The following is a 72,089-nucleotide window of genomic DNA, read 5'->3' as shown; positions in this document are numbered from 1 at the left end:
ATGTTTGTAGTTGATGCACATGTGAAGTGAGTCGTCCTTCTTTGGGACCATGACAACATTAGCTAACCACTCAGAGTGGTAAATCTCTCGGATAAACTCGGCTGCTAGAAGTCGAGCCACTTCTTCACCGATTGCCTTCCTCTTCTGAACGGCGGACCATCGAAGATGTTCTTTGACCGGTTTCACCTTTGGGTCGACTCGCAAACGATGCTTAGCCAGTCCCCTGGGAACACCTAGCATGTCAGAAGGTTTCCATGCAAAGATGTCCCAGTTCTCACGGAGGAACTGGATGAGCGCTTCTTCCTATTTAGAGTCGAGTGTTGTTGAAATGTGAGTCAGAGCAGCATTGGGATCCGTTGGATGAATATGAATCGGCTTCGTTTCACTAGTCGACTGGAATGCTGAATCAGTGGCAGGCTTCTTAGCTCACAACAAATCACTCGGATCTGCATTTTTTTGATACTCCTGCAACTCCACTACTGCCATCTGTGCATCGGCGATCTTTGAGCCCTTCTGGAAGCACTCTTATGCTTTCTTTCGACTGCCCGTGATAGTGATCACCCCTTTAGGACCAGGCATCTTCAATTTGAGGTACACGTAACATGGTTGAGCCATAAAACGTGCATAAGTTGGCCTGCCTAGAATAGCGTGATAAGCACTCTGGAAATCCACAACTTCAAATGTCAACTTTTCTTTGCGGAAATTCTTGAAATCACCGAACACTACATCGAGAGCGATCTGGCCGAGTGATGCAGCCTTCTTGCCAGGAATGACTCCATGGAAACTCATATTACTTTTGCTGAATCTGGACATCGGAATGCCCATTCCTTTCAACGTCTCTGCATATAGTATATTCAGACCACTGCCACCATCCATCAGAACCTTAGTCAATCGAGTGCCTTTGACTACTGGGTCGACCACCAGTGCTTGCCTCCCAGGGGTGGCTATGTGCGCTGGATGATCGGACTGGTCGAATGTAATGACAGTCTGAGACCACTTCAAATAACTGGGTGTCACCGGAGCGACCATGTTCACTTCTCTATTGATGACTTTCAGTCGACTCTTACTCTCAACGTCAGCGAAAATCATCAGAGTGGAATTGACGTGGGGCTAACCATCATCATCCTCCTCCTCATCCTCAACTTTGTCTGCTTCCTTCTCCTTTTCCTTGGGCTGTTTCTCTCGGAATTCCTGAATTAGGAGTCGGCACTGTCGAGTGGTATGCTTTGGGTAAATGAAATTACCCTCTTCATCTTTCTTGGTGTGAATGTGGCATGGTAAATCCAGCACATCATTCCCATCTTGATCTTTTACTTTCTTGGGGTTCCAGGGTCCTTTGGGTTTCCCCTTGAACTTCCCTTGAGTTACGGCCAAGGCTTCTCCAGGAGCAGCTGGCTCGGCTTTGCGCTTTTGCTTCCGACTGGAGTCCCCCCCTCCGGTTTCGTGGGCGACTATTTTGTGCTTGCCACTCCGGAGTCGGTCTTCTTCTTCACCATTGGCGTACTTGGTGGCAATCTCCATCATCCGAGTCAGATTCATATCTCCTGTTCGACCGAATTTCAGATTCAACTCCCGATACTTAACGCCTTCTTTGAAGGCACAAATTGCTTAGTGATCTGACACATTCTCCACTGTGTGGTGCAACGTGATCCATCTCTGGATATAATCTCTCAAAGTTTCATTCAGTTTCTGAACGCAACACTGTAATTCTGTCAACCCTGCTGGCCGCTTGCAAGTACCTTCAAATGTTCTGACAAATACTCGAGCAAGATCTTCCCAAGTATAAATACTACCAGGAGCTAACTGATTCAGCCACGCCCTGGCCGAGCCCTCTAGCATCAAAGGAAGGTGCTTCATGGCCACTTCATCGTTGCCGCCACCGATCTGTACAGCCACTCGGTAATCCTCAAGCCAAGTGTCAGGCTTGGACTCACCAGTGAACTTATTGACTCCAGTCGCCAACCTAAACTTGGGAGGAATCGTTGCGGCCCTGATGGCTCTGCTGAAGCACTCTGGGCCTGAGACATGCACTCTGCTGCTGGTTGGAAAATTTCTGTCGGGGCCTTCTCTGTGAGCTCTGTTTCTGTCGACCAGACCTTGAACGAGAATAGATCTCGCATCAAAGCCCGGTTCCTAGGGGTCGACTGGAATCCTTCGCCCACCACTGTGAGGGCACCTATCATCCTGCTGCCGAGGCACGTATGATCCACTCCTCGGGGGAGGCGTGGGCACTTGACGACGATCATTGTGATCGAGTCGGTGATCATACTGCTCACGGTTTCTGTACTGATCTCGTCGGTCTCCATGTCCCTCACGCCTCGGGGGTAATCTTGGGCTGTGAGCCGACTGGACTGTGTCTACAACCACGGATCTGTTGTGAATCCTATTCCGCGACTGAGATACTACTGTATTCTGCTCCCCCGCGGCTCGGAGCAAGGTCTGAATCTGCACCAAACCTCGACCAGCTTCTATCTGGGAAGGTTGAATTGACTCCGCTATTCGGGCCACAGCTGCGAGATTCTGGATTGGAGTTCGGTATACCTGAGTCGGAGGTGGAAAAAGTTGACGTCGACTGGATTCGGGAGCATGCTGCCGAGCACGCTTGTCGAGTGCACGCTGGAGGTTCTCCAGTTTAGTGCGCTCAGCCAAGTTGGCCAGGCGCGCCGCCTCCAAGGCCTAGGCCTCAGGGGTTTCTCCAACGATGGGAGTGTGAAGTGCATCCATGTTCCAGCGACGAAGTTCCTCGCTCCTCTGCGAAGAGAGGGGTTCGGGTCGGTACTCTTCGTGGACACGCGACGGATCACCGCCACCATTGCCTCCGTCCTCGCGGGTGAAGCCAGGAGGACTACGTGGTCCATTGACCATCAAAACTGCCGCCGCGGGGTCGCTGCTGTCACACTCAGATGCAGTCTCTACGGAGCCAGTCGAACAGACCGTAGAGAGTTTCGTCGGGCTCGATTGCCGCGACCTAGGGGGTGGCCGACTGGCGAGCCACCGCATGCCTCACCCACCGCAGAAGCCTCGACCGACCGGAACATTTGCCCCGGCGGGCTGCAGGGAGGGAGGTCGACACGGGAGACGACCGATACTGAGTCGACGGCTGTCGTAGGAGGACGCCACGAACGCACGTGCGAAAGTGTGTTGCCCCACGAACGGGGAGCGCCTCAGCGTCGAGTGGCGCTTCCTGAAGCCAAGCGGAGTCGTCGGCGATGAATACGAGCGCACCGAGACGGATCTCGTGGCCCTTGGCCAAACCTCCGCCTGAAACCATGTTGATGGGGATCGGAAAAATCACAACTTCTCCAACAAGTCGCTAAGACACCTGCCCCACGGTGGGCGCCAACCGTCGTGGTTCTAAGTCTGACAGTAGAATGGGGGTAGGAATGTAGAGGCAAGATCCTAACTATGAAGGAGTTGTACACGTGAGTTTTATGAGTTTAGGCCCTTCTCGGAGGAAGTAATAGCTCTATGTCTCGGGGCCCAGAGGCGGTCGACTGGATTATATGTGTGTGTGTTACAGGGGGTGCGAACCCTTGTCCCTGAGGAGGGGGTGGCTTATATAGAGTTCGCCAGACCCCTCCTGCCCTCAGTTACAAAGGGTTTAAGGTACATAAAGATGAGGACGTTACTGGTAATGCCTACAATAAAGATACATAATGACCATTAAATCTATGACTTAATTCCCGACCGTTGCAGAGTGGAGTGGCTCTAGATCTTCTAGTAGTCGAGTGATTGTCCATACGGTCGAGTGTCTTCAAGACTGTCGAGTGAACATAGCTTCATGGTCGAGTGGATGATGATTTTTCTTCGAATGCTTCTGGTTCTTTTAGAGATGTCCTTGGGGAGGGTATCTTGGACAGATCCATGACCCTACCCTAGGTACATAGCTTCATCAACAACCTCTGCTTCCCTCTGTGAAGGGCCTATCTTTTACTTTTATCTCCTACCTTGCATAAGAGTCATGGTGATCTTCACCCTTCCTTTTTACATTTTATCCTTTGGCAATCACAGTATGTTGGAAAGATCCTAGTATATATGGCTAATTGGATGTGAGTTTTCATGAACTATTATTGTTGACATTACCCTTGAGGTAAAACATTGGGAGGCAAAACTATAAGCCCCTACCTTTCTCTGAGTCTGATTAAAACTCCATACCCATAAGTATTGCGTGAGTGTCAGCAATTGTGGAAGACTATATGATAGTTGAGTATGTGGACTTGCTGAAAAGCTCGTATGTATTGACTCTTTCCTATGTTATGATAAATTGCAATTTCTCCAATGACTGAGATTATAGTTTGTTAGTTTTCAATGAAGTTTGCGATTCATACTTGAAATTGTGATTGAATTATTACTCTAGCATAAGAAATCATATGACAAGAATTACATAAGTTGTTCTTCTAAGAATGATCATGACGCCCTTATGTCCGTATTTTACTTTTATCGACACCTCTATCTCTAAACATGTGGACATATTTTTTGATTTCGGCTTTCGCTTGAGGACAAGCAAGTTCTAAGCTTGGGGGATTTGATACGTCCATTTTGCATCATGCTTTTATATCGATATTTATTGCATTATGGGCTGTTATTACAAATTATGTCACAATACAGGCATGATGCCTATTCTCTCTTATTTTACAAGGTTTACATAAAGAGGGAGAATGCAGGCAGCTGTGATTCTGGGCTGGAAAAGGAGCAAATATTAGAGACCTATTCTGCACACCTCCAAAAGTCTTGAAACTTCACGGAAGACGTTTTCAGAATATATAAAAAATACTGAGCTCAAGAAGTTCACCAGGGGGGCCACACCCTACCCACGAGGGTGGGGGCGCGCCCTACCCCCCTGGGCGCGCCCCCTACCTCATGGGCCCCCTGGTGGCCCTCCGATGGCCATCTTCTGCTATATGGAGTCTTTCGATGAGGAAAAAAATCATAAGCCATCTCCTTGGATGAAACTCCGCCGCCACGAGGCGAAACCTTGGTAGAACCAATCTAGGGCTCTGGCGGAGCTGTTCTGCCGGGGAAACTTCCCTCCGGGAGGGGGAAATCATCGCCATCGTCATCACCAACGCTCCTCTCATCGGGAGAGGGCAATCTCCATCAACATCTTCACCAGCATCGTCTCCTCTCAAAACCCTAGTTCATCTCTTGTATCCAATTCCTATCCCCAAGTCCGGGATTGGTACCTGTGGGTTGCTAGTAGTGTTAATTACTCCTTATAGTTGATGCTAGTTGGTTTATTTGGTGGAAGATCATATGTTCAGATCCTATATGCATATTAATCCCCCTCTGATTATGAACGTGAATATGCTTTGTGATTAGTTACGTCTGTTCCTGAGGACATGGGAGAAGTCTTGCTATTAGTAGTCATGTGAATTTGGTCTTCGTTCGATATTTTGATGAGATGTATGTTGTCATCCCTCTAGTGGTGTCATGTGAACGTCGACTACATGACACTTCACCATTATTTGGGCCTAGAGGAAGGCATTGGGGAGTAATAAGTAGATGATGGGTTGCTAGAGTGACAGAAGCTTAAACCCTAGTTTATGCGTTGTTTCGTAAGGGGCTGATTTGGATCCGTATGTTTCATGCTATGGTTAGGTTTACCTTAATACTTTTGTTGTAGTTGCGGATGCTTGCAATAGAGGTTAATCATAAGTGGGATGCTTGTCCAAGTAAGGACAGCACCCAAGCACCGGTCCACCCACATATCAGATTATCAAAGTACCGAACGCGAATCATATGAACGTGATGAAAACTAGCTTGACGATATTACCATGTGTCCTCAGGAGCGCTTTTCTCTATATAAGAGTTTGTCCAGGCTTGTCCTTTGCTACAAAAAGGATTGGGCCACCTTGCTGCCCTTTATTTACTTTTGTTACTTGTTGCTCGTTACAAATTATCTTATCACAAAACTATCTGTTGCCACTTATTTCAGTACTTGCAGAGAATACCTTGTTGGAAACCGCTTATCATTTCCTTCTGCTCCTCGTTGGGTTCGACACTCTTATTTATCGAAAGGACTACGATAGATCCCCTATACTTGTGGGTCATCAGGACCATGTCCGTGGACTAACAAATGTTAGTTTTGCCAAAGATCGTGTTTGCAGTGCTTGAATCGAAGGAAAGCTACATGAGAAGGCTCACCCTCCCACGACTATCATCTACTCGAAGAGGCCTTTGGGGCTCCTTCATTTGGATCTCTTCGGGCCTCCATCCTTTGATACTCTTGGCGGTAGAAAGTATTGCTTGGTGATTGTGGATGACTATTCAAGATACACTTGGGTATATTTCTTCAAGAGGAAGAGCGAGACCCAACAAACCGTCATCAACTTTACAAATGAAGCTCAACGACAACACAATACAAAGATCTTGACTATAAGAAGTGACAACGGCTCCGAGTTCAAGAACTACACCTTGGATGAGTTTTTGAGTGATGACGGAATCAAGCATCAATATTCCGCACCTTATACCCCTCAACAAAATGGTGTAGCGGAGAGGAAGAACCGGACGTTGATGGATGCGGCAAGGACCATGATGGCGGAGTTCAAGTCTCCCTACAACTTTTGGGCCGAAGCCATCAACACTGCGTGTCATGCATCTAATCGGCTCTACCTCCGCAAAGGCTTGAACAAGACTCCATATGAGATACTCACCGGTAACAAGCCCAACCTCAAGTACTTCCGGGTGTTCAGGTGTAAGTGTTTCATTCTCAAGAAAGGTGTTTGTTTGTCTAAATTTGAGGCTAGAGCTTATGAGGGCATATTTGTTGGTTATGCTACAAACTCTCATGCTTACCGTGTTCTCAATAAGTCCACGGGACTTATTGAGGAAATGTGTAACGTGGAGTTTGATGAGAATAACGGCTCCCAAGTGAAGCAAAGTGGTACTTGTGATGTAGGTGATGAAATTCCTCCCCAAGCCATAAGAAGAATGGGTGTTGGTCATATCCTACCCATTGAGGAACCCCTTGTGGCCGGAGGAGAAGGACAATGTTCCACTCAAGTGGAACCTTCACCAACCCAAGACCCACACGCTTCCGAAGAACAAAGTGAAGGCCCTCAACCTCAAGAACAAGACCAAGGGCAAGGTCAATCTCAAGATGGTGTTGTAACATCAAGTGATGCCCAAGGCCAAGTTCTCTCCTCTGAGCAAGTTCAAGATCAAGAGCTTCCTCGAGATCAAGAACAAGCTCAAGACGGCGCTCAAGATGATCAAGTGACCACTCCTCGTCACACCCCCGAGGAGGAATTGGAGCGTTGTGTCGCCAAGATTGCTTCGAAACTCTCCACCAAGGATCATCTCATGGAAAATGTGCTTGGGAGCTTAAGAAAGGGGGTAAGCACTCGTAGACATAACATCACATGTTTGTCTCGTGTGTTGAACCCCAAAAGGTCTATGAGGCGCTCGAAGATCCGGATTGGCTCAATGCCATGCATGAAGAACTCAACAACTTCGAGCGCAACAAAGTGTGGAGATTGGTGCCAAGGCCAACGGAGAACCACAATGTCATTGGAACCAAGTGGATATTCGAGAACAAGCAAGATGCTCATGGGATTATCATTCGCAACAAGGCTCGTTTGGTAGCACAAGGCTACTCCCAAGTCGAGGGTATCGACTACGGTGAAACCTTTGCCCCTGTTGCTCATCTTGAATCCATTCGCATGTTGATTGCATATGCTTCTCATCATAACTTTAAGTTACAACAAATGGATGTGAAGAGTGCTTTCCTTAATGGTCCGATTAATGAATTGGTATATGTCAAGCAACCCCTCGGGTTCGAGGATCCCTACTTTCCCGATCATGTGTATCAACTCGATAAGGCACTCTATGGCCTTAAACAAGCCCCATGTGCGTGGTATGGCCACCTTACCGAGTTGTTACAAGACCGTGATTTTGAAGTTGGGCTAATCGACCCCCTCTTTTTTACTAAGAAGGTCAAATGGGAGTTGTTTGTGTGCCAATTATATGTTGATGATATTGTCTTTGGTTCCCCTAACAAAGCTTCAATGAGGAATTTTCCGCTCTCATGACCTCAAGGTTTGAGATGTCTTCCATGGGAGAGTTGAAGCTCTTTCTCGGGTTCGAAGTGAAGCAAAGGAGAGAAGGAACCTTCATCAACCAAGCCAAATACACTCAAGACATGCTCAAGAGATTCAAGCTAATTGATGTCAAGCCAGCTTCCACTCGCATGCCCACCAAGTGCCAACTTGACATTGATCCCAATGGTAAAGCGGTGGATCAAAAGGTATATCGCTCCATGATTGGCTCCTTGCTTTACCTTTGTGCATCTAGACCAGATATCATGTTGAGTATGGGAATTTGTGCACGGTTTCAAGCCGCACCTAAGGAAAGTCATTTTATGGCGGTCAAGCGAATCTTTCGATATTTGGCTCATACCCCAAACTTTGGCTTATGGTACCCAAGGGGAGCAAACTTCAAGCTTGTAGGTTATTCGGACTCGGATTGGGCGGGAGACAAGGTGGATAGGAAGTCCACTTCCCAAGGGTGCCAATTTCTTGGTTGCTCTTTGGTGAGTTGGTATTCCAAGAAGCAAAGTTGTGTGTCTCTCTCATCCACGGAAGCGGGGTATGTGGCTGCCGGTAGTTGTTGTGCACAACTTCTATGGATGAGGCAAACTTTAAAGGATTACGGTGTCATTTGTGACAAAGTGCCTCTTTGGTGTGACAATGAAAGTGCCATCAAGATCTCTCTCAACCCGGTGCAACATTTCAAGACGAAGCATATTGAGGTTCGGTATCACTTCATCCGGGATCATATTAGGCGAGGGGAGATCAAGCTCAACTATGTCAACACTCTTGATAACCTTGCAGATATTTTCACGAAGCCTTTGGATGAAGCAAGATTTCGTGAGTTAAGGCATGAGCTAAATATCATTGATTCGAGCAATGTGACTTGAACCCTTGCACACCCCACCACACTCAACTTGTTGTCTAGTTTAGGTGTAGGCATGGACATAGGGGGAGTGTTGTTTTCTCAATGAACTTTCCCTCCCCCCATAATGCATAAACTAATCAAACTCGTTCACATTAGCCATTTTTTATGGTACATGTGCTTCAAAGATGAGTGTTGGTCATGGGCCCAAGGTTAAAATCTTCGCGGCGCCATACCTCTGAACTCAAACATAGGTGGCCTCGGCCACCGCCCTCTCTTGGAGAGGTTTGTTTTTGTCGGTTTTGTGTGTGTGTTTGTTCTCGCTTTCATTTCAATTTCTTTTTCTTGAGCTAAGCCTTTTGGCCAGTCCTCTTTGCGGCAGAGCGGTACTACCGCGGCATGCACGATACTACCGCTGACAAGCGTCAAGCGGTACTACCGCCCACCCCAGCGGTACTACCGCTGCGGGGCGGGGAGTGGGGGTTATGTCGGGGCAGGGGGAAGTTGTTTTATCCCCCATACCCATTCGCCCCCACTCGCTCGTCTTCTTTGTCGCTCCAGTGACGCCTCGCCGCAGGAAGGCCTCGGCCGGTTGCCGTTTTGTGTCGTCCCTCTCCTTTTCCTCCGGTGGAGTCGATCCCCACCACGTCCTCTAGCCATGGATGCCGGTATTGCCCCCGTTCCCGTTCTCTCTTTGCTTAGATCTTGCATCTAGTTTTTAGGGGCAATAGGCATTGTTTTACTCGTCTTTTGGCTAAGTCGAGGCTTGAGTAGGATGGAGATGGCTTCTAGGCCCTTTGGATTGAAGTTTGGTAGGCTTATTTTTGAATTTGGCATCTCCAGTAGTGCCGGATCTGTCCAGGACAGTAAGGGAACCGCCGTTCCCCGTCCTTAGCGATACTACCGCCCTGCTTGAGCGGTACTACCGCGCAAGCGGTACTGCCGCGGTTGGGTCGCGGTACTACCGCTACATGCCCAGTTCCATCATTTCCTACCATGTTTTGATCTATGTTATTTTGTTTGGTGGCTTATGCTCTTTCTTTCATGTTGTTTCTTCTGCTCGTGTGTTTGGTTCCAGGTGATGATCATCCTGAGCAGTAGGTCCGCCGTGTCAACCCCGGTCGTGCAACGTCAAAGCGCTACCGCACATCGGAGTCAGCAGGTGGTTCCACTAGTGCTCCACCGCCGCCTCAGCTCACAAAGAGATCGGCAAGCAAGCCAAAGGGAAAGACTGTGTCTGAGATGACTGCCAAGGAATTTTGGGCAAAGCGTCTCCGCAACCCCTATGAGGAAGACCAAGATCCCACTTTGGTCAACCGCCCGTTCTGGAACCGCTTTCAGTTCGCCATCTTCTTTGATGTGATCAAGGCTAAGAAGAATCACTTTGTTGATGTTTGTTCCATCAACACTGATCCTATGGAAAAGGACCCTGAGTACTTTGGCGAAGCCCTCCAGATGTGCACTCAGTTGAACATTCTCAGAATCATGCAGTTCAACAAGGACTTTGATGCCGATATGATATGCCAATTCTATGCCACTGTCCATCTTGGAACTGATGCAGGAAGGTCTCTGACTTGGATGACAAATGGCAAGTTGCTCACTGTCAAGTGGAAGGCCTTCATGGAGTTACTTGGGGTGGAAGATCACGGGCTTGAGAACACAGTCGGTTTCCGTCCTCACCGCAATGTCACCTCCACTCACAAGCAAGCCCTCTGGCCCTACTGTTCTAAGAAGGTTAACCCCAAGACAAAGAAGGTAACCTATGAGCTGTCTACCTATCTGTACATCCTTCACCGTGTCTTCCTAGAGACTCTTTTCCCTCGCATTGAGAATCTGGATACGGTCCACTCCTATCTCGTGGACATGCTTCTCTTCTGCCAGCATGAGAAGGAAGCAAACACTGGAGAGTCCCTGGACATTTCTCATGCTATGTGGTCTGAACTTCTTTCTGCCATTTCTGAGCGCAAGTGCCCGATCTATGGTCCTTTCATCATGCTGCTCATTGAGAAGGCCTGGGCACATCACTATCCCAGGATTGCGCTGTAAACTGGAGAGTTGATTTTGTTGGGGAACGTAGTAATTTCAAAAAAATTCCTACGCACACGCAAAATCATGGTGATGCATAGCAACGAGAGGGGAGAGTAATGTCTACGTACCCTCGTAGACCGAAAGCGGAAGCGTTAGCACAACGCGGTTGATGTAGTCGTACGTCTTCACGATCCGACCGATCAAGTACCGAACGTACGGCACCTCCGAGTTCAGCACACGTTCAGCCCGATGACGTCCCTCGAACTCCGATCCAGCCGAGTGTTGAGGGAGAGTTTCGTCAGCACGACGGCGTGGTGACGATGTTGATGTTCTACCAACGCAGGGCTTCGCCTAAGCACCGCTACAGTATTATCGAGGTGGACTATGGTGGAGGGGGCACCGCACACGGCTAAGAGATGATCAACTTGATCAACTTGTGTGTCTAGAGGTGCCCCCCTGCCCCTGTATATAAAGGAGCAAGGAGGGAGGCGGCCGGCCTAGGAGGAGGGCGCGCCAAGGGGGAGTCCTACTCCCACCGGGAGTAGGACTCCTCCTTTCCTTGTTGGAGTAGGAGTGAAGGAAAGAGGAGGAGAGGGAGAAGGAAAAGGGGGCTGCACCCCTTGTCCAATTCGGACCAGAGGGGGGGCGCAGGCCTCCTTCCTTTTGGCCTATCTCCTCTATTCCCGTATGGCCCAATAAGGCCCATATACTCCCCGGCGAATTCCCGTAACTCTTCGGTACTCCAAAAAATACCTGAATCAATCGGAACCTTTCTGAAGTCCGAATATAGTCGTCCAATATATCGATCTTTACGTTTCGGCCATTTTGAGACTCCTCGTCATGTCCCCGATCTCATCCGGGACTCCGAACTCCTTCGGTACATCAAAACATATAAACTCATAATATAACTGTCATCGTAGCGTTAAGCTTGTGGACCCTACGGGTTCAAGAACTATGTAGACATGACCGAGACACGTCTCCGGTCAATAACCAATAGCGGAACCTGGATGCTCATATTGGCTCCTACATATTCTACGAAGATCTTTATCGGTCAGACCGCATAACAACATACGTTGTTCCCTTTGTCATTGGTATGTTACTTGCCCGAGATTCGATCGTCGGTATCTCAATACCTATTTCAATCTCGTTACTGGCAAGTCTCTTTACTCATTCCGTAATACATCATCCCGCAACTAACTCATTAGTTGCAATGCTTGCAAGGCTTAAGTGGTGTGCATTACTGAGAGGGCCCAGAGATACCTCTCCGACAATCGGAGTGACAAATCCTAATCTCGAAATACGTCACCCCAATAAGTACCTTCGGAGACACCTGTAGAGCACCTTTATAATCACCCAGTTACATTGTGACGTTTGGTAGCACACAAAGTGTTCCTCCGGTAAACGGGAGTTGCATAATCTCATAGACATAGGAACATGTATAAGTCATGAAGGAAGCAATAGCAACAAACTAAACGATCAAGTGCTATGCTAACGGAATGGGTCAAGTCAATCACATCATTCTCCTAATGATGTGATCCCGTTAATCAAATGACAACTCATGTCTATGGTTAGGAAACATAACCATCTTTGATCAATGAGCTAGTCAAGTAGAGGCATACTAGTGACACTCTGTTTGTCTATGTATTCACACATGTATTATGTCTCTGGTTAATACAATTCTAGCATGAATAATAAACATTTATCATGATATAAGGAAATAAATAATAACTTTATTATTGCCTCTAGGGCATATTTCCTTCAGTCTCCCACTTGCACTAGAGTCAATAATCTAGTTCACATCGCCATGTGATTTAATACCAATAGTTCACATCACCATGTGATTAACACCATTAGTTCTCATCGACATGTGACCAACACCCAAAGGGTTTACTAGAGTCAATAATCTAGTTCACATCGCTATGTGATTGACACCCAAAGAGTACTGAGGTGTGATCATGTTTTGCTTGTGAGAGAAGTTTAGTCAACGGGTCTGGTACATTCAGATCTGCATGTATTTTGCAAATTTCTATGTCAACAATGCTCTACACAGAGCTACTCTATCTAATTGCTCCCACTTTAAATATGTATCGAGACTGAGACTTTGAGTCATCTGGATCAGTGTCAAAACTTGCATTGACGTAACCCTTTACGACAAACCTTTTGTCACCTCCATAATCGAGAAACATATCCTTATTCCAATAAGGATAATTTTGACCAATGTCCAGTGATCTACTCCTAGATCACTATTGTACTCCCTTGCCAAACTCAGGGCAGGGTATACAATAGGTCTGGTACACAGCATGGCTAAGGCATAGGGAATGACTTTCATTCTCTTTCTATCTTCTGCCGTGGTCGGGTTTTGAGTCTTACTCAACTTCACACCTTGTAACACGGGCAAGAACTCCTTCTTTGACTGTTCCATTTTGAACTATTTCAAAATCTTGTCAAGGTATGTACTCATTGAAAAACTTATCAAGCATCTTGATCTATCTCTATAGATCTTGATGCTCAATATGTAAGCAGCTTCACCGAGGTCTTCCTTTTAAAAACTCCTTTCAAACATTCCTTTATGCTTTGCAAAATAATTCTACATTATCTTCGATCAACAATATGTCATTCACATATACTTATCAGAAATGTTGTAATGCTCCCACTCACTTTCTTGTAAATACAGGCTTCACCGCAAGTCTGTATAAAACTATATGCTTTGATCAACTTATCAAAGCGTATATTCCAACTCCGAGATGCTTGCACCAGTCCATAGATGGATCGCTGGAGCTTGCATATTTTGTTAGTACCTTTAGGATTGACAAAACCTTCTGGTTGCATCATATACAACTCTTCTTTAATAAATCCATTAAGGAATGCAGTTTTGTTTATCCATTTGCCAGATTTCATAAAATGCGGCAATTGCTAACATGATTCGGACAGACTTAAGCATAGATACGAGTGAGAAACTCTCATCGTAGTCAACACCTTGAACTTGTCGAAAACCTTTTTGCGACAATTCTAGCTTTGTAGATAGTAACACTACTATCCAGCGTCCGTCTTCCTCTTGAAGATCCATTTAATCTCAATGGCTCGCCGATCAATGGGCAAGTCAATCAAAGTCCATACTTTGTTCTCATACATGGATCTCATCTCAGATTTCATGGCCTCAAGCCATTTCGCGGAATCTGGGCTCATCATCGCTTCCTCATAGTTCGTAGGCTCGTCATGGTCAAGTAACATGACCTCCAGAACAGGATTACCGTACCACTCTGGTGCGGATCTCACTCTGGTTTACCTACGAGGTTCGGTAGCAACTTGATCTGAAGTTACATGATCGTCATCATTAGCTTCCTCACTAATTGGTGTAGTAGTCACAGGAACATATTTCTGTGATGAACTACTTTCCAATAAGGGAGCAGGTACAGTTACCTCATCAAGTTCTACTTTCCTCCCACTCACTTCTTTCGAGAGAAACTCCTTCTCTAGAAAGAATCCATTCTCCGCAACGAATATCTTGCCTTCGGATCTGTGATAGAAGGTGTACCCAACATTTTATTTTGGGTATCCTATGAAGATGCACTTCTCCCATTTGGGTTTGAGCTTATCAGGTTGAACCTTTTTCACATAAGCATTGCAACCTCAAACTTTAAGAAACGACAACTTAGGTTTCTTGCCAAACCATAGTTCATACGGTGTCGTCTCGACAGATTTAGATGGTGCCCTATTTAATGTGAATGTAGCTGTCTCTAATGCATAACCCCAAAACAATAGTGGTAAATTAGTAAGAGACATCATAGATCGCACCATATCTAATAAAGTATGGTTACGATGTTCGGACACACCATTACACTGTGGTGTTCCAGGTGGGGTGAGTAGTGAAACTATTTCACATTGTTTTAATTGAAGGCCAAACTCGTAACTCAAATATTTTACTTCTGCGATCATATCATAGAAACTTTTATTTTTTGTTACGATGATTCTCCACTTCACTCTAAAATTCTTTGAACTTTTCAAATGTTTCAGACTTGTGTTTCATCAAGTAGATATACTTATATCTGCTCAAATCATCTGTGAAGATCAGAAAATAATGATACCTGCCGCGAGCCTCAATATTCATCGGACCACATACATCAGTATGTATGATTTCCAACAAATCTGTTGCTCGCTCCATTGTTCCGGAGAACGGAGTCTTAGTCATCTTGCCCATGAGGCATGGCTTGCAAGCATCAACTGATTCATAATCAAGTGATTCCAAAAGCCCATCAGCATGTATTTTCTTCATGCGCTTTACACCAATATGACCTAAACGGCAGTGTCACAAATAAGTTGCACTATCATTATTAACTTTGCATATTTTGGCTTCAATATTATAAAAATGTGTATCACCACGATCGAGATCCAACAAACCATTTTCATTGGGTGTATGACCATAGAAGGTTTTATTCATGTAAACAGAACAACAATTATTCTCTAACTTACATGAATAATCGTATTGTAATAAACATGATCCAATCATATTCATGCTCAACGCAAACACTAAATAACACTTATTTAGGTTCAACACTAATCCCGAAAGTATAGGGAGTGTGCGATGATGATCCTATCAATCTTGGAACCACTTCCAACACACATCATCACTTCACCCTTAACAAGTCTATGTTCATTCTGCAACTCCCGTTTCAAGTTACTACTCTTAGCAACTGAACCAGTATCAAATACCGAGGGGTTGCTACGAACACTAGTAAAATACACATCAATAATCTGTATATCAAATATACCTTTGTTCACTTTGCCATCCTTCTTATCCGCAAAATACTTGGGGCAGTTCCGCTTCCAGTGACCAGTCCCTTTGCAGTAGAAGCACTTAGTCTCAGGCTTAGGTCCAGACTTGGGCTTCTTCACTTAAGCAGCAACTTGCTTGCCGTTCTTCTTGAAGTTCCCTTTCTTTCCATTTGCCCTTTTCTTGAAACTAGTGGTCTTGTTAATCACCAACACTTGATGCTCTTTCTTGATTTCTACCTTCATCGATTTCATCATCATGAAAATCTCGGGAATCGTTTTCATCATCCCTTGAATACTATAGTTCATCACGAAGTTCTACTAACTTGGTGATGGTGACTAGAGAATTTTGTCAATCACTATTTTATCTGGAAGATTAACTCCCACTTGATTCAAGCGATTGTAGTACCCAGACAATCTGAACACATGCTCACTGCTTGAGCTATTCTCCTCCATCTTTTAGCTATAGAACTTGTTGGAGACTTCATATCTCTCAACTCGGGTATTTGCTCGAAATATTAACTTCAACTCCTGGAACATCCATATGATCCATGACATTCAAAACGTCTTTGAAGTCCCGATTCTAAGCTGTTAAGCATGGTGCACTAAACTATCAAGTAGTCATCATATTGAGCTAGCCAAACGTTCATGACGTCTGCATCTGCTTCTGCAATAGGTCTGTCACCTAGAAGTGCATTAAGAACATAATTCTTCTGTGCAGCAATGCGAATAAACCTCAGATCACGGATCCAATTCACATCATTGCTACTAACATCTTTCAACTTAGTTTTCTCTAGGAAATATCAAAAATAAAACAGGAGAGCTAAACGCGAGCTATTCATCTACAACATAGATATGCTAATACTACCAGGACTAAGTTCATGATTTAAGTTCAATTAATCATATTACTTAAGAACTTCCACTTAGAAAGACATCCCTATAATCTTCTAAGTGATCACGTGGTCCAAATCAACTAAACCATAACCTATCATCCCGTGAAATAGAGTAGTTTTCAATGGTGAACATCACTATGTTAATCATATCTACTATTTGATTCACGCTCGACCTTTCGGTCTCAGTGTTCCGAGGCCATATCTGCATATGCCAGGCTCATCAAGTTTAACCTGAGTATTCTGCGTGTGCAAAACTGGCTTGCACCCGTTGTAGATGGACGTAGAGCTTATCACACCCAATCATCACGTGGTGTCTGGGCACGACGAATTTTGGCAACGGTGCATACTCAGGGAGAACACTTTTATCTTGAAATTTAGTGAGAGATCATCTTATAATGCTACCATAAATTAAAGCAAGATAAGATGCATAAAAGATAAACATCACATGCAATCAAAATATGTGACATGATATGGCCATCATCATCTTGTGCCTTTGATCTCCATCTCCAAAACATCGTCATGATTTCCATCGTCACTGGCATGACACCATGATCTCCATCATCTTGATCTATATCAATGTGTCGTCATATGGTCGTCTCGCCAACTATTGCTCTTGCAACTATTGCTATCGCATAGCAATAATTGTAAAGCAATTATTTGGCGCTTGCATCTTATGTAATAAAGAGACAACCATAAGGCTTCTGCCAGTTGCCAATAACTTCAACAAAACATGATCATCTTATACAACAACTTATATCTCATCACGTCTTGACCATATCACATCACAACATGCCCTGCAAAAACAAGTTAGACGTCCTCTACTTTGTTGTTGCAAGTTTTACGTGGCTGTTGTGGGCTTAGCAAGAACCGTTCTTACCTACGCATCAAAACCACAATGATAGTTTGTCAAGTTGGTGTTGTTTTAACCTTCGCAAGAATCGGGCGTAGCCACACTCGGTTCAACTAAAGTTGGAGAAACTGACACCCGCTAGTCACCTGTGTGCATAGCACGGCGGTAAAACCAGTCTCGCGTAAGCGTACGCGTAATGTCGGTCCGCGCCGCTTCATCCAACAATACCGCCGAACCAAAGTATGACATGCTGGTAAGCAGTATGACTTATATCGCCCACAACTCACTTGTGTTCTACTCGTGCATATGACACCTACGCATATAACCTGGCTCGGATGCCACTGTTGGGGAACGTAGTAATTTCAAAACATTTCCTACGCACACGCAAAATCATGGTGATGCATAGCAACAAGAGGGGAGAGTAATGTCTACATACCCTCGTAGACCGAAAGCGGAAGCTTTAGCAAAACGCGGTTGATGTAGTCGTATGTCTTCACGATCCGACCGCTCAAGTACCGAACGTACGGCACCCCCGAATTCAGCACACGTTCAGCCCGATGACATCCCTCGAACTCCGATCCAGCCGAGTATTCAGGGAGAGTTTCGTCAGCATGACGGCGTGGTGACGATGTTGATGTTCTACCGACGCAGGGCTTCGCCTAAGCACCGCTACAGTATTATCGAGGTGGACTATGGTGGAGGGGGGCACCGCACACGGCTAAGAGACGATCAACTTGATCAACTTGTGTGTCTAGAGGTGCCCCCTGCCCCTGTATATAAAGAAGCAAGGGGGAGGCCGCCGGCCTAGGAGGAGGGCACGCCAAGGGGGAGTCCTACTCCCACCGGGAGTAGGACTCCTCCTTTCCTTGTTGGAGTAGGAGTGAAGGAAAGAGGAGGAGAGGGGGAAGGAAAAGGGGGCTGCACCCCTTGTCCAATTCGGACCAGAGGGAGGGCGTAGGCCTCCTTCCTTTTGGCCTATCTCCTCTATTCCCGTATGGCCCAATAAGGCCCATATACTCCCCGGCGAATTCCCGTAACTCTCCGGTACTCCGAAAAATACCCGAATCACTCGGAACCTTTCCGAAGTCCAAATATAGTCGTCCAATATATCGATCTTTACGTCTCGACCATTTCGAGACTCCTCGTCATGTCCCCGATCTCATCCGGGACTCCAAACTCCTTCGGTACATCAAAACATATAAACTCATAATATAACTATCATCATAGCGTTAAACGTGCGGACCCTACGGGTTCGAAAACTATGTAGATATGACCGAGACACGTCTCCGGTCAATGACCAATAGCGGAACCTGGATGCTCATATTGGCTCCTACATATTCTACGAAGATCTTTAGCGGTCAGACCACATAACAACATACGTTGTTCCCTTTGTCATCGGTATGTTACTTGCCCGAGATTCGATCGTCGGTATCTCAATACCTAGTTCAATCTCGTTACCGGCAGGTCTCTTTACTCGTTCCGTAATACATCATCTCGCAACTAACTCATTAGTTGCAATGCTTGCAAGTCTTAAGTGATGTGCATTACCGAGAGGGCCCAGAGATACCTCTCCGACAATCGGAGTGACAAATCCTAATCTCGAAATACGTCACCCAATAAGTACATTCGGAGACACCTGTAGAGCACCTTTATAATCACCCAGTTACGTTGTGACGTTTGGTAGCACACAAAGTGTTCCTCCGGTAAACGGGAGTTGCATAATCTCATAGACATAGGAACATGTATAAGTCATGAAGGAAGCAATAGCAACAAACTAAACGATCAAGTGCTATGCTAACGGAATGGGTCAAGTCAATCACATTATTCTCCTAATGATGTGATTCCGTTAATCAAATGACAACTCATGTCTATGGTTAGGAAACGTAACCATCTTTGATCAATGAGCTTGTCAAGTAGAGGCATACTAGTGACACTCTGTTTGTCTATGTATTCACACATGTATTATGTTTCCGGTTAATACAATTCTAGCATGAATAATAAACATTTATCATGATATAAGGAAATAAATAATAACTTTATTATTGCCTCTAGGGCATATTTCCTTGAGATTTCTCATGATATCAAGCGTCTGAGGAAGAAGGACAACAGGGGCACCCAGGCCCCTCGATCTGGTGATCCACCTTCTGAGGCTGACATGAAGACCGAGGACGAGGCTAGGGCCAACAAGGATGAGGACTATGAGCCCTCTGGTGTGGAGCCCTCACGGGCTAAGAGGATTAAGCGCAAGATGAAGAAACTTTTCTGCATGGAGTCTCATGGACATTACATGTCTCATGTCTCTAAGAAGAAGGCTCGCAGACGTCACAAGGAGCTCATGCGCCAGTTGGGTGCCACTGTTAATAGCGGATTTGAGGAGAGGATCACTGATGAGGAGGAGTGGGTTCAGCAGCATTGCCAGTGGACTTATTCAGACACAGAGCAGTTTTCGACCAATGAAGGCGGTGCAGACGATCCCGCTGGGATGTGATGTTTGAGATCCTCAGCTTGCTATCACCTGGAGCCGTAGCAACGCTCTTTGCCCTTTTGGTGTCTCGATGCCAAAGGGGGAGAGTGGTTAGGGATTTGTGTTGCTGTTGTTGCCGTGTTGCGAGTGTGTCTTTGTGGTTTGTGGTGTCGGTGTGTTTTCTCGCCATTTGCTTTGTTTGGTTTTGTGCCAGTGAGATCTAAGTTCCAAACATGTGGTGTGAGACATGTGCTACCTTATCTTTATCTTCATTATCTATGTCTATCTAGTACTTTGGTATCTTATGAGTTGCATGTTTCCTATGCTTAGATTGTTGGACTATAAAATATAGGGGGAGTGTTGATCCTAATGTGTGTGTCTTGCATTCCAAAGGAACTACTAACTAGGTGCACACATTCAGGGGGAGCCCGTCTATATTTTGTAGTCCTAAGTATCTTTACTTTCATGCCTTATCCCTGTGCAAATCCCTAGTTGTCATCAATCCACCAAAAAGGGGGAGATTGTTAAGGCATATCTCTCTCGATGTAGTTTTGGTGATTGATGACAACATGTTTGCGGACTAACTGTGTGCTTTGAGCCTTTCAGAGATTCATCCTTTGGCACGAGACGATTTCTTTCCCCTCAGAGTGTTTTTCAAGACGGTGTAGCTCTTTCATTTCTTGTTTGGTGGACTAGTTTCGTAGGAGTCACCGTTCTATCAAGAGGGGGTCCGCTTTGGTAAGGCTTGGGTGGAATCAACACGTACACATCCTTATCTCACCCTCTGAGCCTTTCCGCTTCAACTGGAGAGCTCATTCCCCTTGCAGTGGTGTTGTTTTGTGTCCGAGCGGTAGTACCGCGGTACCCAGCGGTAGTACCTCTTGTGGTCCTCAGCCGCAGTACCGCTGCGGTACCGGGCTACTACCGTGTCGACTCGAGGGGGTCGCATCTCGTGTCGGGTTGAGCGGCACTTTGCAGCGGTAGTAGAAGCGGCAGCACCGCTCGAGGGCGGTAGTACCGTCCTACCACTGCGGCAGTACTGCGCTGGGCACGATTTCTGCTCTCCCTTCAATCCTTCCCAGGCTGGGTGGTAGTACCGCAAGGGGGAGCGGAAGTACCGCTGGGTCCAGCGGTAATACCGCTGCCACTTGCGGTAGTACTGCCCTCTGCGGGGCTCTTTTGGGGGTAACGGTTAGATGGGATCCCCTTCTATAAAAGGGGGTCCTCTTCGTCTTCGTTGACTTACCTCTTCCCCCCAAAGCTCCATTAATGATCTAAGATCCATTTTCGCCCGATCTCTCTCCCTAGCCAATCAAACTTGTTGATTTGCTCGGGATTGGTTAAGAAGGCCCCGATCTACACTTCCACCAAGAGAAATTTGATTCCCCCACCAATCCCTAGCGGATCTTGTTACTCTTGGATGTTTGAGCACCCTAGACGGTTGAGGCCACCACGGAGCCATAGTCCATTGTGGTGAAGCTTCGTGGTGTTGTTGGGAGCCTCCAATTAAGTTGTGGAGATTGCCCCAGCCTTATTTGCAAAGGTTCGGTCGCCGCCTCCAAGGGCACCAATAGTGGAATCACGGCATCTCGCATTGTGTGAGGGCGTGAGGAGAATGCGGTGGCCCTAGTGGCTTCTTGGGGAGCATTGTGCCTCCACACCGCTCCAACGGAGACGTACTTCCCCTCAAAAGGAAGGAACTTCGGTAACACATCCTCGTCTTCACCGGCTCCACTCTTGGTTATCTCGTACCTTTACTTGTGCAAGCTTATTAGTGTTACTTCTCTTGCTTGCTTGTGTGCTCGTTGTTGTTGCATCATATAGGTTGCTCACCTAGTTGCACATCTAGACAACCTACTTTGATGCAAAGTTTAATTTGGTAAAGAAAAGCTAAAAATTGTTAGTTGCCTATTCAACCACCCCCTTCTAGTCAACCATATCGATCCTTTCAGTGTATATAATTTATTCCGTTTGCATTTTTAGCATTACTGTAAGTAACAACATCTCTAACCGTTCCCACTATAATTTAGAGTAGGGTACGGCCGAGTCCTTTAGATGAGTATATTTGCTACTCTAGAAAAGTTTCATTTCTAACTAAGCTCCTAAACTTAACTCACTAGAAAATAACACAAACTCAATGCAAATTTGATTCAAACAACGCAATAAAACTTGATTTTCAAACTCGATTCAACCAGTTGCATAAACTGCTTTACATAACTTAAATAAAATTTAAATTAGATTGCATAAAAACTAAAAAAACTACTCGCTCTCACTATTGATACTCTCGTTCATCAACCTCTCATAGTCCCATTCAGTCATGTGCTCCTCGTCCGCTCCGCCGGTACCGCCCTGGCCCGCTCTGCCGCCAACGCCCTGTCCCTCTCCGTTGTCACCGCCGTCTTCGTCAAAGTCACTAGAGCAAAGGTTAATGGCCTCCGTCGCCCCATCCTTGTAATGCACGTACAACCGGCACCCCGCATCAGCACACTCCGGGTATAGGCAACGGAGCTCCACCATGTACATATCGCTGGCTTGCTCTGCCTCATGGCGCTCGCGGCCTCCTGGTCTTCCCGCATATCCCATGCGGTGACCACCCGAGGGTCGACGGGCACCAACTACTGTAGGTCGTCGAGGAAGTTCCGCGGGGCGTTGGCACTGTGGAGGCACACTGACATAATGTTGTATTCATGCGCCGCCTGCACCACAGAGTGAAAAAAAAGATCCACATCCTCTCATGCATCTCGCTGTCAGTGATCTCCGTGACCCACGTCCACCATCGGCGCAGCCGCACAACGAGGTATTCCCTTGGTGGTGCGAGGTCGGGGAAGCAGGAACCACCAACGGAAGGTGGAAGCACCAACGCTGGCGCAGTCACGAGCTCGGGACTGTTCGCGGCTGCATGGATCCACGCTGTGGGTGGGTGGCGGGGAGCGACGGCGGCTAGGTCTGGCAATTATCGGCGCCGGAGCGGCGTCGAAGTGGATGGGGGCGGGGGTGTGGGCGACGACGAAATGGAAGAGAAGGAGAAGTGGGTGTCAGGATTTTTTTACTCCATGGAAGGGCGGCCGAGTATATTTAAAAGTCACGGTGGCCACATACTAATTTTATCCTCCACTAAAGGTTTTAAGAGTTCAATTAGGTGTCGGTTAAGAAGGAAAATGGAATTTAGCCTCCTCTAATGCAGGATAGGGGACCAGTTAGAAACGCTTTAAGATCTAAAGCTCTATTTCTGGTATGGGAACTAAAAGTTGATGTTTGCCGAGAACGAACTTTCGGGTAGAAGGCTCGTGGGGCGGCGTTTAGCGGGACGAGATGTTCCCGCCAAGAGAGAGGCTTTTATTAGTGTCTTTGTCATTCTTGAAGCTCCACAATTTGTATCTTTACTTTGCTACTATTCCCTTTGTTCTATAATATAAGATGTTATTACAATCGATATGAAGGAAGTAGTTTATTGCTACTGAGGCTAACAACACAAAGTTTCTTATAGTACAAGATAGAACACAGTAATACTTCCCCGCAAAAAAAAAAGAACACAGTAATACTACTTTTCTATGTTTACTGAATCGTGTTAGCGTCCCTTTTTTTTAAGGAGGATGTATCCCCGGCCTATGCATCTGCACGATGCATGTCCCAATTGAGAAATAATCTCATCAGGTATCAATCATTTGATTGGATTCGCGACCATATCCCAATTTGAACACAGAAGATTCAAATATGTATGTGACGCAATTGAAGAGGGCTTTTGGTGTGAAACAAAATGTGTCACGCGAAACGAATCCTGTCCACAAACACCCCTGTTCGTAGTCTGTTCTTTTTATTAGCTCCGGTCAACTGTACAGTACTCTCTGTTTCATTTATTTATTTTGGAATCCAGTCTCGCTGCGTTTTTGTTTGTTTGTTTTGTCTGTCTGTATAAAAGACAAAGCATTCGCAGTCGAGCAATCTCGTTGGCGGATAAACTATTCATCTGGTCCGTTCAAGTACGCAATGGACGTGCAAAACCGGCAGCCGCACAAATTCTGCTTCTAGGAGCTTCTCTATGTCCTTTTCTTGTTTGTTATTATGCATATATATCAAATTTATTCTGTTGCTTATTATTCCCCTACAGACACACTTCAGATTTCGTACAAGTGCTTGCTGCTGTCTACACTGGTGTCAAAAACGGTCTTATATTATTAAACTGATTCATCATCATCTTCCTCGATCGGAGCCGTGTTTAAAACTGGTCTTGTTCCGGCCGCAAACCATCCGAACACCAATCATGTAGCACAGCTTGATGATAAGACACCGCGATGAAATATCAGTTTAGAGTAATCGTGGTTGTCAACTGTTTACGTACATGTTACCGGCAGCCACTAGTTTATGGCGAAAATCATGTTACCGGCAGCTAGCAACCACCTAGATCGCCGTAAGCTCCCCGCCGGGGTGGCAGCCACGGGAGGGCGCGTAAAGAAAGGATCCCCAAATGCACAAGCAACTCCCGTGGAAACCCGACGCAGTCGGATCGATCGAACGATCGGCAAGGTCAGCGACCAACATGGCGGCTTTGTTTATGCACCTACCGATCACACTCGCATCTGACGCTATCAGAGACTAGACTAAACCCATCGCCTCGCCTGCGAGAATAGACTAAGTCATCTTGCTCTTCGAGAATACTAATGCCTGCAGCGTAGATTCAGAGTAAGATAGGCCACCCGTCGCATCGCCGGTTGCGAAATTCGACTTTTGTTGGCAGTTCGCATGATCCGGCGCGCTAGGGTTTCTTCTCTTTCTTTTTCCGTTGTCTGAACCATGTTGTGCTTTTATTTATGATCGATCGCGCGAAGAACCGTCTGTCCGTTCGAGGAGATCGCTGACTTTGCTTTAGTGGTTATTAAAGCAGGTTTCCGTTAGAATAGAGCGCAGCGCCGGCGATGGCATCCTCCGGGAATATATATTGTACGAGACGAGTTTCTCTTTTGGCCTCCTCATCCATTCGCTAGAGCTTTCATATTACAGAGGATGAGTGTGCATGTGAAGCGAGAGGTATATTTAAACATATGTGCCGCTTGATGACGAACCACCCCAATTACATCTTCTTGAACTGGATCATATATCCTATCTGTACGCATCCCGGCATGGACCGTCTGTTTCCGTTTAGCGGCACACGACGAGCAGTTGAATGCATGCTTGTCTGAAGCTTTTGCTACTAGAGTACTCTACTACCCAGCTGCTATTCCAATTTATGCTTTTGAAAATTTCTGATTAGTTTCTGCAACTTGGATGCTCCAGATTACTGAGTGGTTAATAGTACTTCAATGGTGTGCTGTAGCTGTAACCCTGCGATTGGCAAATGCGGTTATGTTTAATGCCAACTCAGCACGGCTTTGCGGTGCAATAGTCTGAGCAATTGCCAGAGTAATAGCCAATTGGGGCTGAAACCCACCTACAAATGATTGATCGAGATTCTTGAGAATGCAGTACGTACCAGAGATGCACTGGGTATACAGATACTGAGAATCTGAGATACCTAAAGAAACACATTCAAAGTGCCTAGCAAGGAGAAAACAATCGGTCAATTGTCCAAGAGGAGTAGCTGTAATGCCAACCTCCTGTCGTTTGTCAAAAGATACCATCAACTGATTCAGAAACAGTTCGTCTGGCCAGAACTCTGCATCAGGATCCGTGTAACAGCTCGTTTGGCTCCCCTGATTTCATTTCATTTGGCTGAAATGAAATGAAATGAAATCTCTATCAAGATTTCATTTGGCTGAATCTAGATTCCAAATCCAAATTTCATGTTTGGCTGTCACTAGGATTTTGAGGTCAAATCTGTACCAGAACCAAAATGAGCATGAAACTATACCAGCACCAACGCACTAGCCTTTGTGCTAGGAATAAATAGTATGAACAAATCTGTACCAACACCAACATTGACAGCTCGTTTGTTCACACATGGCAATGTTTTGCATTAAACTGAACCATGCCAATACATATAACTTAAACATGAGACTTTGTAAAAAGTTAATCTTTGCAATACGACAAAGGTTCACAACAACATCAAATGATCATAATCTAGTCAAGGTTACATAAAAACTGAATCTTTGCATTATTAGCACCATCCAAGAAAGATTTTCATTGCTCAAGGATCTTCATTTCTTCGTTCTGTTCGTTCAACATCACACTTCACCCAAAATTTCCTGCAAAATATGATGAGAAATGGTGACATATGGTCTCATAGGGCAATAAACAATCCTTGAACACAATGGTTGGTAGAAATTGCTCAAAGTGAAAGATGACGATAGCCAAGAAGACAAATCGAAGTGTCACACGATAAGCTTTAGCTTGCAACAATCTCTAGGAAGGGTAAGAAAACTCAACTTGATATAGAAATTTTTCAAAGGTTAACTTGCACTTCATTTGCACAATTATCATGAATCGAAAGGTAATAGCAAAAAACCATCAACAACCGAGTATGTTAAGTAGGACCGAAACTAAGTCGATAAAAGACTACAGCCACTAAATAAGCATATATCTGGTTGATGTATTCTAGACTAATAATGCCACCTCTCGACCGAAGAAAAAAAGACTAGTTCATAAGAGACCTTCAAACACACTGAATATTTATGTGCATGCAAAATATGTTCATAAAACCTTGTTTCAGGAGACATGGCAGAACAAGTTGTTCTCAAACATGGCAGGAAAACGTTGTTTTATCAAGCCATGTTTGGGAAGACCTGGCAGGAAAACCTTATTAAGATGATAACATAAAACCTTCTATCATGCTAATCTCAAACATGGAAATAGGTAAGTACATAAATATGATGAAAAGCAAGCAAGCTGCTGCCTCCTCTGCTCCATATTGGCATGACAAAATACAGGACACCCATAATATTGTACTATAACAAACAACTAAGGACAAAATGCAGTAGAGCTTGCTAGCTGGTAACTAATCACAGAACAAGAAACATACCTTCATTGGTTGATTTGCTTGAGGATCCATTTCTTCTTCATCCTTTCAGGCAGCGCCATAAGAGCCTTGAACTTGCGATCATCTGCTATGAGGAAATCATAAGCTGCTAGCAAGCCATCATCATCCAGTCCCACAATTGCATTGAGAGCGTCAAGTATTTCTTCAGGAGAGGAGGGTTTCTCAGGAGGAGCAACTTGAGCGATATCAGCTTTGTAGGCACTGGTAAAATTATCCAATTTCTCTCCAAGCATAGATGCAATTGAGTCATCCGATCGATATCTTTTCCTCTTCTGTTCCTCGCCGGTTTGGGTTGAAGATGTTGCGGCAGAATCAGTGTTGATGTTGTTGACATTCTCTGCAGCCATTTCTGCTGCACTTTCACCAACAGTTCTGGCTCCCGTTCCGGTGGCATGATCCCTCGAGAAGACAAGGCTGATAGAGTCCCAAAACTTTATGACCTTGTGCCTGTAGCATGCTGCATCTTTGTTTGCCTGCAACCCATGAAGACAAATAGTCTCATGTCATGGTGGAAAATGAACACACATCCATCCAAACACCAAACACACATCCAAAGAGAAAATCGTAGACTACAGCTAAGATGTAACTCATGTCATGGTGCAAAATCACATAAATAATGGGGAAAACAAGTGCACTGCTGCAAGTTGTGATTGTTTCTCAAGAGAAGGCTGATCACTAATATAATAGCAAAACATAGGGGAAATGATGAGTAAACTACTGATTAGAAAGCTATGCATGAACAAGTATTGTTGGGGAACGTAGCAGAAATTCAAAATTGTATACGTGTCACCAAGATCTATCTATGGAGAAACCAGCAACGAGGGGAAGGAGAGTGCATCTACATACCCTTGTAGATCGCTATGCGGAAGCGTTCAAGAGAACGGGGTTGATGGAGTCGTACTCGTCGTGATCCAAATCACTGATGATCCTAGCGCCGAACGGACGGCACCTCCGCGTTCAACACACGTACGGAGCAGCGACGTCTCCTCCTTCTTGATCCAGCAAGGGGGAAGGAGAGATTGAGGAAGATGGCCCCAACAGCAGCACGACGGCGTGGTGGTGGTGGAGCTGCAGTACTCCGGCAGGGCTTCTCTAAGCACTATGGAGGAGGAGGATGTGTCGGAGAGGGAGAGGGAGGCACCAAAGGCTAAGCATTAGAAGTCCTCCATCTCCCCACTATATATAGGAGGGCCAAGGGGGGGGGGCGCCGGCCCTAGGAGATCTAATCTCCTAGGGGGGTGCGGCCAAGGGGAGGAATCCCTCCTCCCCAAGGCACCTAGGAGGTGCCTTCCCCTCCTAGGACTCTTCCTTTAGGGTTTCCCCCACCCTAGGCGCATGGGCCCTAGGGGGAAGTGGCGCCCCAGCCCACTTTGGGTTGGATCCCTTCCCACTTCAGCCCATGGGGCCCTCCGAGATAGGTGGCCCCACCCGGTGGACCCCCGGGACCCTTCCGGTGGTCTCGGTACAATACCGGTGACCCCGAAACTTGTCCCGATGGCCGAAATAGCACTTCCTATATATAATTCTTTACCTCCGGACCATTCTGGGACTCCTCGTGACGTCCGGAATCTCATCCGGGACTCCGAACAACATTCGGGTTACTGCATATACATATCCCTACAACCCTAGCGTCACCGAACCTTAAGTGTGTAGACCCTACGGGTTCGGGAACCATGCAGACATGACCGAGACGTTCTCCGGTCAATAACCAACAGCGGGATCTAGATACCCATGTTGGTTCCCACATGTTCCACGATGATATCATCGGATGAACCACGATGTCAAGGACTTAATCAATCCCGTATACAATTCCCTTTGTCTAGCGGTACGATACTTGCCCGAGATTCGATCGTCGGTATCCTGATACCTTGTTCAATCTCGTTACCGGCAAGTCTCTTTACTCGTTCTGTAACACATCATCCCGTGATCAACTCCTTGATCACATTGTGCACATTATGATGATGTCCTACCGAGTGGGCCCAGAGATACCTCTCCGTCACACGGAGTGACAAATCCCAGTCTCGATTCGTGCCAACCCAACAGACACTTTCGGAGATACCCGTAGTGTACCTTTATAGCCACCCAGTTACGTTGTGACGTTTGGTACACCCAAAGCACTCCTACGGTATCCGGGAGTTGCACAATCTCATGGTCTAAGGAAATGATACTTGACATTAGAAAAGCTTTAGCATACGAACTACATGATCTTTGTGCTAGGCTTAGGATTGGGTCTTGTCCATCACATCATTCTCCCAATGATGTGATCCCGTTATCAACGACATCCAATGTCCATGGTCAGGAAACCGTAACCATCTATTGATCAACGAGCTAGTCAACTAGAGGCTCACTAGGGACATGGTGTTGTCTATGTATCCACACATGTATTTGAGTTTTCTATCAATACAATTCTAGCATGGATAATAAACGATTATCATGAACAAGGAAATATAATAATAATCAATTTATTATTGCCTCTAGGGCATATTTCCAACAAGTATAAGTGCATGTTTTCAAATAAACTTGGCTGAATTCCACATCATGATGGAGAAGGTGGAGAAGGTGTATAAGTGCATGTTTTCGAATAAACTACTTGACCACATGAATGATGAAAATGAATCTTGTGGCCATGCCATGAATACATAGATGCTCAAGATGTAGTGCTTACCTTGACATAGTTTCTCCACACGTCCTCACTATCAACCATAAGCTTGTTATGGATCCAATTCCACCCAAAACCACTCGTTGACAACATCTTGCTGACATTGACATAGTGTCTATCAATAGTCTTGCACCTTGATATGACATTATCCTTTGTGATATCCACATTGCACTTGGCTCGAACATTCTTGACAACTGCAGTGTAGACATGTGGCTTCGACCCATTTTGAGCACGATCCCCTCTATTGTAATGCTCCACGAACACATTCAGCATTGCTTCATCCATTTCATCCATCCAGGTAAGGTAGTTTCTACCTCCTTTCTTCTCCACATCCATATCTTCCTGCAAGCAACAATATATGTATGAGACAAACGTAGAATCCAGAGAGAGAGAGAGGGGGGGTTTCAAAAATAGGCATATGAAATATATGAACATACAAATGAATGAATTCAATGATTGGCTCCCCCGCGTCTCCTTTGGTAATCTGCCCACATTTGATTAGCTAAGGTATCTCGCTTGTTGTTCCACTCAGTTGTTGATTCAACATGTCTAATCATGTTTGGTTCTTCAGGATGTTCGATGGCAGCAGCATTTAACTGATTATCCACGTCAATTAGCATTATATCATCCATCTCTCTCTGCCTATCTCTTAGAAAGTTATGCAATATGCAGCAAGCATTAATGACACGGATCTGCGAGATGGTATTATTGGCGTGTTAATAAAAAAATAAAAATAAACGGAGGCTTGGTTTTGCAAAATACTATGTGATACCTGATTCCGTATGCGAAAAAATGAACTAGTCCCCAAAATAGCCCATCTCATTTTTAGTAGACCAAAAGTTCTCTCTATCACATTCCTAGCTGATGCATGTCGCAGATTATATAACTCTCTTGGAGTTTGTGGGTTATTTCCATTAGCCGCCCATTCTTTCAAATGGTACCGGACTGACCGGTATGGAGCAAAGAAGCCCGGACCATTAGTGTACCCAGCATCTACAAGGTAGTATTTTCCTAATGTTTGCAAAAATAACAAGTATTAGATATTATATTTACATTGAAATATCATAACTTAGTTGTTCTACCGTACCAAGACAGAGAATTACCATGTGGAACTCTAAAAGCGTCTTGTCGTGACATTGCATCTCGCAACACTCGTGAATCAGATGCAGAACCTTCCCATCCAGCTAAGACATACAAAAACTCCATATTCCGGTCACAAACACCAAGCACATTAGTGGTCACATCTTGCTTTCTATTCCTGTATCTGCCTTGCTTGAGAGCGGAAACACGGACATCAACATGTGTGCCATCTAAAGCTCCTAGCCCATCTGGAAACCATTTCCATCTACTATCCTCGGGCTGCTCAGCTGAAGGGGTTGGTAGCTTTATAAACTCATGAGACAAGGAAAGGACAGCTCTTAAGATCTCATTGAAATGCCTACTGATGGTCTCGAGTGCCCATCTATACGTGCTTTCAATTAACCGGTATTTCATCCCATGGCTTAGCACTAGCAGAAACATTGTGACTGATTCTTCAACCGACACATAAAATGTGTCCCCCAAACCACATCTTTCACGCAAAATAGCGCACAGGTCCACAAAGGACCGTTTAGTTAGGCGCAAACTATCAAAACAGTGCTTGTTAGAACCCTGATAAATTGATCTAAGCATCTGCTTTCTAATCCTAATCTCCGCCTCATCCTCACTGAAATCATCAAGCTCTCTAATCTTCCTCTAACAATACGTGTGTTGAACTATCGCGACAACCGACACAAAAAATCCAGCAGCTGCCCTCTTCCTTTTCTTTCTCCTCTCATCGCCATGCAATGTGTTAATGTACAAGTCTGACATCTATATTAAAATGAAGAAAATAACAATTGAGAAAGAACTCAAGCTCGATTACTAGTGATACACAAAAAACTCATGCTTATTACTAGTGATACACAAAAAACAGATGCAGTTGCTTGTCAAGAAAGCTTAGATGGAGGAAAAAGATGGGCAAAACCCAAACAGGGTTTATGCTACTTTCTGTTTCACTTTTGTCAGGTGGATGAACAGACCTGCGCCCCCATACTTTTGGAAAAATAGATCATAACAAACAAAACCATCAAGCATTAGAGTTTCACATAAAAAGAAGCTTCAATCGCCATACGATACAATTGACACAGTCTTATTGAACATGTTATTAACACTCTCTCCTAAAACGGAGTGAATCAAAACTATCCTAAACTTGTATTTCAAAACATTATGCTCAAGTATCTAGCTTCAATAACAAGTCCGAATATAAAAATCAGCTCAGTCTGGAAAAATCCCAGTCTGATTCAGACAAAAAATCATTATGCAAGCACACTGAAATTGTTCTATACTGAATTCAGACAAAAAATCAGTGTGCAAACATATTGAAATCAGGGGTTCATGTCTGCTTGCGGCCCATACTGAATTGTTCTATACTAAATCCAGACAAAAAAATCACTGTCCAACCACACTGACTTTGTTCTATACTGAATTCAGACAAAATAATCAGTGTGCAAAACACATTAAATTCAGAGATCCATTCTGTTTGCATAGAGGGGACGCAGACACGCTGACCACGTACCACAAAAAGGTCGATCTTCCGGGGTGTGGAGCTGACCGACCGTGGGCTGGCGGAGGAATCGTCAAGAAGTCGATCTTCTGTCCGGATCGGGTGGCTGGATGGAGGTGGGTTCAGGTTAGGGTTAGGGTTCAAGCAGAAAAGATCCACCAGAGAGAGGGAGGGGGAGAAGAGAGGTGGAGGGAGAACCTACCAGGATTTGAGAGCTCGACGACGGCGCTGTGGTCACCGGAGGCAGCACACCATCGAACAGAAAGCTTCGCGTGTAGAGGGGACGGGGGAAGAGAACTCGGGGAGAAGCCATTCACCGGCAGGGGGGTGCATCACCGGCGGCCGAGAAGGTGGGGTTCATGGCGGCGGCGGCGGCGGCGGGCGTCGGGGTAGGGTGGGGGAAGGAGGCGAGAGACGAAGGCGTCGGGGTAGGGTGGGGGAAGCGAGCGAGTGGAATCCGGGAGAATGACGGGCGAGGGGCTGGGATTTGGGCCTAGGCCAAGTTTACATCCTCTGGAATCTTAGAATGAAATCCACCCTCAATTCTGTGGCAGCCAAACAAGTATATTCCGGAATTCGCAAATGAAATCCACCAAATCCGACCCAAATGATGGGTACCAAACGAGCTGTAAGAATATTCAAGGCTGAGCTAATTAGTCGATTAAGATTAAAACATCACATGGTGTCGCTCTCGGCCTAGTGGCGGTGTTTCCTATTTCGAGACTTGTCAGTGCATATTGGCTGGGTTACTGATTTGGATTCAGTTAAAAGGGACGTAATGACTTGTATATAAGATGCAAAGTCAGATCGGTATAGCGAACGACGTCGCCATAGCTGGTCTGACGTTGTCATGCTCAATTGATGACAATGTTGAAAGACGCTTAACAAAGGGAACCTTTTCTTCTCATTGTTTTTCCAAAATAATACCCCCTTCAGAAATAAAATAAACCCGTCTTCCATATGAATCCACGGCGCTAGCACAACGAATGTTTCCTGCATAAGTAATTACTATTAACAGACGTATTTACCCAACCTATATATATAGCTAAAAAATGCCGTCGATAGCGATTCATTTCCGACTCGATGATCTCATAAAATGGATGAACTTTAGTACTCCTACCACCATATGCTGCGGTCCTGTCGTCAGTTATAGAACAGGGCTCGAGAAAGCGGCAGTCCATCTCTATTTGGCATCCGTGCTCAGTCGCCGGATTAGCCAAAGTACGCGGGTGACAGGGATCGACATTGACTCCTGCGCGTCATACGGGTGGAAAACCTGGGGTTAACATTATGACCTGAACAGCGGAGACATGGAGCTGCCGCCGGAATTTCGTCGCCGGTCCATTTCATGCTGTACGTAGCGCTGCGTGTGGCCATGGATGATGGATGGCGTCCAGGAGCTTCAACAGTTGACCTTTTGCGTTGGGAAAACAATGGCGCGAGGGTCAAGACTGAAACTTGCCGCGGGTTTACGCCGCCGGCATGATATTTATGTTTAGTCAGAGCTCAGAGGGGAGGCCGCTGCAGTCTTCCCTGCGAGTCGTTGATGTTCACACTTCAGGCTGGGATGAACTGTCAGAGTTACCTCGCCGGGACTTTTGTGCTGAAGCTGTATGTAGAGAGCTCTGACTTAGCTTGAGCGATTATTGAGCTGGAGCCTTGGCGGACGCAACTTTTTTTTCCTTCTTTCTTTTTTAAGTGTGAGTGGGCTGTGTTCGGTGCCCGGCTGATTGTAATGGGATGGGGCCCGGCCCGAGTGCTAGAGCTATATCTCGCTTGGGAGGTCCTTTTCCGCGTGCTGAGTGCTGGGAAAAGGGTGCAGCGCGCACCCCTTCAATCCCACGTGCAGTGTGCATCAGGGGTGCGCGCGCGGTCGCTAAGCAACTACTGGCGCGCCAAATAGGATACGCCATTTATGATGCTCGGTGCCCGGCCGAGCGCAAGAGTTATATCTCGCTTGGGAGCTCCTATTATGCGCGCTGAGCGCTGGGAAAAGGATACAGCGCGCACACCCTCACTCCCACGTGCAGTGTCCAGTGGAGGGTGCGCGCGCGCTCGTTCAGCAGCGACTAACGTGCCAAATAGAATCTGCCATCTCGCTTGCTGTGAGATATCTGCTTCTCTCGCCTAAAGGACAGGGCCAGCCCAATACTATAGAACCATTCTTTCACTGCATTCACTGTTTTGCTTTATATTTTTCGGGTTCTTTTTTATTCCTGTTTTTCTTTTTTGCGTTGCCTTTTTTGGTTTTCTTTTGTTTCCGTTTCATTTTATTGAGTTTCTTGGTTTTCACATTATTTCACTATAATGCATTGGTTTCTTTGTTTTTTTTTGTTTTTTCATCCTCTTTCTCGTTTCGGTAGTATTTGCTTCTTTCTTGGTTTTCTTTAGGTTTCATTTTTCACTATGTTGCACTGCTTTCGATTGGTTTCTTATTTTTTTTCTATTTCTTTTTTCTTTTTTCCTCTTTGGTATGCTTTGTTTCTTTTCGACTAGCCTTGATTTTTACGTCTTTTCTTACACATTGTAAAATTTTCATATATGCAAGGAAATATTTTTATACATCTTCATTAATTTTAAAATACATGATAGTTTTTAAAAAGTATGTTTCGAGGTCTACTTTTCTTTCATATATATTGTAGGAACATTTTTTATACTCATTGTGACATTTTTCAAAAACATAATTAACATTTTTCAGATATATGTTTTGGAGACTACTTTTTTTCATACATATTGTATATTTGACATATACTTGAGAATTTTTTTCTTATTCAGGTTCAACATTTTTCAAATACATGATTAACCTTTTTCAGATATTTGTTTTGATGTCTACTATTTTTTATTCGGATTGTACATTTTTTGTGCACATAAGCATTTTGTTTGTACAAGTTTACAGTTTGCCAGTATAGCATTGACATTCTTCTCTATTCGGTTTTATGTCTACACTTTTAAACATATATTGTACTTTTTGTATACATCAGTAACATTTTCTTATACATGTCTAATTTTTTAAATGCAAATTAACATTTTTCTTACATTTATTGCATGTCTATTTCCCCCCTACACATTGTACATTTTTTATACATCTGGAACTTTTTTTATACACGGTTAACAATTTTTAGGTACATGATTAACATTTCTCATATATATTTTTCATAAGCATTTGTACATTTTGCGTATGCATTCAAAATATTTTTCTATACACATTAAAAAAATTCAAATACTTGATTAACATTTTTCAAGTACTTGACTAATTGTTTTTTCAAATGCTTGATTAATAGTTTTTAAATACATGAACAACTTGTTCGTACACATTGTATGTTTTTTGTGTATAATTTTCATATACATGAGAAACATTTTTCCATACACATTTAGCATTTCTCAAAAGCTTGATTAAGAATTTCAAAAAAAATAGTTAAAGTGTTTTTTATAAGATATATATTTAGAATATTTGGAAGTACAAGCAAAAGTAAAAAAAGAAAGCAAAGTACGTGAAAAGAAACAGAAAAAGCGAGGTTGTGTCATGTGGCCTGTGGCCTATCGCGCGCTGGGCCCGCTCATTCCAGTCCTTCTCGAATGAGTCTCCTTTTTTCCCAAATATATTCAATTCCTAAGTTTAGTCTGTCAACAAACGGATGTTGTCTTGGCCCTGGATACACGTGTTGCGTGCAATATTTTTTTAAAACTCCCTATGCATCATCATTGTAATATTTTCTGTGGCGATCTAAAAGACATGCAAAAAAATTGCAACATTTTAGACATGTACACACGACAAAACATTCGAGGTATGCAATAAATCCTCATTTCATTGCAACAACAGATTGAGACATATTCCCGCAAAATAAAAAACAAAGTGAGACATAGAAGGTATCAACAGATGCAACCGGAAAATCAAAAGTAAGCAACATTTAGAAATGGCATGTGCAGCAATGAAATAAACATACAACATAGAAACAGCCCTCTTGAAACGCAATGAGAAAACATAGCAACTTAAACCCCATGTGTTCACAAAGAACACCATACCCCCCCCCCTCCCCCTAGCATGTTGAGATGGCGTACACACCATAAATAAAAAAACATAAATCCGCTTATCTCGCACCTCCAACATTGGAGGCATTAGCGATCGCCGGTTTCGACTCATTGCTGATCAATATGTCTCCAATCTCTCGCCGCTAACATTGGAGGCATTAGCGCTCGTGGATTCTAGCTCAAGAGCGACCATTATCTCAACAATCGTTAACATTCACTAGTAGAAAAAGGGCCTTCAGTCCCGGTTCATAAGGGCCTTTAGTCCCGGTTCTGAAACCGGGACTAAAGGGTCGGTACTAATGCCTCTCCCTTTAGTCCTGGTTCAATCCAGAACCGGGACTAAAGGGCGTGGTCACGTGGAGCTCCACCTTTAGTCCCGGTTGGTAACACCAACCGGGACTAAAGAAAATTTTATGATTTTTTTTGAAACTTTTTTTGAATTTTTTTTATTTTCAAATTTCTGAATTATTTTAACCTCTAGTCTGTAATCACCACCCCTCATCACTTCTCAATTTATCCTCTAATCATCCCTCATCATTTCAAATCATCTAACTTCCCGAACGGTCACCCATCCTCCCACTCCCCCAGCCTGAGCACGCTTAACTTCCGAGTTCTATTCTCCCTCGCTCCAAGTCTGCACTTGTTGTTTTCCTGACAATACTAAGATGTCAATCCTATTAACCTTCAGGAATTTTGCTTGAGCATGAAGTGACACATTTCATAGTTTTATTTTGAAACTATTGTTTTAAAAAACAATAATTATTTAGTAACACTAATATTTCTTGAATAACTAGTTTGACCATTGTTTGACCACAGTTTGACCAGATTTGACCAAAATTGAAATAACTGAAATAATTATTTAGTAACACTAATATTCTAAAATAATTAGTTTGACCATTGTTTGACCACAGTTTGCCCACTGTTTGAATTTTTCTGATTTTTTTCACTCTATATCTTAAAAGCCCCGTAACTTTTTTTCTATTAGGTTTTTGAGGATTTTGAAAATGTTTAACGGGGTTCCCCCCCCCCCCCCCGCGTTAAATTTGGATGTAACTTTTCGAGTAGATGATTGTTCATATAAAAAACTTTTTCATCCGAGTTAGTATGCAAAAGTTATGCCCATTTTTACAAATTTCAGAGAGATTTTGCAAATAAAGTCAAAATTCACATTTGCAAATTTTCCCAACAACTAGACCACATATCACATGGGAAACTTATTTTCTTTTATTTTTTTGACATTTCCATCATTTTATTTTATTTTTAAAAAAACTGAAAAGGCGATCCGGGGGGGGTAGAGTTTGAAAATGAGACCTTTAGTACCGGTTCGTGGCACGAACCGGGACTAAAGTTCTCAACCCCATTAGTCCCGGTTCGTGCCTCAAACCGGGACTACAGGTCTAATCTTTAGTCCCGGTTTGAGACACGAACCGGGACCAATGATTGTGGGCCAGGAGCGAGGCCCATTGGTCCCGGTTCATCCCACCAATCGGGACCAAAAGGTTCAGATGAACCGGAACCAATGGCCCACGTGGCCCGGGCAGCCCCCTGGGCTCACGAACCGGGACCAATGCCCCCATTGGTCCCGGTTCTGGACTGAACCGGGACTAATGGGCTGACCCGGCCTGGACCAAAGCCCTGTTTTCTACTAGTGATTGGAAACATTAGCTCCCACAAGTTAGAGCTTGTTGGTGATCAGTCTGGCTCGCTAGAGCACCGCTGGATTCGGATCACCCATTCTTTGCAGTATTGACGTCTTCTAGAGATTGATGGTGCAAACCAGAGCTCCACCATGAAATCAACCGTCCATGACACGAGCTCCTCGACCATAGAAGGTGAAGGTACCAGATGGTAAAAACAATATCCTAGTGCAACTAAATGAACTTAGTATTTACAGCAGAAAATGTAAATTTGCTCACCGTGCGGTCCTCATATGTTTAAAATTAGATCAAGTGACCGTCAGACCAAACGGAATACATAGCACAACCATTTAATACAAGCTGAGTCAAACAAATCAACTACTCTAGATCAATGATTCAAAAAGGATGATGAAGAAGAAAAAATGATTGCTGCCGATATAGTGAAATTTTATTATTGCGCTATAGGAGCGCTCATACCATTGAATCCATCGTTTATCAGACTGACGATTTATTCGAAAGCACCGCCGATCGAGATCAGGGACAGTCTGATAATGGTGCTCGTTCAGTTGAGCTTCCTTACGGTTACGGTGCTAACGGTCTCCACACGGGGGTTGCTGCCTCCTGCTTCGTCGTCGTCGCTGACCTCGCGCTCGACGTAGCCCTTTGCGTAGTACTCCTTGGCGATCTCGTCTCTCTCTTTCTGGAAGTCATCCTCGATCGCGTTCACCTCCCGGATCATGTTGGCGACGTAGTCGTCCAGCTCGTCCGGGGACACCGGGAGCCGGGAGGCTGCCGAGGTCGTCGAGGTTGGTGAGGGCCAGCCTCAGCTTGCTCGCCCTGCGGACGGAGTCGACGGGGATGCGCACGCCCTTGGACCGGATGTAGCTGTCGATCTCCTCCTGCGTCATCCTCCTCGTCTTCCCCTTTGGTTTGCCGCTGGCCACCGTAATCTTACCTCGCTCCGGCAGATCCGCCGCTGCGGGGGAAGGCGCCTTCTCCGACGAACTCGCCATCTGCGGTTTGATTGATTTCGAAAAACTTCCTATCCGGTACCTGGCGCACGGATCAGCCGAAGATATATATCAGGAAGACTGATTCCTCCGAGAGCCTCACCTCAGATGGCCCCCGTAAATGGGCTATGTAGTACGGGTTTTCTTTTTTGGTTTCTCTTTTCCTAATTTCTTTTCTTTTTATATATAATCCGATTACTAGTACATACGTCCGTGCGTTGTAACGGGCAAAAAATTGAAAAAATCTTCTTCACGGAAGAAATTTAAGGAAAGTGAACAAATTTGATGGATATTTAAACAATCCGAAAAGTATTCGTTCATACTTGCATATTTTTTATTAAACTCGGATGCTTTTCGTATAGAACGGCATAAACTAATTATATTTTGATATATTTGAACTAAACCGTACTCTAAACCTAGTCCAAATGACCGCCAACATACGTTCTTTCATTTTGGGCTGGCCATGAGCATTACAACTGAAGCTCCGGCTATGTCTTCATAGTCTCTGCCTCCACAACTTGCAAGCGGCTAATCGGCCAACGATTTTAAGCCCGCCAAGCTTGGCTTTAGAGGGAACGAAATGGGCGGTGGTCTTCCTGGGGCCCGAGCACCGGCGAGCTCCCATGCTTTAATCTTCTTCGCTGCCGGCAGCGCCTGTGGACGCGCCGGCTTCATGGTTGTGGCAGCAAGGTGCGGGCGTGGTGGAGTTGGGAATGTCTCGTCCTCGTCCTCGCTCTTGCCATAGACTTCGTTGGCCTCCTCGTGAATCTCCTTGAAGGTCGCATCTATCTCCGCCTGACGCTGGAGGTATCGCCGACGATTGCGGCAGATTTCACAGGCGGTGCGATATGAGTCGACCAACACCTCCTACTCCACCTGGTCCACGTTTGGCGCGATATAGCTGTGCCAGCGGTGAGTTCCTCCATCGCGTGTTGGTGCTTGTCGAGAAGGCGGAGGTTGTACTCCTGGTCGGCTTGCGCCTATCAGAACAAGGCCTCCCGCTCGGCCAACACCATTTTGGTGTAGTGAGCACGTGCCTAGCACATGGTGATGCTAACATGGACCGGCGAGGAGGGTGTCGGCGACTCATCATCAATTGCGTCTTCCTTTGGGACGTCCGCAGCTCCGACCTCCTTCTGCTTGCCGGCAACAATAGTGGCATCTCCGTCTTCTGCTCAGAGGAGACGTTGTGCCAAATGGATTTGGAACTCGAGGAGGCCATGAAGAATGTGGTGCGGCGAGGAGGAGGATGGATGCAGCTATAGCCGGGGATGGAGTTTAAATAGTAGATGAATGGCAGGAGAAGCGCCGAGGTGGTTAATGGCGGGGTAGGTTCCTCGGCAACCGCGCATGTTTAACTTAGGGAGGCTGAATGACGGCCTGTCATTTGAACGCGGAAGATTCACGTGCATCGGGAAACGATGCGGGCGACGCTCACGACCGGCGCCCCTTCAATGCTAGAATGCCAGTGAGAGGTCGCGTCGCTATGAACCGGCATGAATATGACACCGGTGCTCTTGAGCGGCGTTGGCCATTTCAGGTGGGATGGGGTATGGGCAAGGGAAGGGGTTTTTGGGTGGGCCATTGTTAGATAGAATCGAGCATGGCAGCAGTCCGTACGCTCGCAAAACTCTCTAGGTTGTTTTCATATTGTTGGAAAAAGTAAGTTCGGACCAATTGGCAAACCAATACAGTCAAAACACGTCCGGACCTTACGCCTTGGATGGTTGCGGACGTTCTTAAAAATGCCCTTACATACTGTTTGAGACTTTAGTAATTCATTTAAAGTATTTTATAAATACTTCCTTCGTTTCGAAATATAAGTTTTTTTAGAAATTACAACAAGTGACTATATACGAAGCAAAATGAATGAATCTACACGTTAAAATATGTCTACATACATCTGTACGTTGTAGTCCATTTGAGAACATTTACACTTAAAAACAGAGGGTATCATAAGATTTGAATTCTAATGATTTTTGTTATGTAGTTTTTTAATTTGGAAGATATTTTGCTTTTTTGCGCTATTAATCACGTGTTGGGGCCCGAGCGGCCGGCACATACTCAATCACCATCGGCCATCACATGCCTCGAAGCTGCCGCAGCTTTATCCTTCCAACGCTAGCTACTCCCTCCATTCCCAAAATATAATGCACTCGTGTTTTCAGAGGCTCAACTTTGATCATAAATTTAATCAACGAGACCAACTACGGCAGGAGAAAAAATTATATAATTGAAAACTTCTTTCGAATACGAATTCACTGATATAATTTTTGCTCCCGCCGCAATCGGTCTTGGTAGTTAAATTTACGGTCAAAGTTGAAGCACTACATTGTGGAATGGAGGGAGTAGGCCTGTTTTGTTCCCTTCTCTCCGGCCCCTGGCTCGCTCCACCTCCTCCCGTGTTGGGGACACAACATCCCGTATAGCATCGGTGCTCCTCATCCCTTTCCTTAAAGACTCTAGAGGCGGCTTGCAGATTTAAAATCAATGATGTATATAAACTGGTTCATCAGGAGGTAAGGGGGTGATGTGGGATTATTAAAGAAGCAGCCGTTCTTTATGAAATGTGCCTTTGATGCTACTGGTTAGGGAGGTCGATCCGGCCCACTGGCAATTTGTTTTGGGCCGGCACCGCAGGACGGGTACGAGCCAGATTGTCCTACGGACGGACAACTTTTTTAGTACCACCTCGGATAAGCACGATATAAAAAGTTTTTTTATAAAGAAATATAAAAACTGAAAGCGTAAATTCATGGGAAGAAACGTATTGTGACGGTGAACCCGGAGACTCAATCCGTGCTTTATTATTACTAGCAAAAGGGCCCGTGCGTTGCAACGGCAAAAAAACTATAATCTTCAATGGCCATGACCACATTTTGCTACATCACCAAGATACATTATCACTCTCAGTTTTATGAAATGATGAACATTTTTTCTAAACTCGTGAACATTTTTCAAATTTTTAGACAATTTTACAAATTTTTGTACTTTTTCTAAAATAAAGAATATTTTTTGAATTCTTGAAGATTTTATGCTATTTGCAAAATAATAATAATTTGTGAACATGTTTTAAAACAATTTTCTTTAATCGATGAACATTTCTATAATCGAAGAACATTTTTAGGAAATTTGTGAAATATTTTTTGAAATTCATGGACATTTTTTTGATTTAACGAACATTTTTTGAAATTCATGATCATTTTTGAATCAGTGAACATTTTATGAATGAATAAATTGTTTTTGAAGTCATGAACGTTTTTTGTTCAATTTCATTAACATTTTCTAATACACGAGCTTTTTAAGCAAACATTTTTTTACCAAATCACAAACATTTTTTAATCTACAAACAATTTATGATTTATTAAAAGATTATTGCTAAATTCTCGTTTTCTAAAATTTCCAGATTTTTTTTGCTTTCCCAAATTATTAAAAGTAGAAAAATTGAAAACAAAAAATAAAATAAATAAATAAAAACAAACTTTAAAAAACAGGCCGCCTGGACATAGGCGGCCCATACAGGCGTGCGGCGTCTTCTTCCAGCGCATAGAGTGCAGTATACATGGTCCTTACTGCATGGGCCGGCATAGGCAGGGGATTCCCTTGTGTAAAACCTTCTTTTATCACTTATGCTCCATCTGTTTCTAAATATAAGTCTTTTTGGAGATTGCAATATAGACTACGTATGAAGTAAAATAATTGAATCTACACTTTAAAATACGTATATATACATCCGTATGTAGTTTGTGATGGAATCTCTAAAAAGACTTATTATATATAGGAACGGGGGAGTAGGTTGTATTGGTGGGTAATATTTTGTAACTTTTGGGGCAATTTCCGTGAGATATCGCCAGACATGTTAGGAGGGCACCGTGGTCGAACGTTACGCGGGCGAACGTGGTAGAGGCCAAGTGGCCCAAGACAGACGATTGGTAGAATAGCCTAGCTCAATATGAGGAAACACCATGGACATATGAAATGGGAGGACCAATAATATTATACCTCCATTTATATATTAAAAATAGTATATATGCCTGTGTGTTAGAACGGTAGAAAGAATTGACATAAATTTAGTGAGGATTGTATGTGCAAACATCATGTTCAATGTGCTACAAATTTGGCGCAAATTCAGTAAAGATTATAAGAGCAAGGAAAACATAACGAAAGAAAAAAAATGACATGAATTTAGTGAGGATTAAAAAATGCCACATCATTTTTACTCATAAGCATGGCAACCTACCATTGATTCCCCTGCACCTCCTGTTAATTAGTTTTTCTTTCTCTTTCTTTTCTTATATCATGATGCCCACATAATTACCGTCCATTTCCTTCCTCTCTCTTTCTCCTTCCTTCTTTATTTCTCATGCAATTATTTTTTTTCCTTTTTTGCTAGGCCTACTAATTACTCCTGTGATTAATATGGCGCCCAGATAATTACCATCAATTTTCTTCCTTCTTTGTCATGCAATTTTTTTTTCCTTTTTTGCTAGGCCTGCTAATTACTCCTGCGATTAATATGGCGCCCAGATGATTACCACCAATTTTCTTCCTTCTTTATTTCTTATTTAATACATATTACCTTTCTTGCCGGCTCTATATAATTACCATCTTCCTTCTTTATTTCTCATGCAAAGAATGTCTATTTCCTTTCTTTATTTCTTTGCTTAATTTCCAAAGCAGCTTCTCGATGCCTGACAACCTAAAAAACGTATATAAACTGGTAAAATTTAATGTTAAATAGCAAGGTGGGACTATTTGATAAGTAAAAAAATATGAAAAAAACTTCCAGCCTGGTCCCTTGTCCGTCCAGTGGGCCGTAGCACTCGCACATGCCCATCAAGATCGTGCCCATTTATCTCGGCCCGAGTCCGCCTGTCTCTATTCTTAAGGTTCCAGACGCCCTAATTAGCAATCTTAGGAGCCTAGCCTGCGCTGCAACCAACATGGGAGACCAGGGATCAAATCCCAACGCTGCCATCATTTTTTTCTCTAATTTCTTTTAATTCAAACACACGCACATACAGCCAGATATAGAAAACGACGGTGAACCAGCCTACGACGGACACAATTCAGCATGCAGGCCCAGCCGAGGCCCAGTTTAGCGAATCAGCCGAAGCCCAGTACGGGAAAACAAAAACCAGACGCATCTAAACAGATATAACGAAAATTTAGTACCACCTCAAATATGTTTTAAATTCAAACTGAAAGCGTAAAATCACGGGAAGAAGCGTATTGTGACGGTGAACCCACGGAGTCAATCCGTGCTTTATTATTAGGGATAGATTAGGGAGAGATATATATGTATTATTTCAAAAATGATTTTAATTCATTTTTTTAGCAACGTACATTAAAAATATCTTGAATGTAAAAAGCCACGTAATTTTCAAAACTGCACATACCATTCCAATAAAAAACGTCTGTGTCATTTATAAAATGATCACACGCTTAAAAATGTTCATGAAGATGTAAACTTTGGTTGTGTAATTTTTTAAGAATGTTCATACCACTGAAAAAATTCATGACAGTTAGAAGATGTTCACACGTTTTAAAGTATGTTCATAGCGACTTTAAAATATGTTCATGAAATTTAAAAATGTGTTCGCGCAATTTTTCATAAATGTTCATAACATACAAAAAATGTCTATGTCATTTTTAAAATGTGTTCACGCAATTTTTTATGATTATGCCAAAACTTATCATGAAAACTTACAAGATATTGCTTTACGCATGTCTTATGTACCATTTATCACATCTGCAAGGAATTCTGACAACTCTGTTGGCCTACGAATGATCTACCTTACCTTCGGCTCGAATTTCAGCTATTAAGTTAGTTAACGCCTATATAAAAAATACGGCTAAAATTTTAGTTTCCTCAAAGAGATGCATTTCCTTTCGGAAAGATGAATAATCCTCCGACCAATGATCATTTGCACACTACAAATCTCAATTAACAAAATATCACTTCTTGGCATAATCTTGAGAACTTAGCGATACCTATTCTAGATGCGCTACAAGCAAAGCTAGCATTTGAGAGCCTGACTTGAGGACATTTTAGTACTAAAAAACTCTATTTTTTTTATTTTGACAACTACCCATGTTAAAGCTTGTTAACAAGAAAAACAAAATAATTAATTAATTAACTTTGAAGAGGTATGGATATCAAAACATACTAGATAACTGTGATGGTGTTACCTTGTATGAGTACGTTCTATCTTGCCTACAACGTGCAGAGTAAACAATGATACGCCTTTGGGCAACAACCTTTATCGGTAAGCTAGATGGATTGCACCATTAGGTTTATCAACCTCAACCCGACCCACCAAGCCGGGAGTCGACATGAGAGGCCCATTAGCCGGGAGACTGTCCTAATGTATTCTTTTGCTCGGTGTGAGCAGATATAAAGGTTTTGAGGGTGTGTTAAAGAGTTAGACGGTTACTGTCGCTTCATTATAATTGTGTTTGATGCTCCTTGATTACTAGGATATAGTGTTCTAGGAAAATTAGAAGCATAATTTTGGCTCTTCCAACCAAGATTATAATTTTACGAGCAATAAAATTAGCATCACCAGTCTCAACATTAAATAACGTTTATAGAAATTTCTTCTTTACCTTTGATCATACATGTAAGTTCTTCAACCTTCGCCGTAAGCTCTTTATTCTTTTCTTCGGTGACTGGATTTGTCTTTCATGTAGCGGATCTTACAGCACGCTGCTGGCATGGTTTTCTTGCACGTCACCTAGAAGTTTCTTAGCACCATCAACTGGCCTTCCACTTCTTGTTGCCTTTAATGACTATACCAACACATCGGGTGTTTAATGACTACATCGTATGTGTAAGGGCATATTTACCCCTTAGTTGTTTTGGTGATTGATGACAATGCTTTTATGGACTAAGTGTGTGCTTTGAGTATTTCAGAAATTTCATCACTAGGCACAAGACGTTTTGGTGCCCCTCGAAGACTGTTGAAGACGGTGTTTCTCTACATTTTTTCGGTGAATTTGAGTCGTAGGAAAGCCGTACTATTAAGAGGGGTCCGCTTTGGAAAGGTTTGGGTGGAATCATCACGTACACATCTTCTCCTTTGCACCGCCTTTCCTTTGGCACTTTGGAGCATCCTCCGTCTTTTCTCGTCTATGCAAATTGTCGTGTTGGCTGAGCTTGGGCATGCGGTAGTACTGCTCCTAGGAGCGGTAGTACCGCAGGCCCTTGCGGTAGTACCGGGCCCAGGCGCGGTAGTACCGCAAGCACCCATGGGAGTACCGCTCCTTTGGAGCTATAGTACCGTGGCCCCAGGCCAGGCGCTGTTGCGGCTGCAGTAGTAGGAGCGGATGTAATTTTTTACATCCGCGCCCTACGCGGTAGTATCGTGCGTTGTGGTCTGGCTCAGCAGCCTGCGCGGCAGTAGGAGTAGATGTAATTTTTTACACCCGCACCCCGCGCGGTAGTACCGCCCCTGGCACACGGTACTACCATGTCGGATTTTTGCATTGACTCCAACTCAGCAGAAGTTGCCACGGATGTATTTTTATATGAACTTGCCTTCTCAAAAACTGGAACATCCCTGCCTTGCGGTAGTATCGCAAGGGGAACGGTAGTACCGCGACAGGGGTTCTACAGCCCTCTGCTTCAGTGCATTTGGGCTGTCCTGATTTGTGCTGCTCGGGCAGTAGTACCGCGGGGCCCTACGGTAGTACCGCATGACCCTGCGGTAGTACCGCGGCCCTGGCGCGGTAGTACCGTGCTACGCAGGCTGGATTGGTGGATAACGGTTGGATTTGTTCTTCCACTATATAAGGGGTGTCTTCTTCTCTGAGTTGACTATCTCTTCCATCCCCAAGCTCCATTTTCGCCCGATCTCTCTCCCTAGCCAATCAAACTTGTTGATTCTCTAGGGATTGGTTGAGAAGGCCTAGATCTACACTTCCACCAAGAGAAATTTGATTCCCCCCACTCATCCCTTGCGGATCTTTTTACTCTTGGGTGTTTGAGCACCCTAGACGGTTGAGATCACCGCGGAGCCATATTCCATTGTGGTGAAGTTTTGCGGTATCGTTGGGAGCCTCCAATTAAGTTGTGGAGATAGCCCCAACCTTGTTTGTAAAGGTCCGGTCGCCGCCTCCAAGGGCACCATTAGGGGAATCACGGCATCTCACATTGTGTGATGGCGTGAGGAGAATACGGTGGCCCTAGTGGCTTCTTGGGGAGCATTGTGCCTCCACACCGCTCCAACGGAGACGTACTTCCCTTCAAAAGGAAGGAACTTCGGTAACACATCCTCGTCTTCACCGGCTCCACTCTTGGTTATCTCGTGCCTTTACTTGTGCAAGCTTATTTGTGTTATATCCCTTGCTTGCTTGTGTGCTTGTTCTTGTTGCATCATATAGGTTGCTCACCTAGTTACATATCTAGACAACCTACTTTGATGCAAAGTTTAAATTGGTAAAGAAAAGCTAAAAATTGTTAGTTGCCTATTCACCCCCCCTCTAGTCAACTATATCGATCCTTTCAATTGGTATCAGAGCCTCGTCTCTTTATTAAGGACTTTGCCGTCCGAAGAGTATGGTTGACACCGTAGACGGTGTGGAGGAGCACTCCGGTGTGAATCCGGTCTCGTCTACGGCCGATGGGGGAACCGCGGTCTCTCGTGAGGAATTCAATGTGGCTTTGGACACATTGAAAACCTCCATGACGACCGAGGTTGAAAGCATGTTTACTAAATTCTTAGAAGGGCTTAAACTATCTACCGCACCATTGAAAGTGGGTGATCCCACTAACAAGGTGACGGATGCTAACTCCGACAAGGGGGAAGCTACTAGTGAAAAGGCTCCTTCTTCTAGTGGTAAAATTGGCAACGACATCTTTGCCCATATGGAACCTCCGATTACTTATGGTGGACCGATTCCTTCCACTCATTTGAATCATGTCGGTCCTCCCCCTAAGATTGTGAAAAATGAGGACTTTGATTCTTGGGTTTATCGCTTTAAGCGTCATTTGAACCATGTTAATACTAACCTTTGGAGAATCATTGAAGAAGGTTTCTATCCTCATGACCGAAGCAACCTCACCCCTAGAGAAGCCGCGGATAATCAATTCAATGAGAATGCTCTCTTCATCATCCAAGATGCAATTTCACCCGAAGATCTTGCTCATCTCCGACCCTTCACCATGGCCAAGGATGCATGGCGTCATGTTGTGTCTATCTACCGAGGAAGCGCAAGCATACAACGCTCCAACTATGAAGTGGTGCAAGATGAAACCGATGAGTTTGCAATGAAAGAAGATGAAGAACCTCGTGAGCTCTATCGGAGATTAACTACTCTCGCGGCCTCACTCCGAGATCATGGGATCAAGGATACAGATGACAATTGGATCAAGCGCAAGTTCCTCGAGGCCATGATGCCTTACCACAAGGCCATGTCCTCCGTCATTCATCAAAGGCCGGACTTCCACACCTTGTCTTCAAGTGAAGTGTTGGATGAGTTTGTGGCCATGAGCATCTTGGACAAGACCGCCAACAATGCGGTGTTACACTCTCAAAGAGCAAAGAAGCCCAACCTTGCCTTGAAGGCCAAGGTTAGTGTGGAAGAAGAGGAAGAAGAGGAAGAAGAGGAGAGCAATCCCGAAGATACAAAGTATGCCTATCATGAACACATGGCTCTTGCCTCAAGGGAATTTTGGAGCAAGAATAACACTAGGCCCAACTTCAACAAGAACAACTCAAGTGGCGCAAAGATCAAGCAACGAGTGAGGACTTGCTACAATTTGTGGCAATGTGAGCCACTTTGTGGCGGAATGTTCTTATGAGAAAAGGGAAGACAACGGTGGCAAGCTCATCCAAAAAGACAAGGCCAAGTCTTTCCCCAACAAGAGCCAAGAAGACTCCTTCCAAGGGGTTGGTGGCACAAGAAGAGTACAATGAGGATGATGATGATGATGATGATGATGATGATGACGGTGAGTTGGTTGTCGTGGCCTCCATTGCCATTGCGACAACTCCACGGGTGTCTCCCTTCGACTCTCCCAATGAGAACTTCACCGCCAAGTGCCTCATGGCTAAAGCCACCAACAAGGTAACCCCCAACATCAAAAGTACCATCATTAATAATCCCTCTTTGACGGAGTGCATTGATGAACATGAGGGGTCCAAGGTGGAGGAGAATGAATTTGAGTCTTTTATGAGTAAGCTCAAGGGTAAATCCAAGAAGCACTTCGTTGCTCTCTTGGAACAACTTGGTGAAGCCAATGACATGATCTAGGCTCACGAAGATACCATCTCTAAGATGGAGGGGCATAGTCGTGACTATGCCGATGAGATTTCAGATCTTTCCAATGCTCTTAAGGAAGAGCAAGGTCTTCGTTTGGCTCTTGAGGAGTCATACAATGATGACCACACTAAATTAAAGAACGATCTTGATCATGCTCTTGTCATATCTCATGTGCTAAACTCCGAGAAGGCCAAGCTTGGGGTTGATCTTGCTAGACTCAAAGAGGAGTTTGATCTACTTGACAAGGCTCACAAGGTATTGAAGGGTGCTCATGCTAGCCTCAAAGAGTTTCATGATCAACTCCAAGTAAATCTAACCAAGGAGAAAGCCACCTTCCCTCATATGGTCTTAATTGATAATGCAAATGCTACTAACCCATGTTGTGAGCATGTGCATCTTGTTGAGGAGAATGCAAAGTTGAAGAAGCAACTTGAGAAAGGCCTTGTGTCGTGCATACAAGGTCAGAAGAACGTCAATGACCTTTTGAGCAATCAAAAGGGACTTGTGGCCAAGGAAGGAATTGGGTTCACACCAAAATCCAAGAACGAGAAGAAGGATGACAAGGCCAAACGACCTCCCCCTCTCAAGCAAACTTTTGTGAAGGAGGGAGAGGGTGCTTCGAAGAAGAAGAACAATGTGAAGGGTAGTGATGCTAAGAAGGGCAATGCTACCCCTCTCAACAAAGCCAGCGACTTTAACACTTCTTATGTCTTATGTCGTGCTAGTGATGGACATGTTTATGCCAAATTTGTTGGTTCTTCTTATGATTACATTGAATGGTCTATTTGGGTTCCTAAGACCCTTGTTACTAACATCAAAGGACCCATTACAAAATGGGTACCTAAAACCAAGCATTGATTTCTTGTAGGTGTTTGCTTCCGGTGGGGGATCATGGTTGCTCGATAGTGGAGCCACTAATCATATGACCGAAAGCAAGGACTTTGTGGTGGACGTTCACAAGATTCCATCTATGCCCACCAATGTCGAGTGGGGTGATGCCTCGTCCTCTAAGGTATTGGGACTTGGCAAGGTTGTCATTTCTCATGATCTCACGATCGAGAAGGTCATGCTTGTTGAGTCCCTTGCATACAATTTACTTTCCGTTCGTCAACTTGCACTCATGGGCTTTGCCACTTTCTTTGATGTTGATACCGTGGCCCTCTTGTGGAGCAAGACTCTTAAAGTAGCCTTTGTTGGGCATGTCGAGAACGGTCTCTATGTGATTAACTTTTCGGAGCGACCCACTAAGACCGCGACATGCCTAATGGCTAAAGTTGACGTGGGATGGCTTTGCATCGCCGTTTAGCCCATGTCAATATGAGATCTTTGCAAAGTCTTCTCAAGGGGGACCATGTCCGTGGACTAACAAATGTTAGTTTTGCTAAAGATCGTGCTTGCAGTGCTTGTATCGAAGGAAAGCTACATGAAAAGGCTCACCCTCCTACGACTATCATTTACTCGAAGAGGCCTTTGGAGCTCCTTCACATGGATCTCTTTGGGCCTCCATCTTTGGATAGTCTTGGGGGAAGAAAGTATTGCTTGGTGATTGTGGATGATTATTCAAGATACACTTGGGTATATTTCTTCAAGAGGAAGAGCGAGACCCAACAAACCGTCATTGACTTTGCAAATGAAGCTCAACGTCAACACAATGCAAAGATCTTGACAATAAGAAGTGACAACGGCACCGAGTTCAAGAACTACACCTTGGATGAGTTTCTTAGTGATGAGGGGATCAAGCATCAATATTCTGCACCTTACACCCCTCAACAAAATGGTGTAGCGGAGAGGAAGAACCGGACGTTGATGGATGCGGCAAGGACCATGATGGCGGAGTTCAAGTCTCCATACAACTTTTGGGCCGAAGCCATCAACACCGCGTGTCATGCATCCAATCGGCTCTACCTCCGCAAAGGCTTGAACAAGACTCCATATGAGATACTCACCGGTAACAAGCCCAACCTCAAGTACTTCCGGGTGTTCGGGTGTAAGTGTTTCATTCTCAAGAAAGGTGTTCGTTTGTCTAAATTTGAGGCTAGAGCTCATGAGGGCATATTTGTTGGTTATGCTACAAACTCCCATGCTTACCGTGTCCTCAATAAGTGCTTATTGAGTAGACATGTAACATGGAGTTTGATGAGAATAACGGCTCCCAAGTGGAGCAAAGTGGCACTTGTGATGTAGGTGATGAAATTCCTCCCCAAGCCATAAGAAGAATGGGTGTTGGTTTATCCTAACCATTGAGGATCCCCTTGTGGCCGAAGGAGAAGGACAATGTTCCACTCACGTGGAGCCATCACCAACTCAAGTCCCACACGCTTCCGAAGAACAAAGTGAAGGCTCTCAACCTCATGAACAAGACCAAGGGAAAGATCAACCTCAAGATGGTGTTGTATCACCAAGTGATGCCCAAGGTCAAGTTCTATCATCCAAGCAAGTTCAAGATCAAGAGCAAGCTCAAGATCAAGAACGAGATCAAGACGATGCTCAAGATGATCAAGTGACCGCTCCTCAACTCTCTCCAGAGGAGGAATTAGAGCGTCGTGCCACCAAGATCGCATCCAAGCTCTCCACCAAAGATCATCTCATGACAAATGTTCTTGGAAGCTTAAGAAAGGGGGTAAGCACTCGTAGACAATTAACAAACTATTGTGAACATCACGCGTTTGTCTCCTATGTTGAACTCCAAAAGGTCTATGAGGCGCTCGAGGATCCTGATTGGCTTAATGCCATGCATGAAGAACTCAACAACTTTGAGCACAACAAGGTGTGGAGATTGATGCCAAGGACAACGGGGAACCATAATGTCATTGGAACCAAGTGGATATTCAAGGACAAGCAAGATGCTCATGGGATTATGATTCGCAACAAGGCTCGTTTGGTAGCTCAAGGCTACTCCCAAGTCGAGGGTATCGACTACGATGGAACCTTTGCTCCCGTTGCTCGCCTTGAATCCATTCGCAGTTGATTGCTTATGCTTCTCATCATAACTTTAAGCTACAACAAATGGATGTGAAGAGTGCTTTTCTTAATGGTCCTATTAATGAGTTGGTATATGTCAAGCAACCCCCTGGGTTCGAGGATCCCTATTTTCCCGATCATGTGTATCAACTCGATAAGGCACTCTATGGCCTTAAGCAAGCCCCACGTGCGTGGTATGACCACCTTACCGAGTTTTTGCAAGATCGTGGTTTTGAAATTGGGAAAATTGACCCCACTCTTTTTACTAAGAAGGTCAAAGGGGAGTTGTTTGTGTGCCAACTATATGTTGATATTATCTTTGGTTCCCCTAACAAAGCTTTCAATGAGGAATTTTCCACACTCATGACCTCCAAGTTCAAGATGTCCATGATGGGAGAGTTGAAGTTCTTTCTCGGGTTCAAAGTCAAGCAACGAAGAGAAGGAACCTTCATCAACCAAGCCAAATACACTCAAGACATGCTCAAGAGATTCAAGCTAAGTGATGCCAAGCCGGCTTCCACTCCAATGCCCGTCAAATGCCAACTTGACATAGATCCCAATGGTAAAGCGGTGGATCAAAAGGTATATCGCTCCATGATTGGCTCCTTGCTTTACCTTTGTGCATCTAGACCGGATATCATGTTGAGTGTGGGAATTTTTGCACGGTTTAAAGCCGCACCTAAGGAAAACCACCATGTGGCGGTCAAGCGACTCTTTTGATATTTGGCTCATACCCCAAACTTTGGCTTATGGTATCCAAGAGGATCTAACTTCAATCTTGTGGGCTATTCGGACTCCAATTGGGCGGGAGACAAAGTGGATACGAAGTCAACTTCCGAAGGGTGCCAATTTCTTGGTTGCTCTTTGGTGAGTTGGTCTTCCAAGAAGCAAAGTTGCGTGTCCCTCTCGTCCACAGAAGCGGAGTATGTGGCTGCCGGTAGTTGTTGTGCACAACTTCTCTGGATGAGGCAAATTTTAAAGGATTACGGTGTCATTTGTGACAAAGTGCCTCTTTGGTGTGACAATGAAAGTGCCATCAAGATTTCTCTCAACCCGGTGCAACACTTCAAGACGAAGCATATTGAGATTCAGTATCACTTCATCCGGGATCATATTAGGCGAGGAGAGATCGAGCTCAACTATGTCAACACTCTTGATAGCCTTGAAGATATCTTCACGAAGCCCCTGGATGAAGCAAGATTTCCCGAGTTAATGCATGAGCTAAATATCATTGATTCAAGCAATGTTGCTTGAACCCGTGCACACCCCACCATACTCATTTTGTTATCTTGTTTAGGTGTAGGCATGGACATAGGGGGAGTGTTGTTCTCTCAATGAACTCTCCCTCCCCCATTATGCATAAATTGATCAACTCTTTCACATTAGCCATTGTTGATGGTACTTGTGCTTCAAAGACGAGTTTTGGTCATGGTCCCAAGGATAATTCTTCGCGGAGCCATACCAATTGACTCAAACATAGGTGGCTCCGGCCACCGCCCTCTCTTTAGAGAGGTTGTGTTGAGTGTGTTAGTCCTTGTTGTCTCTTGTCTTCCTTTCGTCGTGTCGAGCTTGGGTGTGTTGTCTCGTGTGCCAGCATCTTGGGTTGTCCGTTCGGTTGAAGGTTGCTATGCAAAGGCCCTTTGTTTTCCCTTGTTTTTGAAACTTGCATCTTCTTGAGCACACGGTACTACTGCGGCCTGCCACGCTACTGTTGGGGAACGTAGTAATTTCAAAATTTTCCCTACGCACACACAGGATCATGGTGATGCATAGCAACGAGAGGGAAGAGTGTCCACGTACCCTCGTAGACCGAATGCAGAAGCGTTAGCACAACACGGTTGATGTAGTCGTACGTATTCATGATCCGACCGATCCAAGTACCGAACGCACGGCACCTCTGAGTTATGCACACGTTCAACTCGATGACGTCCCGCGAGCTCCGATCTAGCAAAGCTTCATAGGAGAGTTTCGTCAGCACGACGGCGTGGTGACGGTGATGATGATGCTACCGATGCAGGGCTTCTCCTAAGCACCGCTATGATATGATCGAGGTGGATTATGGTGGAGGGGGCACCGCACACGGCTAAGAGATCAATGATCAATTGTTGTGTCTCTGGGGTGCCCCCTACTCCCGTATATAAAGGAGCAAGGGGGGGCGGCCGGCCCTCTATGGCGTGCCAGGAGGAGGAGTCCTCCTCCTAGTAGGAGTAGGACTCCCCTCTTTCCTACTCCTACTAGGAGGGGGAAAGGAAGGGGAAGATGGAGAAGGAAAGGGGGCGTGATATGTCTCCAACGTATCTATAATTTTTGATTGCTCCATGCTATATTATCTACTATTTTTGGACTATATTGGGCTTTATTTTCCACTTTTATATTATTTTTGGGACTAACCTATTAACCGAAGGCCCAGCCCAGAATTGCTGTTTTTTGCCTATTTTAGTGTTTCAAAGAAACGGAATATCAAACGGAGTCCAAACGGAATAAAACCTTCGGGAACGTGATTTTCTCACCGAACGTGATCCAGGAGACTTGGACCCTACGCCAAGGCATCAGAGAGGCGGTCACGAGGGTGGGGGGCACCCCCCCTAGGGCGTGCCACCCTGCCTCGTGGGCCCCTCGATGCTCCACCGACGTACTTCCTCCTCCTATATATTCCTACGTACCCCCAAACAATCAGAACAGGAGCCAAAAGCCTAATTCCACCGCCGCAACTTTCTGTATCCATGAGATCCCATCTTGGGGCCTGTTCCGGAGCTTCGCCGGAAGAGGGCCGTCATCACGGAGGGCTTCTACATCATCATAGCCTCTCCGATGAAGTGTGAGTAGTTTACCTCAGACCTTCGGGTCCATAGTTAGTAGCTAGATGGCTTCTTCTCTCTTTTTGGATCTCAATACAAAGTTCTTCCCCTCTCTCGTGGAGATCTATTCGATGTAATCTTCTTTTTGCGGTGTGTTTGTTGAGACCGATGAATTGTGGGTTTATGATCAAGTCTATCTATGAATAATATATGAATCTTCTCTGAATTATGTTATGCATGATTGGTTATCTTTGCAAGTCTCTTCGAATTATCCGTTTGGTTTGGCCGGCTAGATTGGTAGTTCTTGCCATGGGAGAAGTGCTTAGCTTTGGGTTCGATCTTGCGGTGTCCTTTCCCAGTGACAGAAGGGGCAGCAAGGCACGTATTGTATCGTTGCCATCGAGGATAACAAGATGGGGTCTATTTCATATTGCATGAATTTATCTCTCTACATCATGTCATCTTGCTTAAGGCGTTACTCTATTTTTAACTTGATACTCTAGATGCATGCTGGATAGCGGTCGATGAGTGGAGTAATATTAGTAGATGCAGAATCGTTTCGGTCTACTTGTCACGGACGTGATGCCTATATACATGATCATGCCTAGATATTCTCATAACTATGCTCAATTATGTCAATTGCTCAACAGTAATTTATTCACCCACCGTAGAATACTTATGCTCTTAAGAGAAGCCACTAGTGAAACCTATGGACCCCGGGTCTATTCTCATCATATTAATCTCCATCACTTTAATCTTGCTTTGCTTTTTTACTTTGCCTTTTACTTTTACTTTGCATCTTCATATCAAAAATACCAAAAATATTATATCTATCATATCTCACTCTCGTAAGTGACCGTGAAGGGATTGACAACCCCTAATCCCATTGGTTGCGAGTAGCTATCGTTTTGTGCAGGTACGAGGGACTTGAGTGTGGCCTCCTACTGGATTGATACCTTGGTTCTCAAAAACTGAGGGAAATACTTACGCTACTTTGCTACATCATCCTTTCCTCTTCGGGGAAATCCAATGCAAGCTCAAGAGGTAGCAAGAAGAATTTCTGGTGCCGTTGCTGGGGAGTCTACGCAAAAAGTCAACATACCAAGTACCCATCACAATCCCTATCTCTTGCATTACATTATTTGTCATTTGCCTCTCGTTTTCCTCTCCCCACTTCACCCTTGCCGTTTTATTCGCCCTCTCTCTCTATCCTCCTTCTCCGTTTGCCTCTTTTGCCCGTTTGCTCTTGTTTGCTCATGTGCTAGTTTGCTTGCTTGTCGCTATGTCTGAAGTTGGGGAAGTTATCGGCGATATGGGCGATAACAATGTCATAGAAAATTATGATGCTCCGGCTGAAGAACCCCCTACCTATCATACAAAAAGATTTCGAATCGGTAGTGGTAATATTATTGGAAAAGGAGTCATCCAAGATTTTTTTACTTGTGCCGGTGCTTTGCCCCCTATGGGCGGTTCTATTCTTCATAGAACCAGTAGTCTTGCGGACGCTATTGCCATGCTTATCGTTGAACTTGAAAGGCAATTTATGCATATGCACCCATCTATACAAAGAATTTTCTTAGAATTTTCTAATATCGAGCATTCTTATGTTAAGTGTACCACTACTATCTTTTTGGCTCATGAATTCAGATTTATAATAAAAGAAGCCAAAGAAATCTTTGCGCACTATAGGGTGGACGCTGGTAGTCCTCCCATAGAATCTATCCTCTTTGATCAAGAAGAAATTATGCGCTTTCAATCTCTTGACTATGTTGCTTTCAATGAAAACCTTAGAAAAAAGGTGCCAATCAATATTTTAATTGATAGAATCTCTGAACTTAATGATGATTTTGCTATTCGAAACAATGAGCTAGGATGCTCTCTTGAGTTTAGGCTCACAAGGTTCTGTCAAAAGAATGCTTATAATGATGAATTAGTTGTGCAATACGAAGGGCCGAAAGAGGAACCTATACCTCCTAAAATTGATCTTGGGGACCTCTGTCCTATTAAATTTAGCCCTTTTGATTTTTTCTTGCCTCAAAGAAAACTTGCTGCCGAACATAGAGAATATGAAATGAGTTTCACCGATCTATCTTATTACTATGGCAATACCTAGATCTATCTTTGCTTGTTATGCCTAGCTAGGGGCGTTAAACGATAACGCTTGTTGGGAGGCAACCCAATTTTATTTTTATTCCTTGCTTTTTTCTCCTGTTTAGTAATAAATAAATTATTTAGCCTCTGTTTTGGTTGTGTTTTTTGTGTTTAATTAGTGTTTTTGCCAAGTAGAACCATTGGGAAGACTTGGGGAAAGTCTTGTTGAACTTGCTGTAAAAAACAGAAACTTTAGCGCTCACGAGAACTGCTGTAATTTTTATTTTAAGAGTTATATTTAGTTAATTCTTTTTGCAGATGATTAATAGATAAATTCCTCACGTCCAGCAATTTATTTTAGAATGTTTGGGGTTCCAGATATTGTGCTAGCTACAGATTACTACAGACTGTTCTGTTTTGACAGATTCTGTTTTTCGTGTGTTGTTTGCTTATTTTGATGAATCTATGGTTAGTAAAATAGTTTATAATCCATAGAGAAGTTGGAATACAGTAGGTTTAACACCAATATAAATAAAAAATGAGTTGATTACAGTACCTTGAAGTGGTTTTTGTTTTCTTTCGCTAACGGAGCTCACGAGTTTTCTACTTTAAGTTTTGTGTTGTGAAGTTTTCAAGTTTTGGGTGAATTCTTGTGATGGATTATGGAACAAGGAGTGGCAAGAGCCTAAGCTTGGGGATGCCCATGGCACCCCCAAGATAATCCAAGGACACCAAAAAGTCAAAGCTTGGGGATGCCCCGGAAGGCATCCCCTCTTTCATCCACTTCCATCGGTAATTTACTTGGAGCTATATTTTTATTCACCAACATGATATGTGTTTTGCTTGGAGCGTCTTATATTATTTTTGTCTTTTGTTGTTATTATGCCACAATCATCCTTGCTGTACACACCTTTTGAGAGAGCCATACATGAATTAGAATTTGATAGAATACTCTATGTGCTTCACTTATATCTTTTGAGCGTTATAATTTTGCTCTATGTGCTTCACTTAGATTTTTTTAGAGCACGGTGGTGGATTTGTTTTAAAGAAACTATTGATCTCTCATGCTTCACTTAAATTATTTTGAGAGTCTTAATAGCATGGTAATTTGCTTAATAATAACATGCTTGGTATTCAAGATTTGTGAAACTTTCTTTTGAGTGTGTTGAATACTAAGAAAAGTTGGATGCTTGATAATTGTTTTGAGATGTGGAGGTAGTAATATCAAAGTCATGCTAGTAGAGTAATTGTGAATTTGATAAGTGCTTGAGTTAAAGTTTGAAAGTCCCGTAGCATGCACGTATGGTAAACGTTATGCAACAAATTTGAAACATGAGGTGTTATTTGATTGTCCTCCTTATGAGTGGCGGTCGGGGATGAGCGATGGTCTTTTCCTACCAATCTATCCTCCTAGGAGCATGCGCGTAATAATTTGGTTTTTGATGGCTTGTAGAATTTTGCAATAAGTATATGAGTTCTTTATGACTAATGTTGAGTCCATGGATTATACGCACTCTCACCCTTCCATCCTTACTAGCCTCTTCGGTACCGTGCATTGCCCTTTCTCACATCGAGAGTTGGTGCAAACTTCGCCGGTGCATCCAAACCCCGTGATATGATACGCTCTTTCACACATAAACCTCCTTATATCTTCCTCAAAACAGCCACCATACGTACCTATTATGGCATTTCCATAGCCATTCCGAGATATATTGCCATGCAACTTTCCACCATCCAGTTTATCATGACACATCCATCATTGTCATATTGCTTAGCATGATCATGTAGTTGACATAGTATTTGTGGCAAAGCCACCGTTCATAATTTTTCATACTTGTCACTCTTGATTCATTGCATATCCCGGTACACCGCTGGAGGCATTCATATAGAGTCATACTTTGTTCTAGTATCGAGTTGTAATCATTGAGTTGTAAATAAATAGAAGTGTGATGATCATCATTAATAGAGCATTATCCCAAAATAAAAAATAAATAAAAAAGAAAGGCCAAATAAAAAAGGGAAAGGCCAAAAAAAGGAAAGGCCAAATAAAAAAATAAAAATAAATAAAAAGGGGCAATGCTACTATTCCTTTTTTCCACACTTGTGCTTCAAGATAGCACCATGTTCTTCATATAGAGAGTCTCTTGAGTTATCACTTTCATATACTAGTGGGAATTTTCATTATAGAACCTGGCTTGTATATTCCAACAATGGGCCTCCTCAAGTGCCCTAGGTCTTCGTGAGCAAGCAAGTTGGATGCACACCCACTAGTTTCTTTTGCTGAGCTTTCATACATTTATAGCTCTAGTGCATCTGTTGCATGGCAATCCCTACTCCTTGCATTAACATCAATCGATGAGCATCTCCATAGCCCATTGATTAGCCTCGTTGATGTGAGACTTTCTCCTTTTTTGTCTTCTCCACATAACCCCCATCATTATTCTATTCCACCCATGGTGCTATATCCATGGATCACGCTCATGTATTACGTGAAAGTTTATGAGTTTGAAATTATTAAGGTATGAAACAATTGCTTGGCTTGTCATCGGGGTTGTGCATGATGAGAGCATTCTTGTGTGATGAAAATGGAGTATGACTAAACTATATGATTTTGTAGGGATGAACTTTCTTTGGCCATGTTACTTTAAGAAAACATAATTGCTTTGTTGGTTGCTTGAAGTATTATTATTTTTATGTCAATATGAACTTTTGTCTTGAATCTTTCTAAATCTGAATATTCATATCACAATTAAGAAGATTTGCATTGAAATTATGCCAAGTAGCACTCCGCATCAAAAATTCTCTTTTTATCATTTACCTCCTCGAGGACGAGCAGGAATTAAGCTTGGGGATGCCTGATACGTCTCCAACGTATCTATAATTTTTGATTGCTCCATGCTATATTATCTACTGTTTTTGGACTATATTGGGCTTTATTTTCCACTTTTATATTATTTTTGGGACTAACCTATTAACCGGAGGCCCAGCCCAGAATTACTGTTTTTTGCCTATTTCAGTGTTTCGAAGAAACGGAATATCAAACGGAGTCCAAACGGAATTAAACCTTCGGGAATGTGATTTTCTCACTGAACGTGATCTAGGAGACTTGGACCCTACGCCAGGGCATTAAAGAGGCGGTCACGAGGGTGGGGGGCGCCCCCCTAGGGCGCGCCCCCTGCCTCATGGGCCCCTCGATGCTCCACCGACGTACTTCTTCCTCCTATATATACCTATGTACCCCCAAACGATCAGAACAGGAGCCAAAAACCTAATTCCACCGCCGCAACTTTCTGTATCCACGAGATCCCATCTTGGGGCCTGTTCCGGAGCTCCGCCGAAAGAGGGCCGTCATCACGGAGGGCTTCTACATCATCATAGCCTCTCCGATGAAGTGTGAGTAGTTTACCTCAAACCTTCGGGTCCATAGTTAGTAGCTACATGGCTTCTTCTCTCTTTTTGGATCTCAATACAAAGTTCTCCCCCTCTCTCGTGGAGATCTATTCGATGTAATCTTCTTTTTGCGGTGTGTTTGTTGAGACCGATGAATTGTGGGTTTATGATCAAGTCTATCTATGAATAATATTTGAATCTTCTCTGAATTATTTTATGCATGATTGGTTATCTTTGCAAGTCTCTTCGAATTATCCGTTTGGTTTGGCCGACTAGATTGGTAGTTCTTGCCATGGGAGAAGTGCTTAGCTTTGGGTTCGATCTTGCGGTGTCCTTTCCCAATGACAGAAGGGGCAGCAAGGCACGTATTGTATCATTGCCATCGAGGATAACAAGATGGGGTTTATTTCATATTGCATGAATTTATCTCTCTACATCATGTCATCTTGCTTAAGGCGTTACTCTATTTTTAACTTGATACTCTAGATGCATGCTGGATAGCGGTCGATGAGTGGAGTAATATTAGTAGATGCAGAATCGTTTCGGTCTACTTGTCACGGACGTGATGCCTATATACATGATCATGCCTAGATATTCTCATAACTATGCTCAATTATGTCAATTACTCAACAGTAATTTATTCACCCACCGTAGAATACTTATGCTCTTAAGAGAAGCCACTAGTGAAACCTATGGACCCCGGGTCTATTCTCATCATATTAATCTCCATCACTTTAATCTTGCTTTGCTTTTTTTACTTTGCCTTTTACTTTTACTTTGCATCTTCATATCAAGAAGGTGGTGGGGTTATTGTAGCAAGCCAGCTTTGACTCTTGGCTAAGCTATCCTACGGAACTCCACTAGTAAAATAGTTTTCGCACACGAGTCCACTACTCACCAACACAATACTCCACCGGGGGTCCTCCCTCGTTATCCTACAAGAGGGCCATCCTCGGTACTCACACTTATCTTGAGTCTTTTAGTAGTATCCATTAACTTGTCTATGAACTGTATAGGCAACCAAGTAGTCCTTTACCGCGGACGCGGCTATTCGAATAGTTTTATACCCTGCAGGGGTGTACTTCTTCATACACGCTTTCACCACTTAACGCCATTTACACGACATGTACTCGGCAACCTTCAAGCGGAAGCCCAGCGAGGGTGTCGGCCACGGCCTACCTAAACACTTAAGTCTCTAGTCTAGGTTTATCGCCTATCCAGGTTCCATCCGCAGGGAGCCCGGCCGAGGTTTCCACATACGGCCCCGAACGATGTGAACAGGGTCCCGAGATGCCAAACGGGCGCCCGGCATACCCGGCCACGGTGTATCTACGGCAACATAGCCCACCCCTAGGGTCAGTGCTACGCACGGCCGCCAACACATAACCTATAAACACCAGAAACTATTTGCAACTCCTGGACAGAGTACTAGGGCGATTAAGAAGCCGAGAGGGTCCATTGGTTTCGGGCCCAATGTACGGTAGTAACTGCATCTTAAATCACACATACAGATCTCAGTTCTTATGGACAGCCTCAATGAAACAACCCACCATGTACTCCTACATGGCCTCTCATCGATACCTTTACCAAAACATGTTCAACACATCCCTCACATTACCGGCATAAGCATTTCACTCTAGCCCATCACCCAGATGAACTAGACCTGACACGACTCTAAGCATAGCAGGCATAGCAAGGTAGGAATCACATACATGGCTCAATCAACTCCTACACATGCTAGTGGGTTTCATCTAGTTACTGTGGCAATGATAGGTCATGCAGAGGATAAGGGTTCAACTACCGTAGCACACAGCAGTTTGAATCGCGTTGTCTTAATGCAGTAAACAAGAGCAGAAGCGAGAACATGGGTTTGTATCAGAATGATCAATGGGTTGCTTGCCTGATGGAGTGGTAGTGGGATACTGCCCTTCAGTTGGATACTCGTGAATATCCTCGGAGGCAGAACCTACCACGAAGAACACATCGGAACACAATCAACACATGACGATATGCAACAATATGATGCATGCTATGACATGGCAATATGAATGTGTCTTGGCCTAATGCAAGCTAAAACAGATGGGGATGAACTCATTTGAATCAAAGATTCAAATATTAGCTCATTAAACATGGCCTTAATAGTGCATTACCTTATTCTGCTTAAACAGCAAAGTAAACTTGTATTTTCATGCATGAAACCATTACAGATGGATAGATTGAATTTTTCTAACCATTTTTCATATATAAATCTTTACATTTGGAGCTATGGTTGATTTTCTATGATTTTTAGAAGTTTTGACTATTTTCTGGAATTTCCTGTATAAGAATAATTCCAGTAATTTAATTACTGCGTCAGCATTATGTCAGGGTGACGTCAGTGGTCAACGGGGACGTCCAGGTCAAACCTGACTGGTGGGTCCCGCGTGTCAGTAGTTAATTAAACTAATTATTTTTAGTTAAGACTAATTTGATTTAGTTAGCAGAGGGGGGCCCACTTGTCATTGACTCAGGGGAGTCAAACCGGGGTCAAACCCCTGGTCAGCGGGGCTAATCCTGCCGGCGCTGAGTCGCCGGCGAGGCCGAGACGGCGGAGGGCTTCGTAAATCGCCCACAGGTGACCAAATCGACCGCAGTTTGGTCCTACGCGTAGCTGGGGCTCGCGCGCATCTAGTGGGGCAAGTGGGAGGAGCTGGGGTGGAGCGAGCTCGCCGGAATCAAGCTCGTGGCGGCGGCCGGAGTTCGGACAGGGTTGGGTTCGACGCTACGGTGCACGGGAGAAGGAGCTGGTGGTGGCTACGGGCTCCTGGTGCTGCGCTGAGCACAATGGTGAGCTTGGCTTCGAGCCACTGTGGCTCTAGCCACGACGGCGCCATGGCCGGTGGCGGGGAGCTTTCGGGTGCGGTGGAAGTGGCGACTATAGAGGCTAAACGAGCATGGGAGCTAGGGGAAGAGGAAGAGGAGCTCACAGCGGGGTCGGAGAGGGGGTCAGCGAGCTCGGGGAGGTCCTGGCGGCAGTGAATCGACCGGAGACGGCTCGGGTGCCCGAGGTTGAAGACGAGGGCGAAGACAGTGTTCGGCGGCGTTTGGAGTCGCGTGGGTCAGCGGAGAGGTCCAGGGCGACGAGGCAGAGCTATTGGGCTTGTCGGAGGGGCGAGGGGGTGGCTCTGGTGACGGCTACGGCGAACGGCGGCGAGGACCACGCTCGGCCATCGCGGGAGAGGGTGAGGGAGACGAGGGGAAGAGTGAGGGAGGATGAGAGGGGGACGTGGGGGTCGGCGTGGCATCCCTGGACGTCTCCAGGGCGTCGGCAGAAGCAGGAGGTGGCCGGCGTGTGGCCGCGGGCGCCGGCCACGCGCTCCTCGTCCTTCTGGCGGGAGGAGGACGACGACTGGCAAGGCCAGTCGGCTGGGCCGAGCCAGGTGGGCTGGGCCGGAACAGGCAAGGCCCAGGTGGCTTCCCTCTCTCTTTTTTTTGATTTGTTTATGTTTTTCTATTTAACTGCAACTGTTGGGCTTTATTAAAAATACTAAAACGTTTCCAAAAATCCTGAAAATAATTGTGGGCTCTGTTTAGAATATATCCAACAGCAAACATTTATTTCCAAAATTATTTGAGCATTTAAATTATTTTATAGCATTTAAATGCCCAAATTCAAATACTCATGATTTAATTCAATGACCTTATGTTGACCTAGAAAATTGTGCACCAATTTTGCCAGAGGTTCTAACCCAAGACAAAGAGGGTGAACTTTTTAGAAGGGCATTTCAGGTTCATTGAAAATAATTTTAATAAACCCTAGTTGTTTCCAGGGGGGTGTTGGGGGTTTCTGCCTTCCCCATTTCAAATTTAAGAGAAATTTAAACATGATGCACACTCTAATGCTTGAACTAGCTAGGGTGTGACATATATACATGATCATGCCTAGATATTCTCATAACTATGCTCAATTCTGTCAATTGCTGAACAGTAATTTGTTCACCCACCGTAGAATACTTATGCTCTTGAGAGAAGCCACTAGTGAAACCTATGGCCCCCGAGTCTATTCTCATCATATTAATCTCCATCACTTTAGTCTTGCTTTGCTTTTTTACTTTGCCTTTTACTTTTACTTTGCATCTTTATATCAAAAATACCAAAAATATTATATCTATTAGATCTCACTCTCGTAAGTGACCGTGAAGGGATTGACAACCCCTAATCGCGTTGGTTGCGAGTAGCTATCATTTTGTGCAGGTACGAGGGACTTGAGCATGGCCTCCTAGTGGATTGATACCTTGGTTCTCAAAAACTGAGGGAAATACTTACGCTACTCCGCTGCATCATCCTTTCCTCTTCGGGGAAATCCAACGCAAGCTCAAGAGGTAGCAGGGCCCCCCCCCTCTCTGATGACCCACAAGTATAGGGCATCTATCGTAGTCCTTTCGATAAGTAAGAGTGCGAACCCAACGAGGAGCAGAAGGAAATGATAAGTGGTTTCCAGCAAGGTATTCTCAGCAAGTACTGAAATAAGTGGTAACAGATAGTTTTGTGATAAGATAATTTATAACGAGCAACAAGTAACAAAAGTAAATAAGGTGCAGCAAGGTGGCCCAATCCTTTTTGTAGCAAAGGACAAGCCTGGACAAACTCTTATAAGATGTAAAGCGCTCCCGAGGACACATGGAAATATCGTCAAGCTAGTTTTCATCACGTTCATATGGTTCGCGTTCGGTACTTTGATAATTTGGTATGTGTGGGTGGACCGGTGCTTGGGTGCTGATACTTGGACAAGCATCCCACTTATGATTAACCTCTATTGCAAGCATCCGCAAATACAACAAAAGTATTAAAGTAAACCTAACCATAGCATGAAACATATGGATCCAAATTAGCCCCTTACGAAGCAACGCATAAACTAGGGTTTAAGCTTCTGTCACTCTAGCAACCCATCATCTACTTATTACTTCCCAATGCCTTCCTCTAGGCCCAAATAATGGTGAAGTGTCATGTAGTCGACGTTCACATAACACCACTAGAGGAGAGACAACATACATCTCATCAAAATATCGAACGAATACCAAATTCACATGACTACTAATAGCAAGACTTCTTCCATGTCCTCAGGAACAAAAATAACTACTTACACAGCATAAACATGTTCATAACCAGAGGGGTATTAATATGCATATAGGATCTGAACATATGATGTTCCACCAATTAAACCAACTAGCATCAACTACAAGGAGTAATTAACACTACTAACACCAATCCCGGACTTGGAGACAAGAATTGGATACAAGAGATGAACTAGGGTTTTGAGATGAGATGGTGCTGATGAAGATGTTGATGGGGATTTCCCTCTCCCGATGAGAGGAGCGTTGGTGATGACGATGGCGATGATTTCCCCCTCCGAGAGGGAAGTTTCCCTGGCAGAACAGCTCCGCCAGAGCCCTAGATTAGTTCCACCAAGGTTTCGCCTCGTGGCGGCGGAGTTTCGTCCAAGAAGATGGCTTTTGATTTTTTTTCCATCGGAAGACTCCATATAGCAGAAGATGGCCACCGGAGGGCCACCAGGGGGCCCAGGAGGTAGGGGGCGCGCCCCCCACCCTCGTGGGCAGGGTGTGGCCCCCTGGTGAGGTTCTTGCTCTCAGTATTTTTTATATATTTGGAAAACATCTTCCGTGAAGTTTCAGGACTTTTGGAGCTGTGCAGAATAGGTCTCTAATATTTGCTCCTTTTCCAGCCCAAAATCCCAGCTGCCAGCATTCTCCCTCTTTATGTAAACCTTGTAAAATAAGAGAGAATAGGCATAAGTATTGTGACATAATGTGTAATAACATCCCATAATGCAATAAATATTGATATAAAAGCATGATGCAAAATGGACGTATCAACTCCCCCAAGCTTAGACCTCGCTTGTCCTCAAGCGAAAAGCCGAAATCGAAATATATGTCCACATGTTTAGAGATAGAGGTGTCGATAAAAATAAAATACGGACACGAGGGCATCATGATCATTCTTAGAACAACAACTTACATAATTCTTTGTCATATAATATCTAATGCTAGAGTAATAATTCAATCACAATATCAAGTATGAAGTGTAAACTTCATTGAAAACTAACAAACTACAATCTCAGTCATTGAAGCAATTGCAATTTATCATAACATAGGAAAGAGTCAATGTATAAGAGCTTTTCAGCAAGTCCACATACTCAACTATCATATAATCTTTCACAATTGCTGACACTCACGCAATACTTATGGGTATGGAGTTTTAATCGGACACAGAGAAAGATAGGGGCTTATAGTTTTGCCTCCCAACGTTTTACCTCAAGGGTAATGTCAACAGTAATAGTTCATGAAAACTCACATCCAACTAGCCATATATACCAGGATCTTTCCAACATATTGTGCTTGCCAAATGATAAATGTAAAAAGGAAGGGTGAAGATCACCATGACTCTTATGCAATGTAGGAGATAAAAGTAAAAGATAGGCCCTTCGCAGAGGGAAGCAGAGGTTGCCATGCGCTTTTATGGTTTGGATGCACAAAATCTTAATGTGAAAGAATGTCACTTTATATTGCCACTTGTGATATGGACCTTTATTATGCATTCTGTCGCTTTTATTACTTCCATATCACATGCTCGTATAAAGCTTATTTCCTCCACACCAATCAATCATACATATTTAGAGAGCAATTTTTATTGCTTGCACCGATGACAACTTACTTGATGGATCTTGCTCAATCCATAGGTAGATATGGTGGACTCTTATGGCAAGACTGGTTTAAGGGTATTTGGAAGCACAAGTAGTATCTCTACTTGGTGCAATGAATTTGGCTAGCATGTGGGGGAAAGGCAAGCTCATCATGTTGGAAGATCCAGGACAATATATGTAGCGACCAGACCTCAAACAGTCTGATCTCTGTGCTCTGCTGTCATCCCTGGATCAGTAATGCTGACACCACACAATACTCGGAGGATTTATAGCAGAGTAGAAATCACACACTTATTACATGGAGTGTCTCAAAAGAGAATTTATTACAATAAATATGGCTTAAGGCCATCTAATAACGATAACAGCGGAAGGCTTGGAAGATAAGTGAGTCCATCAACTCCAACGGCATCACCGAGTATAGAACCACGAGCTAAAAACTCCTTAATCGTCGTCTGAAACGTCTGCAACATTAACGTTGCAGCCCGAGAACGGGTCAGCACATGGAATATGCTGGCAAGGTAACACATAGAGAGTAATGGAATGCAACAGCTATACTATATGCATATTTGGCTGGTGGAAAGCTCTATGGTTACAGTTTTTGCGTAAAGCCAATTTTTCCCTACTTCAAAGGAATAAATTTAATTACTATCATGGTGGTTGTTAAACATTGAGAATGGTTGACAACATTCTCAATCCCAATTAAGCATCATCATTAAACCTAACAAAATTAATTTAAAGTAACATGTTGAGATTCACATGATAATCCAGGTACTAGATACTCAAGATGTCCATAACCGGGGACACGGCTAACCATGATTAGTTTGTTACACTCTGTAGAGGTTTGCGCACTTTTCCCCACAAGACTCGATCGCCTCTGTTTGTTTTCTCGCACTACATGGTGTTTGAGAAGACGGATGACCGAGACATAGTCTTTCAGAAGCACTAGCACCTTACGATTGGGTAGACAGGTGGTGGTGGTGGTGGTGGTGGTGGTGGTGGTGGTGGTGGTGGTGGTGGTGGGTTGTTGTTGTTGTTCCCCTGATTCTGATTCTGAACTAGCAACTACATCAAGGTGTTCTGCTGCTGGATCAACTGGGTGAGCTCCGGCGGAAAGGCAAATCCGGGGTCACGTCTCGGAGGCATATGAGTGTTTAGAAAAGACGAGATATAAGAATAGAGGGGGTCTAAGGAGAAAACACTACCCATATGCACATGAGGCAAAAGCAAACAATTCACTTCATTCAATCAAACAAGCACATACAATCGATCTAACTATCGCAAAGTGCTCGGACTACTATATTTACATGGTGGACTACTACTACTGATGAGGTGGTCTACTAGAAATATTCTATGGTTGTAGACTCCATGATATCTGCTCCTGCTTCATCAACATAGTCATCATTGCTACTATCTTGTTCCGAGTCGGTGCCGTCAATGATGATGTAGTCCTCCGGGCTAATCTCCTTGGGTTCTTCGTCTTCATCTACTGGTGTCGGGCCTCCCATAAATATTCCAATCTTCTTGATCAGATCGTCATTCTTCTCCACCAATACTTCAATTTCTTCTTCATAATCTTCACGTGTAGCCTTGAGTTCTTCCTCCAGTTCCTTGATTCTAGTCTTAGCCTTCTTTAGATCTATCATGTCGGCGCACATCTGATTCTCCTGTCGTCGAATGTGATGGTTTAACTCCTGGATAAAAGCTGCAATTGATCTATCTTTCCTGGTGCTGATCATCTCCCAGTGTTCATCTCGGCGCCCACAAATCTGGTAGAAAGTATCCTTGAGATCCTTGCGGTAGACTTCTCCAATGCGTCCCATGGTGATGTGAGCTGCCATACTCTTTCCTAGACTCCAAGTTGGTGCATCAAAAGAAAACTCTATGGGCTCAGTGACTGGCATGAACGTCCTTCCTGGAACTTGAACTTGAATCATCCAGCGCTCTTCTTCAGGTAAAGTGGCTTTGTAGGTTCCCGTGAAGCTTGGTACTCCTATGTTCAGGTATCTAGTGACTTCCTTCAAGTGGCGTTCAAAGGGTGTATCTTCATCTGGTTGTGTGAACTTGTTCCTTGCATCCGCCATCCTAAAGAGTAGAAAAGATGAGAGGTCAGAAGAGAAGAGAGTGAGTAGTGATCTAGGTCTTTAGCTTAGTGGTCATGTCCTACAGTCAGCGTGTGCTCTGATACCATCACTGTAGCGACCAGACCTCAAACAGTTTGATCTATGTGCTCCGGTGTCATCCCTGGATCAGTAATGCTGACACCACACAGTACTCGGAGGATTTATAGCAGAGTAGCAATCACACACTTATTACATCGAGTGTCTCAAAAGAGAATTTATTACAATAAATATGGCTTAAGGCCATCTAATAACGATAACAGCGGAAGGCTTGGAAGATAAGTGAGTCCATCAACTCCAACGGCATCACTGAGTATAGAACCACAACCTAAAAACTCCTTAATCGTCGTCTGAAAAGTCTGCAACATTAACGTTGCAGCCCGAGAACGGGTCAGCACATGGAATATGCTGGCAAGGTAACACATAGAGAGTAATGAAATGCAACAGCTATACTATATGCATATTTGGCTGGTGGAAAGCTCTATGGTTACAGTTTTTGCGTAAAGCCAATTTTTCCCTACTTCAAAGGAATAAATTTAATTACTATCATGGTGGTTGTTAAACATTGAGAATGGTTGACAGCATTCTCAATCCCAATTAAGCATCATCATTAAACCCAACAAAATAAATTTAAAGTAACATGTTGAGATTCACATGATAATCCAGGTACTAGATACTCAAGATGTCCATAACCGGGGACACGGCTAACCATGATTAGTTTGTTACACTCTGCAGAGGTTTGCGCACTTTTCCCTACAAGACTCGATCGCCTCCGTTTGTTTTCTCGCACTACATGGTGTTTGAGAAGACGGATGACCGAGACATAGTCTTTCAGAAGCGCTAGCACCTTACGATCGGGTAGACCGTACCACCTACATCCCCTACATCTGCTAGTCTACCACTGTAAGAGTTCGCACAACTTAATCAACTATGCCAGAGCCCATAATGGCTTGTGGCTGCACACGGAAGTGTCTAGTATGAATAATCTCATGATCCCTTTGAGCCTGGGTGGCGGTCCAAAAGAAAAACAGGCAAGTCCTGGAATACCCAGGTGCCTCAATCCACCCAGATGTGTGTTTAGGTTGCCACCTTAGATAAACCATTAATTAACAATCTCATATCTGTCATGGATATCACTCACCCAATCCACGTCTACTAGCATAGCATGGCATAATAAGCAAACGCAGAGTAACTCCCAAAGGTTTGATAATAAACAGGTAATAGGTACTACCTCATCTACTTCCCATCCCACAATTTAATTAGATCCTAATCATGCAATGTGTGAGGATTGGTCTAATGCAATAAAACTGGGTTGTAGAAAAAGGTATGATCAAAGTGTTACTTGCCTTGCTGATGATCCGCGAAACCTAGAGATTCAAAGTAACAGGCGGCGCACTCCGGGTATTCTATCACAGACAGACAAACAAGCATACAATAAGTACTCATCTAATGCACAGGTAAAACTCAAATAGAAGATCTAACCAGAAAGTTCAACTTAAGAACCCTGGTTTGCAAAAAGAATCAAATCGAACGAAGGAAAAGAAATCAAACGGCGAAAGAAAACAACTTCGTTCTAGTAATCTGGATCTAAGTCAAATTTTACAGTAGCAAAAACTTGTTTAAGTTGATTATTCGGAAAGAGGGTTTTGAGACGAAACTCCAGGCGCTTGAATCGCCTGATTCCGATAAACGAGCGAAAAGTTATACTAAAACGAAAATCGGATCAGAAATCGCGATCAGAAAATAACCGCGGAAAATCCGACGAAAAAGAAAAACGACGAACAGATTAATCGGTAATTAACCTAATCCGAAAATAAATAAAATAAATAAAAAATAAAAAAATTCGAAAATAAAACCGACGAAAAAGAAAATAATTTTTTTTTAGAATTTTTTTCGGCACGGAAGTCGAGGCGGCGGCGAACCTCGGGCGGCGTGCAACTCCGGCGAGTCGGCGGCGGGTTCGGCGGATCGGGCGCGGGGCTGGTTTGGGCTGGGGGCTCGGGTGCGGCGCTATATAAAGGCGCCCCCGGGCGGAGTCCCGCTCGGGTACGGCCCAAGGTCGGTTTCTTTTTTTTTTAAATACGCTCGGAAGAAAAATAAAAAAGAAATACTAAACGGACTCCAAAAATCATGAAATAAATTTTCCCGGGTTTCTAAAATCAAGCCCGATAAAGTGAACATTTCTTTGGGCCCAAAATGCAATTTTGAAAAACGCGCATTTTTTTAAATTCAATTAAAAATACCGAAAAACTCCGAAATAAATCTTATTTGATTTTTTATTAAATCCTCAATATTTCTATATTTTGGGAAAGTCATTTTATTCCCTCTCTCATATTTTTGTAATAGAAATAATTGATGATAAAATAAATAAAATCAGATGATCCTGTTTACAAAATTTGAGAAAACTCAAATATGTAAATAACGAAATCCCCAACTCTCTTCGTGGGTCCTTGAGTTGCTTAGGATTTTCTAGGATCAAAACCAAAAGCAAAATAAAATATGATATGCATGATGATCTAATGTATAACATTCCAAATTGAAAATTTGGGATGTTACAATATAATTTATCTCAGATGTAAGAAAACATAACCCATTACATTGTCTTCCTTGTCCAATGTCAACTCTTTAGCATGTCATATTTTAATGAGTGCTCACAATCATAAAAGATGTCCAAGATAGTATATTTATATGTGAAGACCTCTCTTTCTTTATTACTTCCTATTAATTGCAACGATGACCAAAACTGTGTTTGTCAACTCTCAACAACTTTTATTCATCATACTCTTTCTATGTGAGCTTATTACTCTCCATAAGACTCATATGATCTCTTTGTTTCTTTTTATTTCTTTCTCTTTTCTTTTATTCCTTTAGGATCATGGCAAAATAATCAAGCCCTTGACTCAACACTAATCTTTATTATATAGCTCACGGACTCGATTACATAGAAGGATAATAAAGCAAAACTCACAACTATATCATA

General features: G+C 44.0%; 1 protein-coding gene and 1 pseudogene across 3 annotated transcripts; both read right to left on the bottom strand.

Annotated features, from left to right (window-relative positions):
- Positions 1-25,772: 25,772 nt before the first annotated feature.
- Positions 25,773-32,725, bottom strand: LOC123189747 (uncharacterized). 3 transcript variants are annotated; one of them, XR_006495975.1, is made up of 8 exons: positions 32,313-32,725; positions 32,123-32,216; positions 30,630-31,377; positions 30,299-30,537; positions 29,964-30,218; positions 29,533-29,868; positions 26,850-27,340; positions 25,773-26,076 (listed from the first exon to the last, which is right to left on the bottom strand). XR_006495975.1 is itself a non-coding variant. In XM_044602239.1 (5 exons), exons 3-4 carry the CDS (start codon positions 29,860-29,862, stop codon positions 26,852-26,854), a joined length of 819 nt encoding a protein of 272 aa, XP_044458174.1. In that variant the 5' UTR covers positions 29,863-29,868; positions 29,964-30,218; positions 30,299-30,574; the 3' UTR covers positions 25,778-26,076; positions 26,850-26,851. The 3 variants fall into 3 exon arrangements, 2 of the variants coding, with proteins under 2 accessions (XP_044458174.1, XP_044458173.1); XM_044602239.1 differs by lacking the exons at positions 30,630-31,377; positions 32,123-32,216; positions 32,313-32,725 and having other exon boundaries at positions 25,778-26,076; positions 30,299-30,574; XM_044602238.1 differs by lacking the exons at positions 29,964-30,218; positions 30,299-30,537; positions 30,630-31,377 and having other exon boundaries at positions 25,779-26,076; positions 32,313-32,680.
- Positions 32,726-38,182: 5,457 nt separating this feature from the next.
- LOC123191775 (uncharacterized) lies at positions 38,183-38,846 on the bottom strand (annotated as a pseudogene).
- Between the last annotated feature and the right edge of the window lie 33,243 nt (positions 38,847-72,089).

The sequence above is a fragment of the Triticum aestivum genome, chromosome 2A (genome assembly GCF_018294505.1).
Source record: "Triticum aestivum cultivar Chinese Spring chromosome 2A, IWGSC CS RefSeq v2.1, whole genome shotgun sequence".
Taxonomy (NCBI): domain Eukaryota; kingdom Viridiplantae; phylum Streptophyta; class Magnoliopsida; order Poales; family Poaceae; genus Triticum; species Triticum aestivum.
This window is presented reverse-complemented; position numbering and strand designations above follow the sequence as displayed.

Coding starts and splice junctions, on each gene's coding strand:
- LOC123189747 (XM_044602238.1), bottom strand. CDS start 29,862: ATGGATGTGGAGAAGAAAGGAGGTAGAAACTACCTTACCTGGATGGAT. Junction 27,341..29,532: donor TGTGGAGAAACTATGTCAAG/GTAAGCACTACA, acceptor CATGGGTTGCAG/GCAAACAAAGATGCAGCATG.